This window comes from Coloeus monedula (assembly GCF_965178545.1).
Source record: "Coloeus monedula genome assembly, chromosome: 24".
Lineage (NCBI taxonomy): Eukaryota > Metazoa > Chordata > Aves > Passeriformes > Corvidae > Coloeus > Coloeus monedula.
The window spans coordinates 5,349,084-5,417,785 of NC_138804.1; the positions used below are offsets into that span (position 1 = coordinate 5,349,084).

The following is a 68,702-nucleotide window of genomic DNA, read 5'->3' on the forward strand; positions in this document are numbered from 1 at the left end:
ACAGGCCGTTCGGATCCCGCGCTGCTTGACTTCAGCTCATTTAAAAATATCCTCTGACAAATACCTGCACAAACAGGGGAAAAAAAACAAACTCACCTCACCCTTATTAAAAAAAAAAAAAAAGGTCTGTAATTTTCCACAGCCCTGAGGAACAGTCTGTGGCCTCCCAGTCCCTCGCCCAGCACCGTGGGGGTCGCAGCCCCCTGTGCCGGTGCCTTTGCCGGAGGCTGGAGCGGGAGCGCGTCCTGCCCAGCGGGGTGAGGCTCCGGAGATGGGAGCACCCGCCTAAGGCTTCCCGGCAGGCTCTGGCACCCGCTCCTGCGCTGAGCTCAGCCTCGCCCCGCTCCCCTCCTCGCTCGGCGGGTCCCGCTCGGGGCTGCTGCCCGTGCCCCAGCCGGGCCGGCAATGCTGGCGCTTGGCACCGCACCTCCCTCCCACTCGGGTGCAGGGACCACCTGGGGAAGGTGGGCTCCCGGCAGGAGGGGCGGCCCTGACCCCGAGCTGGGGCTCTGGCAGGTGAGGGATGTTCCCCGGCCTGAGCCTCAAGCCCAGGTGTGCGGTTTGGAAGCAAGAAATGCCTCCAGCAGCACTGCTGCTTGCTGAAGCTCTGGCTGGGCTTCACGGCACTGGGAGATACGGAGGAGGAACTCCCCAAGCATCCACAGGCTGCCCATGCAACCGGGAAAAGGAGGGGAAGGAGTGACACAGCTCAAGGGGACAGTGCAGCCCAGGTGGGGACCGGGCACCGGGTGCAGGTGGGCTGGGACAGGGCTGGGGTGCCCCTGCTCTGGGCACAGGACTCAGCTCCATTTGGTGAGCCCCAGTGAGAAGAATCCCCTCTCTTTGAACGTGCAGCAGGCAGGCTCTGGGCTGCCCACACCAGCTTGACAGGAAGGGCCGCAGGGCTGTCCCTGCCATGGAGCTCAGCCCTCCGCCTCACAGAGGGGTCCTGAGGCACTGGGACACTCCCAGCCCTCCAGCACCCAGCCCTCTGTGCCCCCAGCACAGGGCATCACTGCTGCAGGCTGTCCTGGGGCCATGTCATCCCCAACTGCATCCTCGCCTCTGGAAGGACTCCCCCATCCACGCCCTGTCCTGCCAGGACCTCCTGCTCTCCCAGCAGGGCTGCCCGGGGAAAGTGGAACGCTCAGCACCAGCTGGGGGGTGTGGGAGCGGGCATGGGCATGAACCCGTTGCCGGGTCCCAGGGGCACAGGGGCCCTGGCCAATGTCCCCTCAGGTTTCCCGGGATCCGTGCAGTGCTGGTGCAGGGATGCTGTCAGCTCTTGGTTACCTCGGGGGTGTCGGACCCACCTGGGTCTGGTGCTGTGCTTGGGCGAGGCTCCCTTGGTCACTGCAGGAGCCAGGTTTGAGCCTTTGGTGGCAGTGACCTGCCCCTTGCAGCAAAGTGTCACCTGGCCACACCGGGAAATGCTCCAAACTGGCTGGACACTGACCATGCTCACATTGTCCCCACGCCTTTCCCCACCCCTGGGGGACACCACGTTCCCCCACCACAAAAGTGGCAGCGCTGCCTCCTGCAGATGCTTCATTCCTGCCCGGGGCCTTTGCTCTCCAAGGGGCACAGGGAGGTGGCTGGGCTGTAGCTGGCGCCATGTGGCACCTGGCCAGCACCAAGGAGCAGTGGCAGCCCAGCGCTCTCCTCCAGGGCTGTCCAGGGAAGCAACAGGGACCCTTGGTGCTGTCCCTTGGTCCTTGGTCCTGGTGGTCCCCATGCAGTGGCCAGCGTGGCTGGGAGAAGGTCCTGAGCACTGCAGCTGGGTGCTGAGTGCTGGATCCCAGTCTGTGCAGAGTAGGACAAGGCTGGTTGGCTGTGGAAAGGCATGGGAAGACCTGGAGTGAGGGGTCTTTGAGGATCTCAGAGGATTTGGGATGTTCCCATCCTGCTCCCGGCTGCTGCGGGGACACAAGGTGCTCTCTTAGAGCCCATAGACAGGAGGGCTCTGCTTCCAGAGGGGGGATTCTGCTTCCAGAGGGAACCCAGCTCTCTTGTCAGAGCAGGGGTGCTGGGGGCTGCAAGCAGGACATCCTGGCTGGGGGATGGAGCCTGTCCCAGCTGGGAGAGCTCTGTCCTTGGTGCAGGTGTGTGTGAGTGCTTGCAGGGAGCATCCTGTGTGCACAGGAGACCACACGTGTGGGGTGTCAGCAAGGTGTGCACGTGTTGCACCTGTGTCTGTGTGTGCCTGTGCTCCCGTGTCCTGCTCCCCTCCCCTTTGGGCAGGGATGGTGAGATCAGCCTCCAGGTCCTTCCTACCACCATGTGCTCCTGCTCTCTCCCTTGGAAATGCCGTTATTTCTATGAGAAAATATGGAAGTGCCTTCAGTCCCTGCTCAGTGACCTTCAAAACCATCCAGCAAATTGGGCTTGGACGCCGAGCCCGGCCAGATGGCCCTTCTCAAACACGCTGGCCGTGCAAACGGGGTTTTACTCCTGGATCCTGCTCCTGCTCCAAGGCAGCCTCGTGAAACGGCGCATTCAGTCTGTGCTCTGGGAAGGCAGCCGAGGAGGAGGCGCTGGGGCAGGGCCAAGCCGGGGTGGGGAGGGACAGCGCCGGCAGCCCAGAGGCTTCAGGGTGGTAATTGAATTGTGAAGGCCAGAGTTAAGTGGGGAGGATCCCAAACTGGAGGGGAGAGAGCTGGATGTGGGCACCTGGGGCTGCCAGCGCTGTGTCCAACTGGGATGGCCATGGGATGTGTGAGCGAGGTGGAGGGCACTGGAAGACACCTCTGGTGCTGGTGGAGAGGAGCCTGCAGGAGTGATGGGATGGCAGGGAACTGGGCCAGGCCAGTGGGGACTCCTGGAGCCCAGGAGAGGAAAGAGAAAACCAAAATACAATCAGGGAAGGGAAGGGAAGGGAAGGGAAGGGAAGGGAAGGGAAGGGAAGGGAAGGGAAGGGAAGGGAAGGGAAGGGAAGGGAAGGGAAGGGAAGGGAAGGGAAGGGAAGGGAAGGGAAGGGAAAGGTTAAAAGACCTGTCAGAGCTGAGCCTCTCTGGAAACATGGTAGACAGCTGGAAAAGATTTAAATATCTCTTTGCTGTGTGTCTGGGAGCTGTGGGTGCCAGCGAAAGGTAGTCTTATTTCTGATAATATCTGGTCTGACACACTCAATGTGTTTAACAGTTTTCAGTTCACTCAGGCAGATGAGCCTAACTAGGAAGCGAGCACGCAGGGACTCCGGGATGCTGCATTAGCATGCAACTGGAGAGGAGGGCTCTGCCTCTACATGCAGAGGGAGGCTGAAGCTATCGCACAAGCTGTGGCTGATCAGTCTGAAGGATCCATCTCCCAAATTCAGGGCTGACCAAGCCCCCGGCACGGATGCCATCCTGCAGGGATGCTGGGGACCCTGGTGCAGTGCCTGGGGGGATGCTGGGGCTGGGGGCCCTTTGTCTCACCCCCACATTGGTCACCAACAGCACCAACCTCCCCCAGTCACTGCTGGTCTCTCACGAGTCACCTCCCTCGTCTGTCCTTGGTCACCAGCGAGAGGCACAGGGGGAGGTGGATGATGCTGGTGATTGCCTCCAGGTCAGCAGCACCAGGAACACGGGGCACCTCTTCCATACAGATCTGGGAAGTGGAGGGGGGTCCTGAAGGAGCTCAGCTGACTATAAATGCTTCCAATGGGATTGGCACAGCCCTGCTGGTGACCCGAGCCTCTGGCAAGGGTTTCATGCCCTCACCTGTGGGACACCAGTGTGAGCAATCAACCACATCCCCTAAGGCCTCTTGCCCAGGAGGACCTCCCTTGGTGGCTGGGGGGCTCTGCCTGGGGGCACGGGGGCTGTGGCAAGTGTCTGTGAGCTGTCAGGGTGATGCTGAGCCCAGAGGAGCTGCTGCAGCCTGGTTGTGTGGAGACAGGGAATTGAGTGCTGGGCTGCAGATTTCCCTGCCCTCATGCTTGGCCACGGTGGCTGTGCCAGAAGGGGAGATTAGAGGGTGCATGAACTTGTTGCACGACATGCACCATTTTCTAGCCAGCAAAGGTATGTTTAATCACATGGAATTGCTGCCAAGAATTAGCATTGAAAGCTATCATTAGACATTACTATTATTAAAGAACAGATTTTTCCCTAAATGCAGTTCTGGAGCAAAATCCAATACCTGGAGTGTGCACCAAAGGTTGACCGGAAATTTTCTGCCAAAGGTTGGTCAGAAATTTCCCACCCAACTGGTATCACTTGAAAAATGGAGCCATCAGCTACATGGGACTATTGCTAAAGTATCTGTCTGTTTTTTCAGCAAAACTCCAGCCCTTCAGAATGCAATGATTTGGGTTTTCAACTAAAAAAAAAAAATTAATGAAATTTTCCCAAATAGAAGTATGGAAATCCAATCCCACTGTGATGCCCTCGGTTTGACATGGTGTCACCTCGAGCATGTCACCAAGAGGGGACAAACCCTGCTGCTGTTGAACACCTGTGCCTTGTGCATGGACTGAGGGTTCAGCATCAGTCCTGATGGGCCAGTGGAGAATCCAGCCCAGTGGTGCATCCATCCCATCCCATCCCATCCCATCCCATCCCATCCCATCCCATCCCATCCCATCCCATCCCTCCCTTTCCCAGCAGGATAAAGGCAGATTTCCCTCCCTGCTACGGTTCTGGGAAGCAAGTCAGGTGCTGGTCTCATCTGGAAACCTGTTCTCTGCACAGGGCTGAAGGAAAACACTGCCTGGGATGGTTTTCCATCAGAAAACAGGGGTTTATTGGAATCAAATCTTTCCCTGGGAACTTGTCGATCTCGCTGCCATTTTCCCGGGAAGAAGCCTCGCAGAATCACTTTGACTTTCTTGTTTCAGCAGTGTCAAAATGTTTATTCCGATCATGTCAAAACACGAAGTTCATTTCAGGAAAGTAAAAATATTTCATTTTGAATTTATCATTTCCTTCACTTAACTTCCACTTTATGTTCCGTGAAAGTACTTTTTAATAGGCGCCGCTTGAGATCTCCTCGCGCCGCGACATCCCGGGGAGGAGGCGACGCGGGAGCGTCACACGTGGCATTTCCGAGGCCCGAATTAGCATTTGGGGGAATTTTCATTTCACAGGATGTGCTGCACGTGTGGCTTTGCCTCCCAAAGCAGAGCAGGCGCCTCACATGCTGCTGGGGCTGCCTTGGTACTTCCCCCCCATCCCAGCCTTTGCAGGGACCCCGCAATGGCTCAGCTGCTTCCAGCTGGGGCTCTGCCCTGGACACTGCAGCTGCTGGGATGGTGAAGGGGATGGGGGCTTCAGAGCAGCCCTCAGGTGTCTGTCTGGGGTGGGGGGAACGGGTAGAGGGTGCATGATGGGTTCTTGTGGGAACAGTTCAGATGGAGATACTGCTGGCTGGGTGGGGTGGGGGTGGGGTGGGGTGGGGTGGGACGGGAGGGACACAAGCACCAGGAGAGGACAACAAGCCTGGGCTCTGCCCAGGGCTGCGGGGGAACAGGAGCTCAGTCTGCCCTGCCTTCCGGGGATCCAGTCTGTGATGAGATGCCTGGGGCAGCAGCTCTCCACCTCCTCCTGATCCTGTGGCTCCTTCTTCTCATCCCACAACTGGCCCCTCTCCCTTCAGGACGGAGGGGTGTGATCCCCCAGCTCTGCCCAAACCCTGCTCTTCCAGCACCCCCTGCCCTCGTAACCCTAACCCTAATCGTAACCCTAATCCTAACCCGAATCATAATCCTAACCCCAATCCTAATGCTAAACCTAATCCTAAAGCTAAACCTAATCCTAATCCTAAACCTAATCCTAACCCTAATCCTAACCCTAAACCTAACCCTAACCCTAACAGTGTGTGGCAGATGCTGAGGAGCTGCAGGTCCCCCCGTTCACACCATCCTGTGACCACTCAGACCAGTTTTTCAGCAGGTACTGAAGCCTCCACCAGCCCCCAGGCACCGGAGCACTGGAGCAGCCACCAGTCCATGCACCCAGTGCTGGGGGACACAGCTCCAGCTCTGTGTGAGACAGGGCAGGTCCAGCCCCCCTCGCTGCCACGCTCACTGGCAAGGAGCAGTTCACACGTGCAGGGCAGGAGGTGTTAGATCTGCCTGCTCCATCCCCTCTGAGCTCCTGTTTTCCCTTTGATCTTCATCCTTCCCACCATGGAGGTGCTGGGTACTTTAACGAGCTTGGGCACCTTAATGAGCTTGGGCACATCCATGTCACCCCTTCCCTCCCTCTCCTGAAGTGTGAACTGCACACAAAAAACCAAAGTGTTGAATGGCTTCATCATCATCATCGGGAGCAAATTGGTTCGTGCCCTAGAGCTGGGGGGCAGAGGAGCCCCATTTCCTGGCCAGATGGGCAGAGAGGGGGAAGCACAACATTCCACTGGACACCTTTGTCCAGACGCTGCTGGAAGCCACCAGGGAAAGGACGGAGCAGGGAGTTGCATCTGGCATGGGCTGCACTGGCATGGGAAGGATCATAAAATCCCATAATATCCTGAGTTATGGATAGGGAGCTCACAAGGATCATCGAGTCCAGCTCCTGGCCCTGCACAGGACACCTCAACAATCCCACCCTGTGCATCCTTGAGAGCGTTGTTCAAATGATATTTGAGCTCAGTCAGGCCTGGGACTGTGGCCATCGGAGATTTGTGTACCCAGACCCTGCAGCATCAACTGCCCAGCACCCCTTCACTGCTGCTGCTGCTGCTGCTGCCCTGCCAGCTCTGCCCTGCTCTCTCCCCCTGGTGCTCTGTGCCCATGCTCATCCCTGCCTCCGGAGAAGCAGGGCTGGAGCAGCAGCTGAGAGGTCTGAGAGGGCATTGACTCAGAAAGATCTCTGAAATTCCAGCCCTTACCCCACAGACCCCCAGCTTCCTCAGTGAGCACCTGGCACTGGCACCAGGCGGCTGGGACCAGGGAACCCTGGGGTGTGGGGGACAGATGTGGCAGCTTGGTGCCCCCCAGCTCTGCCCCCTGGCCTGTCTATCCCCATGGGGTGATGGCTGAGCAGGGGGTGCGGCTCGAAGGGGCTGGTGGCAGCGTGGCTGAGGGAGACGCTCCTGCCTGGTGCCAGGAGGTTGAGTGATAATTATCCAGGTGCTCGGGAACAGAGGCTGGAAGCCAGCCCTGTGCTGCTGCTGGGGGCAGAGGATTCAACATCCTCCTCTGGGCATCCCAAACCTGTGTGTGCCTTGCACCCGGGAATAGGGCCATTGCACCCAGGAATGTGCTGCTCCACACGTGTGGGGATGCGTGAGGAGGTCAGGGATGAGCCTTGGGCAAGCCAGGGACGGGAGCACCGTGGGACAGGAGCAGCTTTGGTTGCGAGGAGCCACAAAGCCGTCCAACCTGTCACCTTCCCCACCAGAGGCCATCCCTGCCTGCAAGGGCTGGCCCTGCTGTGCAGGTGGGGAAACTGAGGCAGCAGGTGAGCGAGACCAGTGGTTCTGCAGCATTAGGAGCTGCTAAAGCTCCAGGGTGACCTGGCAGTGTGGGCAGGGAGCTCTGAGTGCCATCCCCAAGGGGCAAGGTGGCTCAGGGTGAGGGCAGGGAGGCACCTGCTGCAGCGGAGGAGGAGAAGTGCTGAGGGAGAAACGGAGCAGCACCAGGAGGGAGAGGCACCCATGGAGCAGAACGGGAAGGGCTGTGCCGGCTGGGACCCTCTGCTCAGCTCGGCCTTGGGGAGCTGGGCTGAGAAAACAGGGCTGGGAGAGAGGATGAGAAAGGTGGGAGGGTTTGACTAAGAAAGGCAACACTGAGGGAAAAAACATCCCTGGGCTCCAAGTGGGCAAAAGGCTGCAGAGAGAGGAGGGAACAGCGGGCCCTTGGGCAGGGGAAGGAGGTCATGGGTGTAAACCACAGCAAGGGAAATTTGGGATAGATCCCTGGAGAAATGCTCCGGGGAGGAGGGAGGGAAGGGAGATGTGGGGGCTGGCACCACTCTGGGGCCTGTAGGGTTAGGGGATTTTGGGGTCAGGTCTGTCCCAAGGTTGCTCTGGTGCCAGCCTGGCTCAGCCTCCCTGGAGCAGCGGCACCGGCAGATGTGGGGTCAGCAGGTCCCCAGCTGCCGGGCTGGGGGTCAGGGAACACACCCCCCCAAGCCCCCAGCTGCTGGGATGTGCCTCCAGGAACAGCTGGAGTCTCTGCAGCCATCACCGCGGGTTGTGAAACAGAGCACTTGTCAAGTCCCGCCTGTGTATTGCATTATATTTATTATATTATATTGTATCTATTAGATTATATTATACTTTATTATATTATTAGAGCTGTCAGGCCGAGCACTTCCAGGCTGCAACCCTCAGCTCCTTAGTTGCTTGGGTAACCTCAGGCCGTCCCTTTGGACCAGGAATGGGGCTGCAGGAACAGGACTGCATGTGACTGTGGCATGAAAGACGCTGTTACCGGAACAAGTGGTGGCACCAAGGGTGACAAAGCCCAGAAGGATGCAGGGAGCTCAGTGACAGCGTTACCCAGGGCCAGCCAGGCATGGCGGGTGGGCAGGGACACGTCTGCAGTAGGGACGGGCAGAGCGGGCAGGGTGAGGCAGGAGGGTCCCTCAGGTGGTGGGGAAGGGACAAAGGTGGGGGACAGACTGTGTGGCTGCTCCAGACACCCCTGTCCCCAGCGCGTGCAGTGCCAGGGGTGTGTCCCCAGGGGATGCGGGAGGAGGGGGATGTTGGGGTGCGGGCAGCGAGGTGGATGCAGGGGGCAGGGATCAGGCGAGTGTCCCAGTGGGCGCTGGGTGAGAGCTGCAGGTGGGTGCACGCTGAGGGGTTTGCACCCTCATCCCCAGCGGGTGCCGGGGTGTGTATGGCTGAGCAGCGTCCGCAGCGCGCCTGAGTCGGGGGGAACAATGCTGTCCTCCAGCCCTGCTGGGCCTCGGGGGGATGCGGGCATCCGACCCTGCCTCGGGTGGGCTTCGTGGGTCCGACCCCACGGTCACCGCGTGTCCAGTGGGGACATCACCGGGGAGTCAGCCGGCTGATGGGCCCGGCGGTCTGCGGGCCGGACAGGCCCCGACGGGGCTGGGATCGGGATTACGATCGGGGTGGGGATCGGGATCGGGACCGGGGTCGGGATCGCCCCCAAACGTGGGCGGGAGGGCGTGGGCTGTGCGGAGGGGGCGTGTCCCGCGTGAGGGGCGGGGCCGAGCGGCGGTGGGCGGGGCTCGCTCGGGGTCTCCCCGACCGCGCCGCGGGGGCGTGGCCGAGGCGGGCCGGGGGCGTGGCCCGTAGTAAAGGGGCGTGTCCCTCCGCGCGGCCGCGTTGCCCCGGGTGACGCGCGGATGCAGCCGGCACCCGTGACGTCACTCGCGGGGCGGGGCCGCTCCCCCCATTCATCGCCCCCGCCCGCGGAGCGTCCCGCCGGCGCCCATCCAATCAGCGCGCGCAGGAGGCGTGGCCGCCGGGCCCCTCCAGCCAATGAGGCGGCGGCGGCGGCCCGGGGCAACAATGGGGGGCGCCCGGGGCGCACGTGGGGCCGCGGCGGGGCCGGGCGGGGGTCGCGGCCCGGGGCGGGCGGGGGGAGCGCGGTGCCGGGGCGCGGTGCTGGGGCTCTCCTCTCCTCTCCTCTCCGCTCCGCTCCGCTCCGCTCCGTCCCGCCCCGCCGCTGCCCCGCGAGGCGCGGGGGCACTCCCCTCCCCCGCCCTCCCCCCGCCCCTCCGGGCCCTCCCCCTGTGTCACGGCGGCGCCCGCATTCGGGAACGGGCACGGCGGAGGGAGGGAAGGAGGGAGCGAGCGAACGAACGAGCGAGCGAGCGAGCGAGGGAGCGGCGGCCGCCCCAGCATGTGGCCCGCCCGCGCCGTGGCGGCAGCGCGGCGGCGGCGGCGGCGGCGGGCAGGTGCGCGGCCGCTGAAGCGGAGCGGGGGGGCGTAGGGGCGGGAGCCGCCCGCCGCCGCCCTCGCCGGCGCTGTCAGGTGCGTGCCGCCCGCCAGCATGGCTCCGCCGCGCCGCCGGACCTAGCGCCGGGCTGCCCGCGGGAGACTGCGCCCGCCGCGCCGAGGGCTCCCCCCATCTCCGTCCCGCTTCTCCCCGCTTAGGTGCCCCGCCGCCCGGCCCCGGAGCCCGCCGGTCCCCGGCCGAGGATGCCGCCCGCCACCGCTCGCTCCGGTTCATCTGTTGCTGCCTGACCGCGCCACCAGCCCGATGGATGCGGCCGCCCCCGCGCCCTGCCCGCCCGCAGCCGCCCCGCTGGCTACCGAGCCGGGAACCGCTCCGGAGCTCCGCGGCTGGTAAAAACCAAACCAAAACCAAATCCGAACCAAAAAACATCCCCCCGCTTCGGCCCGGACTGGAGAGGCGGCCGAGGACCATGCAGCGTGTCCCACGGCTCGGCGCTCCCGGCGCGGCGCCGGGCACAGCCGCCTCCTAGAGCCGCCGGACCCGGGGCTCCCCCGGACTCGGGGCTCCCCCCTCCAGGACCCGCGCACCGAGCGGCTCCTCCTTCCCTTCTCCCCTCCAGCCGGGCAGGGAGCCCGCCTTCGCACTCCTCTCCCTCTCGAGATTTTGGGTTTTTTGTTGTGTGTTTGGGGTTTTTTTTGGGTGGAAACCGCCCGTAACTCCGGGGGGGGGCTGTGGGGTGGCAGCGGGGAGGCGACCATGGAAGAAAAGCTCCAGGCGCATCAGGTGGAGATCGACCCGGATTTTGAGCCGCAGAGCCGTCCCCGCTCCTGCACTTGGCCTCTCCCCCACCCCGACTTGGCGGCGGAGGAGGAGGATGGGGGCGCGGGGGGAACCCCGGCGCTGGCGGCCGGCGGGGACGGAGCCGAGAACGCGGCGGCCCCGGTGGAGCGCAGAGTCGCCGCCGCTCCCCCGCCGCCCCCCGGCGCGGATGTGGGGCAGCTCCGCAAGGCCAAGACCTCCCGGCGCAACGCCTGGGGCAACCTCTCCTACGCCGACCTCATCACCAAAGCCATCGAGAGCTCGCCGGAGAAGCGCCTCACCCTCTCCCAGATCTACGACTGGATGGTGCGATACGTCCCCTACTTTAAGGATAAAGGAGACAGCAACAGCTCCGCCGGCTGGAAGGTACCTGACCCCCTGACCCCAACCCCAGCGCAACTTTGCCCTCTCTCCCGAAGGTGTGCCGGAGCATGGAGCTTTGTCCCGGGGCAGCCGGAGCTTGGTTCTGGCGGGGAGGCTTGGGGGATCCCCGCCGTCCTCACAGCTGGGGAGAGAAGGGCTCGGTCAAGTTTTGGGGAGAGCTGGTGTCTCGGGGTGCTGTGTGTTGGAACGGGGTGAGCTTGTCCCTGCGTCACCCGCCGGCCTCGCGCTGAGGGTCGGAGCGGTGCCGCCGTCCCCCGGGAGGTCAGGGCGAGGGATGGAGACAGGCAGCGGGGTCGCGGGCGGCTCTCCCTGGTGTGCGAGCCCCGGGGTACGGTGAGTGACAACCCCGAGTACCGGGGTACAGTGAATGATAACCCCACTGCCACAGCTCTCCTGGCCCTGCCTGTGGGGACCCCGGCCGTGCCAGGTCCCCGCGTGCCGGTGGCCGGCCCGGCAGGACAGCCGGAGGGAGGGCTGTTCCCAAGCAGCTGTCTCCAGACTGGCTTTTACCCGGTGCGTCCCCGCTGCTTCAGCCCCCGCCTTCTCCGAGGCCGCGTCCCCCTCCTGGGGGCCAGGCAGGCAGCACACGGTCCCCGCGGCTCCAAGCTGGCATTCCCTGGCTCTGCGCTCGGCTGGCACTGTGGGCTCGTTAGGATTCCCTGGCGCAGGCAGTATTCCCCTCTCTGTCGCTGTGAGCTGGGGATCCATGGCACCGGCCATCCCGGCACCAGCGAGGGCACGGAGGGTGCTTGGTCTGGGGTCACCCTGGCCCCTGCCCCTCTGGCTGGGCTCTGCACTGGAAAGGGGGAAGAGATCGACTCTGTCCAGATGGTGTCAGTAAAAAGGAGCCAGTTTCTCTTAAGTCCTCCCCTAAGCCCTGTCACCTCCAGTGTGATTAGTGTGTTAGCAGGCTCCGGGGGCTCCCACACCAGCCTGCGGCCCTGGCACGCGTGTCCTGGCTCCGTTGGGGGCAACCAGATCCAGCCCATCTCGGGGGTCCTTCTTGGGTGCAAACGGGGCTCTTTTGGGGCAGGAAGGCCGGACTATGTGGCACCTGTATCCAGGCTGTGGGAGCTGGTGTTGTGTGGAGGCTGGGCACCCACTCCTGGTGAGTGGGCTGAGGGCAGCTGGTGTCCCCCCGGTGCGGGAAGGGTGTCAGGGCTGTGGAGGTGGCAGGAAATGGTGCTTGTGTGGGGCCTCTCAAACCTCCACCTGGGTGAGACCTGCACAGCCCTGGGCATGCTGGGGAAGAAGGGTCTCCCAATGCTCACACACCGTGGGGACAGCAGGGGACATGCACTGATGGGGTCTGGAGATGTGTCAGGGCTCTGAACTGGGGGCTGGGAGGGCTCGGATGAGGAGTGAAGGGATTCCCAGGCAGTCACATGTGTCACTGGGGGCTTCGTGTTGCGTGGTGTGCAAAGGGGGAGGACAGGCTCAGTAGTCCAGCTGCTGTTGGGCACCAGGGGCGTTTTCAGGGGCTCCTTGCTCAGGTGGGCTCCCCTGTGTGCACCCCATCATGGGATCCTCTCCCCTTTCCTGGCCCCTCTCTGGTTTGGAGCGGCTCTGCCAGGGCTCTGCCTGGGCTGCGGGCAGGTGGCTCTGCTGCCTGGGCTGCTCTGCTGGGGCTGCTTCCCTCCTGGCAGCCTCCCGTGCCCCCTTGTTTGCACTGGGGTTTAAAGCCCCCAGCTGGGCTGAGGCCCAGGCAAGTGCCCTGCCCAACCTGTCTGTACTCCAGGCTGGGCAGAGCGGGGTGCTCTGGGGCAGAGCGGGGTTCCCTGGGGCAGAGCAGGGTGCCCTGGAGCCTCTCCTGGTGCTGCAAGTGCCCAGTCCCCAGCTGGGGCTGGTGGTGCGAGGGCTGGCAACAGCCCAGGGTAACAAGCAGAGACCTCCTTTGCGTGGTGGTTTCATCAGGCCACAGCGTGTCAGGAGTTAAACACCTCCCCCACAGCCCCTGGTCCCTCCTGGATGTCCCCTGCCCCAAACCCCCTCGGTGTCGCCTCCCCCGGCTGCCGAGGGAGCCCCCAGAGCACTGGCCAGTCGGTTTTGTGGCAATGAGCTGCTGGTGGCTGATTGCAGGACCCCTGGGGAAGCTGCATCCCTTGGCCCCAGGCCTGGGAGAAGCATGGCAAGGCCACAGCTTTGCATTGCCCAGCACGGCAGGGTCGGAGGGAGGTCTCGGCTGCTTCTTTGATTGGTTCCTTCACAGCCTCTTGGTGCTGGACAGAGCAGGATGGTGGGGTCTGGGGCCTGGCCGAGGGCCCAGCGTCCCCATGGGCATTGGCTGTGCTGCTGCTCTGGCAGGACTTTGTAGAATCATGGGATGGTTTGGGTTGGAAGGGAGCTTAAAGCTCATCTCATCCCATCCCCTTCCACTAGACCAGGTTGCTCAGAGCTGTGTTCAACCTGGCCTTGAACAGTTCAAATCCTACTCTTGCCTTCTCCAAACCCTCTCTGCCTTGCTCTGGCATCGGAGGGACCTTCAGACCCCTCCCTGCATCCAGCTGGCTGAACCTGCACCCGGCTGTGGTGTCGGATGTGCCTGTCAGGAATGTGTGCCCCAGGCTGGTGGTGGTCTCTTGGAGGGGAAGGCTGTTGGCAGGGGTTGCATTTTGGGGTCAGGCCTCTCCTTCCCCACCAGGCTGCGCATTGCATTACACGGTTTCATAAAATCACAGAATCATGGAATGGTTTGGGTTGGAAGGGACCCTAAAGCCCATTCCATTCCACCCCTGTCATGAGCAGGGACACCTTCTACTATCTCAGGTTCCTCCAAGCCCCATCCATCCTGGCCTTGGTCCCTTCCAGGGATGGGGCAGCCACATCATTCATGGTGAGGTAAACTGAGGGACAGAACCCAAACACCTCGGCCGTGCCCAGCATCGGGACCGGGACCAGGACCTGTCTGGGTCGGATGGAGAGCACACGGGGGATGCTCGGGCTGCTGATCCTCGGGAAGTGCAACCCCCCATGGGCTGAGCCGGTGTGTCGGGCTGGTGCACCAGGAGCTGCTGCTGCTTCCCGATGCAGGGCAGCGGGCGCCCGCTGACTGACAGTTCTGCTTAATTAGGGAGTTGTTATTTTATCAATTCCAAAGCGCTTGAAGTTTTCTGCTCCAGCTCACGCTTTCCTCTTGTTAATGGGAAACCAACACCCTCCGTCAGAAAGGCAGCGGCACTGATGCATTTTAAAGGGTTCTGCTTGCTCCGGTTTGACATCCAAAATATAACAATCAAGCCATCAGCTGGTGGATGCCTGTTTGATGCGGCTCTGACAGTGCTGAAACCTTAATTTCCCAGCCCTCCCTGCACCTCCTCCTCCTTTCTATTGCCGGGTCGGTAGCGTGGCGGCCGTGCCTGGCATGGGGGCCGGGGCTGCCGTGTGCTCGGGGCTGCCATGCAGAGACACCCCCCTGCCAAGTGCCACCGTCCTCCTGCAGGGCAGAACGGAAATGAATTAGGGAGAAAAAGGTGTGGAAATGGAGTTTGGGTGGGAGTGTGGTCCCATTGCTGCTCGAGGATTTGGGGGTTTGGGGTACCAGGCTGTTTCCCCTCCCTGCTGCTCTGTGACCCCTGAGCTATGGCCAAGGGGGAGGGCCCTGCTGGGCAGCCCCCGAGGATCCCTCCAGGGAGCAGCTCCTGGCTCGGTGGCTCTGTCGCTGGTGCCCCCCTGCCCATCCCCTCTTGGATGGGGACAGTGCCTCTGGAGCCTTGCCCAGTGTGGCTGGAGAGGCTCCAAGCCAGCGCCTGGGACGGATGGGGATGGCTCTCCTCTCGCGGAGGGCAGCCCGAGTGCCCTCAGGGCGTGGGTGCTGCCACTGGGGGTGGCACAGCAGTGAAGGGGCAGTTTCAGGGAGGATGGGGTGACCTGGCTCTGGGGTGACCTGGCTCTGGGGGTGCACATCGGGCTCGCTGCCGTTTGTGCTGGGCTCAGCAGTGTGGGTACCGGGGGGCTCGGCGGGGGCACGGCCCCGGGACCCCGGCTAAGGGGGGGTGGCCGGTCAGGGCTGCCCTTGGGGCGGTTTGGCTCGGCTCGGCTCGGTCACGGATCCCATCCTGTCCATATATGGAAATTTTTCCAGCGGCAGGGAGAGCCCGATGCTCCCCGGAGAGCTGCCCTGGGCTGGGAGCCGCGGGGCCAGGAGAGCCCGGTCACCCCGGGGAGCACGCAGGGCCGGCTCCTTCACCTCGGGGAACCCCTCTGCCTCAGCTCCTCGATAAGCCCCCCTGGCTCTCCTGTCCCCACAGGTGCAACACCCCCGGGATCCCCTCGTGTCAGGGGACCCCCCCGCCCTTTCCCACAGCAATGCAGGGTCCCTCTGGATGTGAAGCTGGGGTCTCCCCACCTGTCCCCAGCTTCACCCAGGGATGGGGGAGCCAGTCACACCCCCCTGAGCCTCCCCCATGTGCTGCAGTGCTGCCGGTGGTGTGGCTGTGAGGAATCCCCTCTCCTCCTTCCCACCTCATTTCACTCTCTCCTTTTGGAGGTTTTCGTCTTCTAATTTTTTTCCCCCCTCTCTCCCTTCTTCTGGAATCGCTTCTCATGCAGCGCTAACTGCTGAAGTAACACAAACCTGCTAAATGGTCCGGCTTTATGATAGCATAAAAATGATACTACAGAAGCGAGTGGGGCTTTATTAAACCCCAGGGAAAGGCTCCAAATGAACAGCTTGCTCTGCTCTTAGCTTCCTCCCCCTGCTTCCCCCTTTATTTTTAATAACCACTGGAATATAAACTACAGTTAAGATCCTGTGGACTAGAAGAGTGCTTGCAGCCCGGCATTCTCACCATTCTTCCCGCCGTGGATCCCTGTGTGCATCCCTCCCGCAGTTTCCTGGTGCTAGGGTGGGAGGAGGACCAGCATCCTGGGCTAGGACACGGATTTTGTAATTAAAAAGCCTTGTAAATATTTTTTAGGGAGGCTGTGGGTCGGGCCAGGCGTGTTTGGGGAGTGAGCTGGGCTCCTTGGCCAGGCTTCCCATCCCAGTGGGATGCTCATGGGGATGCTGCTGGCAGTGGGAGGCCCTCGGGGCTTAAGGAGTGGGGTTGGACATCTCTCACCTTGGGTCCTCGCCCAGGGATCCCACAGGAAGGGGATGAATCTCCCCTTCCCATGCATCAACAGGGTCTGGGCATGGTTGGACCCCCATCCCCAGGCTGCCCCCTCTGTCCCTGGAGTCCATCCCCAGACTCACAGCCACCGTGCCCTTGGGTCTCCCGTGGCGATGCTCTGGAGCTGGATCTGGGTCTCCCCTTGCCCTGACACCCCACCGCGCCCCGACGCTGCCTGTGGGGAGGCAGCTGCCCTCCTGTCCCCCGCACCCACCGCGGTGGGCTCCCTGCTCCCGGCTCACATGACTTTTAATTACCCTGACACTTCCCGCCGGCTCCGGGCGAAGGTGCCTGATTAGTGCCGAGGTGAAAGGCACTTTGGGTTACGGAAGGACACGCGGAGGCTCGCCTGTCTGCCGCTGAGGCTCATTTTGGACAGCATCTGTTCATTATTATGTGGTGCCTTGGCGCGGTGCCAGCCAGGGGAACTGAAAGCCGCGGCACAAAGCTCGCTTTCACCCGCCGCGGGGAGGAGGAGGAGGAGGCACCCGGCGCTGGGCGGGGAGCCCGGGGACCCCCAAGGCAGGCTGGTCCCTTCCCTCCCAGCAGGGATGCTCCAGCATCCCAGGGCATCCCGAGCTGCTGCGTGCTGTGGGGTGTCACAGAATCATAACCACAGACTGGTTTGGGCTGGAAGGCACCTTGAAGATCATCTTGTTTCAACCCCCCGCTGGAGATGTCCACCCCTGGGACTGCTGGTGTCTTGTGGGGTGGGGGGGAAGCAGCAGGATGGGGGGATATGGGGGTTTGTGGGGCTGGTGCCCGCTTTGTCAGCAAGGGACTCATTCTTCCCCTGTGCCACCCTGTGCATCCCTCCGTGCCCAGCAGGGCTTGGAGCAGGGCAGCTCTTGGGCTTTTCCACTGGGGTTGGTGGCACTTTGTACACACTGAGCCAGAGGTGCAGCAGTGATGCAGCCCAGCTCCTGCTCCCTGGGGCCTGCAGGGCCGAGGAGGTTTCCCGAACAGCCCGAGGTGCTGGCAGTGGGGTGGCTCTACCCAGATCCCCTGGTGCTGACAGACCCCTGCCTGTGGGGCTGGACACATCCCAGGGGGTGCAGGCAGCGATGCTGCCAGGCACCCTCAGTCTCCACGGACACGTGTTCCCTCGCGTGTTCCCTCACGTGTGCTCGGGCTGTGCTGGGCTCCCCACGTATGCTCGGCCCATGCCTTGTGGGAGGATGGACATTGGGTGTGCCAGGGCAGCACGGGAAGGACCCTCAAACACCGTGGGCTGGCTTGTACTGACCGCTTCACATCCCTCCTGGCAGTGTGGGCTGATGGCACTGTCCCCCTGTCCTCGAAGACCTTGGGGGACAACATGTCCTTGTGGACACAGCGTGGCCGTGCTTCGGGGCGCAGGCACTGGGGGCTTTTGCAGGCTGTGGCTGGGGGGAGCCCAGACTGGGGCAATGAGCAGCTGCCTCTGATTTACTTGGGAAGGGGACAAAAAGCCCCACCAATTCAAAACCACACAAAACACCCCCCCAGCACCCCCCCAACACCCCCCAAAATAAAAGAGGCAGTGGCACGGAGGAGAAGAAAGGCAAGGGTTGTTCGCAGGCGCCTGGCGCGGTGCCAGCGCGGGGACGCTCCGGAGCAGACATGCCAAGCTGTAATTGCAGACAGGCTCATTTCGAGAGACGAGACGGTTATTTTTAACTCGCGTTAAGGTAATGCACTGATCTCCTGCCTGTGGGTTCAAAAGTTCACCCCCCCTCTCCCCAAAATCCCCTTTGCTCACCCACCCCATGGGGGTACCCCTGGTTGGGCTGCGAGTGACCCCTGGGGAGCACATGCTGGTCCCCAGAGCCCCACAGCCGGGCAGCCTGACACTGCCCACACCCTCGCCCTCCTCGGGGCAGCCGCGGTGTCTCCCGGGGAGTCTGGCTCATCTCCTGTGGGACTGGGAGGAGGCTGCAGCCAGGCCAGCCCTGGGGTGTGGAGGAGACGGGCATCCGTGGGGCTGTGCCAGCTCCATGCCCAGCCCTGGTGCTCTTGAGGTCCCCAAGGAATGTGCAGGGGATGGATGCTGCGTGCCAGGGTGCCAAGTCCTGCTGGGAGCCCGATGGGAAAGCCTTGCACTGCTCTCAGTGGTGGCACCACCCACCCCCCAGGTCCCCAAGCACTTTTTAGTCCCGGCCACATGCACTGGTGACTGTGCTGCCCCGGGCATTGCTGGCATCTCCTCCAGCAGCCAGACTGGCAGCAGTGACAGGGCAGTGTGGGGGTGGTAGGACATGGGTTCCCCCTCCTAGGCCTCACTGGCTGCCCCACAGAAGGGCTGAGCCTGCGGGCCGCTCGTGCAGCTGGAGCAGCCCATGATCCCGGTGCTCCCAGTGACATTTGTCAGTCCAAACTGAGGATGTATGGCCACCTCAGCCCTGCCTTTTTCCTTAAAACACATTGCACAATGCCAGGAGGGCACTGGGGGCAGCTTTCCTACCCTGGGACAGGGTGTCACTGGCTGCATGGGACCCATGTGGTGCCAAGCTGGGGAGCCTGGGGGTGAGCCTGGCACCTGCTTCCCAACCCTCTGCCCAAACCATCTGAAGGGAAAGTGGAGCAGGAACGCCCCAAAACGTGTCAGGTTTGGCCCTGTAATAGCTGTGATTAATCCTTTTCCCCCTCCCCAGCCTCTCCCAGGAGCTCGGCAGCTGGGAGCCGGCGGGAATGAGGCCCCGGGGTGCTCCCGAGCAGGAGCAGCGTGTCCGGCGCCCTGTCCCCAAACGCCCTCTCGCCCTGCTTGGTGGCGTCAGCAGTTTGCCAGACGGCCGGGAACTCCCTGCATGGCTGAGATGGCTTTTGTCCTCGGCTGTCGCATGGCTGGGGCCGCCAGCTGCAGGTGCTGCGCTGCTTCCCGCTGCCGGCTCGGCATTTCCCTCCCGTTGCGTGTCGCTGCTTTCGGCAGGAGCGCTGAGCTCCGGGATTTGGGGGAATCCAGCGGGAGCTGAGGCTTTCTGAACACGTTTCGTGGCTTTTCGCGGCTCGTCCCGGCTCGGTGCTGGCCCCTGTGGCAGCGCAGCGGCCTCCGGAGCCGATAAATCAGGGAGCAGAGCCCGACTGCGCCGGGGTGAATTGTGGTGCGTTATCCGTAATGAGTTCAGTGGGGATGGCACGGCAGGAGCCGCGGGGAGCCTGGCACAGCGTGAGCCGTGGGAAGCCTGGCCGGGTCATTCCCGGACTGTGACCCGGGCAAAGCCGGGGGCATCTCGCAGCCCGGCAGAGAGGGCTGCTGGCCATGTGCTTTTTGTGCAGAGCCGGGGGTGGGAAGGGCTGCCCGGCATCCCCCGCACGGGGATGGGGAGCCGAGGGGTGTGCGGGGTACCCCTGGCTCCACACCGGCATCTGTGAATGCCGGGGGCGTGGGCAGCACGCAGTGGCACGGTGAGGTTTGGAGCATCCCCGGAGCCTGCCCGGGCTCTTGATGTGTTTGATAGTACAGAAGTGGAAACATCCAGAGCGAGCTGTAAGGATGGGAGAGTCGGGGAGACCGGGACTGCGACCGTGCTTAGGACCATAGTGTGACCTCATTTAGCAGTGGCTCCTTCCTGCGGTGCTTGGAGAGCACGGGTGACATCCCATCCCATCCCATCCCATCCCATCCCATCCCATCCCATCCCATCCCGCCCCGCCCCGCCCCGCCCCGCCCCGCCCCATCCTACCCCATCCCATCCCATCCCACCCCATCCCATCCCATCCCATCCCATCCCATCCCATCCCATCCCATCCCATCCCATCCCACCCCATCCCATCCCATGGCACAGCTGGCTGGAGCTCCGGTGGCTGCTGGGAGTGGGTTTCAGCAGGATGAAGATGGGCAAGTGCCCATCTGTGCCCAGCCGCACTGCCAGGTTCGGGCAGCCGGGACACTGGCCATCATCCCCTCCCTGCATCCTGTCCGGCCAGAGCCACCCTCCCCTCCCTGCCCCAGGTGCGATGTGTGTGCGGGATGCAGGGGAGGAATTCATAAGCTTGTGGAGCGACAGACTCATAAATTTTGGCTTTTTTTTCAAGACTGTCAAACCTATGCCTGTCCCAGGGATGTAAGACAGCATTTTATTGCTGCCTGCTTGATGGTTGTTCCCTTCTCCTCCGTGGTTGTGATTTATCTCTGCACTTTGCGCTGATTGGATTAGAAGTTTAAATGCTAAGGGTGCATAACAATATATTTTTCTTATTAATATTAAAAAATCATTATTGGATTTTTTATAGTTCTGTTTTGAATTGAATCCCCTTGCTTGATTTATTCTCTCTCCCAGAGTAGAATTTAATGCTAATAGGAACAATCATTGCTTTGTTTTGAATCTTTGACTGTTTGGAAAACTTTCCGTGCAAAGGGAAATTACAGCATTATTAAGAGTCCATTAAAAGAGGGTTTGCCCATTCCTGGCTATTACCTGTAAGCTGGAGGGAAAACAAAAAACCCAAGACAAGGAGTCTCTTCTTCAGGGTTTCTGCTCACACCCTTGCCGAGGTGTAACGCAGTGATGGCGCTGGTTGTTAAAATCGGCTCTGTTCTGTCGCAGGGATTCATTTCGGGTCTTGTTGGGTTGGTGCTGGGTGGTGAAGGTGTGTGTGGCAGTGGAGTTCACAGGTGAAAGGCAGGAGCTGACTGGGACTGCCTCTGCTTCCCGCTGGATTTCATATTTTTAAGGGAAATAGAAGAAGCAGGACGGCAGCTCCTGGCTGATGCCTGTGGCAGCACTGTGGGTGCCAGGCAGAGGGGTGGAGGATGCTGAGTTCCTCCCTGTGCTCCCCTTTGCCTGGGGTGGGTGCTGAACCCTCTGCCCGCACTGAACCCAGTGCCCACCCAGCCCTGGGACCCACCACGCCCTTGTGGTTGTGCCCATTGTGCCTCACGTTCCGGCAGCTGCCTGCAAGGGCGCTGGGCAGAGCCCTGTGGGCAGCCCTGGGGAGCAGGGGCAGGCAGGTGGGAGGGGGCAGGGGCTGGGGACGCGGTGCCAGGCAGGTGGGATGGGGCAGGGGCTGGGGACGCGGTGCCGGGCAGCTGGAGACGTGCGTGGGGCGGGCGCAGCGGCAGCGGGAAGCTGTGCCAGGCTTGGCAGGCAGCAGCAGGGCTGGCAGGGCACCCCAGCCTGCCCGGGCACGGCGGGACAGGCCTGGGCACCCACGGCCCTGCAGCACCGGGGGAGCGGGAGGGTGGGGTGTGGGGTGTGGGGGGCATAGCTGGGAGCGGCAGGAATGTCGGCCCCAGGCACGCAGGGGCTGCGTCCTTGGCATGAACTTCCCTGCAGGGCTGTGCCGTGCCAGGCCACCACCCTGCACCCCAAAAGCTGCAGCTGGCACCCCGCACTCTGCTCCCCAAAGCCTGCTCCCACTGTCCTGCACCTGCTCCCCATGCTGTGCACCCCTCACTCTGCTCCCCAAAGCCTGTACTTGTGCCCCCCAGAACTGCACTCTCCTCCTTTCACTGCGTGTTGTGCTCCCCAATCTCTGCTCCCTGCATCCCCAAACCTGCACACCGTACCCTGCATTCTGCCCCTCAAACCCTGCAGCCTGCACCCCACCTGCCTGGACCCCTTCCCAAATGCACCTCCTGCCATCCCGCACCCTCTCCCCCCGTGCACCCCATACCCTGAACACCCACTGAGAAACCTCCTGTGTTTGCTGGAAACCCCATACCCACACCCCACTGCCTCTGCCCTACACAGCTGGTCCTGGGAGAGCTCCACACCTTGCGGCCAAGACTGGGGCACGGCCGCCTGCCCCGTGGGGGGTTTCCCAGTTGGCCCAGTGCACTCTGAGCACTGGGACATCCCCTCTTGCTGGGACTCTGTGCCAGTGCCCACGAGTCCTGGTGTGCTCAGCTCTGCCTCCCCGCCCCTCCGTGCTCTGTGGGTTACGGGGTGTCACTGGGGGGAACCCCTGACCCCCCTGGCCCCATGGCACACCAGCCTCAGCAGTTGGGATGGCATCTCAGACGGCTCTGGGGGTGCAGTGCTGTTCTTTGCTGCAATGAGCTGAGGATTCCCGGGTTCCCAGATTCCCAGCAGCATGTTCTCAGGTGTCCTGCCACGTGCCAGGACTTCCTGGCTGAGGTTTCCCGCTGCCCATTCCTGGCCAGGCAGTTCTGGGATCCCAGCAGGATCTGCTCACCCCCCGTGTGGATTTTTTGGCTGACCCTCTCTTGTTTTCCCTCTGTCCTGGAGCCTGAGTGCACCAGCCAAGGAACGGGAAGCTCCTGCCAGGCCCCCGTGCCAGTGGGGAGACTGTCACTGACTGGGGGGATTTGAGGTGGGGACCCAGTGTGGGGGGATAGGGGGTTACCACCGGGATGCACAGTGGGGTCTGGGCAGGTACCTCTGTGCCCGTCCCCGAGGTCAGGGACACCTCTCTCTGCCCATGTGGGTCTCAGGGGATGACCCCACGCCTGGGGATTGGGCAGTGAGATGGGGAGATGTGGGGTGCAGTGCTGTGGGGTGCTGGGCTGGGAGATTTGGGGTATGGGCTGTGCAGTGTGGGGTCCTGCAGCTGCCACCAGGCAGCAAGGGGAGACACGGAGTGGGCAGTGCTCGCAGGGGGGCCAGTCTGGCTCCCCAAAGCTCCCAGTTTAACCAGCAAGGCGCCAGCAGGGTACCCGGCTGCGGGGGTCTGGGGCAGGGCTCCCCCAGCCAAGATGCTGAGGTGGCTCTGCAGCAGGGACAGGATTCCTGGGGTCCCCTCCTGCCTCCCTGGGGCACCCCCGTGGTGACACAACCCCGGGGAGACAGGGCCAGCAATGGTCCCTGGGACTCCCCCTCCCTGTGCCCAGCCCTCCCCAGAGCCCAAATCCTGCTCCTGCCGCTGGAGAAGGAGCAGAGCAGGAGCTCCCGCCCAGACACCTTTTTTTGGTAGTTTTATCCTCGTGCCCTGAATAATGCATGGCAGCAGCCTCCAGCAGAGCCTCTCCCTGCCCTTCTGCCCCCCAGCTGCCCCCCGGCACCGCCTGGCTTTGGGGGTCCGTGGGAGGGGACACAGGGGGGTCTGTCACCTTCGATCTGCTGCCAGGGCTTGGGGGTGGTGCGGGCAGGGGACGGAGAGGCAGGTAGCCCCAGGACCATTGTCTGCCTCCCCACCCCTGTGCCTCAGTGTCCCCCTTGTCGCTGTGCCAGGGATGGGGAACTGAGCTGGTTTCGCTGCCTGGCTCAGGACACCCCATCTTTGAGGGGGTCTCTGGACAAGTGCAGCCATTTCTGCAGGGCTGGATGTGCTCCAGGGCAGGTCAAGCCCCCATCCAGCTGGGATCTGGCTGCGGGGCCGGGAGCAGCGAGGGGTTAAACGCACTAAAGGCGGTGTGAAACTTTTGGCTGGGGAGCTGCAGGCAGAAAGTGCATTTGTAGCCGCAAGTGGCTGCCTTGAAGACGATCCAGATTTGTCTGGGAGCCGTCTGCTGCTAAAACCCTTTGATCCACTTACTTCTCCCCGGGGAGCTCCCTGCAGCTCTGGTGCTAATGCCCCCGTGGCGACAGGGGCTGAGCTGCCAGACGGATGCAGGGGAGACCCCCCCTCCTGCTGCCAGGGAAGGGAGCAGCCGCAAAAAAATGGGGGGGGGGGGGGGCAAAAATGGAGGGGCTTGGGGATACAGGAGCGATGTCACCAGGATTAATCCATGGGGTGCAGGGAGTGGGAGCAGGTTTGGTTGTTCCTGGGCTGTGGGGAGGAATGGAGGGTAGAGGGATGGGGGCATGGAGAGTGACAGGATTCAGGGATGGGGGGATGGAGGAGGTTTGGCTGTTGTCAGGCTGTGGGCAGGGATGGAGGGAGCATTGCCAGGTGATTGCCACAATGCCAGGGCATGGGGGGATGGTGGTGGTGTTGTGGGGAGGGTTTGCATCGTTGGTGTCTCCCCAGGACTGCAGATCTGGGGGGTCCCAGCCCCGAGGCCGACTGCCCCAGGGCTCAGTTGGAGGATGCACTGCTCAGCTGCCAGACCCGCTGGGTCAAGTGGCTGAGATGGTGAAATGGCTGAAAGGGGAAGGCAGGAGAGGGGCAGGAAGGAGGCAACTCCAGTGCATTAAATGGGATATTGGGAGTTTGGGATCATAGGGAGTCTTGCTTTTACCATAGGAAATGTTTAAAGATCGGGAAGCTGAAATCAGCTCCTGTACTGGACCTCAAATCACAGAATCCCAAAATGGTTTGGGTTGGAAGGAGCCTTAAAGTTCATCCTGTTCCACCCCCTGCCATGGCAAGGACACCTTGCACTATCCCAGGCTGCTCCAAGCCCCAATGTCCAGCCTGGCCTTGGACACTGCCAGGGATCCAGGGGCAGCCCCAGCTGCTCTGGGCACCCTGTGCCAGGGCCTGCCCACCCTGCCAGGGAACAATTCCTTCCCAGTGTCCCATCCAGCCCTGCCCTCTGGCAGTTAAGTGGAAAATTCCCGTTTTCCAGTGGGTGTCAGGATTGAAGGTTGTGCTCAGCTCTCCCGCGTGGGCAGCTCCGTCTCCCGCCCTCCCCAGATCGCCACTGTGGATGGGTGTCGCCCTGTGGCTGTGGGTCCCTGCGGCTCCTGGCAGGGCAGCAGCGCTGTACAGCTGGGACAGCGTCAGTGATGGGGCTGGCACGGTGCTGAGCCGGGCACCGAGAGGGGGGACATCCACCCTGTACCCCCATAACGCCCACGGGCGAGTTATGGATGGACCATCACCCGCAGGCTGCCAGCCTGTGCCCCGAGCAGGATGGGGCTGTGGGCAGGATGGAGGGGACAGTGACCTCGTCCCTCCTGGGGGATAGCGTCTTCGAGCTGGTGCTCAGGAGGGGTTAGGAAGGCGCTGCCAGCAGCCGTGACCGCGCTCGTGGGGAGGGGAAAATCCCACTGAGGCGCTGGTGGAGCCGCGGGAGAGGCCAGGGGACGGTCACGGCCGGGGACAGCCAGGCTGGGGACGGTCACGGCAGGGTCCAGAGGGCTCTGGGAGGGCTGCAGGGGTGGGATGGAGGTGTGAAGGGAGGCGAGCGAGGAGCGAACAAAAGCTGCATTGAGTGACAGAGCCCGGCCGCCAGCGGAGCAGGAGCCCGGCCAGGAAAAACAGGGCCCGGAGCGGGGAGCACATCGTGTCCCTGGCTGCGGCCGCCGGGGCTCGGTACATTCTGTAGCGGAGGAAGCTGGCGCAGGGACGGGCTGGCTCGGGCCGCCGCGGCGCAGCTGACCCGCGGGGAGCGGCACGGGGGGCTCCCCACCGGCGCTGCAGCCCGACCCCCGCGCTCGGGGCCGACCGCGGTAACAGGGAACGCCCCGAGCCCGGCCGGACCCTCGGGGGTGCCCAGCCCTGGGTCAGCGGTGGGAGGAGGCGGGGGGCCGGGGGCCGGGATGCAGACAGCGAGCGGGCACCGTGCCCAGGAATTCGAGGATGGTTTGCAGGCGGCGCTGCCCGGGCAGCAGCGGCTAATTCAGGCTAATTCAATTACGGCTCCGTGTCACGAAGCCGGGGGCCGGCGGCGTGTGGGGGCGGCTGGGGGCCCCGCGGGGAGGGGTGGCCTCTGAGGGGCTGCCAGGATGCCAGGGGATGCCATCGGCGGGATGGGGGTGTCCTGTCCCCGCCACCTCTGCGGGGAGACCCCCGGCAGGGCGCTGTCCCCAGGCTGGCACCACCGGCAGGTGCCCGCAGCTTGGGGACCCCCAGCTGGGTGGTGCTGAGGTGTGACCCCGGGTGCTCAGACCCCTCAGGATGGGCTTCCAGGGGGAAACAGTCACGAGAAGCTGCTTTCCTGTAGGGATGTGTGACTTCCCGTCGCTTCCACACCTCCTCCCTGTGCTTTGCCATCTTCTGCCTCCTCCCCAGCATCTGCCCCAGCCCTGCTGCAACTCCCAACTCCCAGGAAGACCCTAAAACTAACATCCAGGGGAGCTGTGGATGGGTTCAAGCCCCTGGGTCCGGGTTCAGGGCACTGTCACTGCAGTTCAGAGCTGGTTTGCTCTGGTGCTCCAAGCATTCGTTCCTCCTGCCCGTTTTTGGGCATTGTGTGACACCCTCCCGCCCAGACACCTTTTTTTGGTAGTTTTATTTCCAAGTGTCTGATTCCCCACTGGCAGTGTGGACCTGGGGAAGGTTCTGGGGCCACGAGCTCCTGCCACGGTGATGGCTGATCCCACAGCCCAAGGCATCGCTGCCAGTTTGTAGGGGGCGGATTACTGGGGGCTCTTGCTCCGGAGAGACCCATCAGCAGTAGAAAACAGTCCTGAGGATGCTGCAGGGCCTGGCCCGGAGCATCTCCACTTCCTCCTCGGTGCAGGAGGGCAGCTGGTCCCATTGCCCGGGGACTGAGTGGCCCCGTGGGGCCGTGGCAGTGCGGGGTGGATCCGGATCCTCCCTCGAGCGCCACCGGGACCGGCTGCCTCGGCAGCTCTGGCTGATGTAATTTTTGCCATTACAGGTAAAACTGCTCCGCCTCGGGTGGCAAACTCCCCCAGGGCAGGGAGGAGGGGGTTGTTGTGTTCCTGTTGCTTTGCAGCAGCCTACAGGGATCCCGCTGCCTCCCCAGGGTGGCTGCCTGCTTCCCCTCCCCCTCCTCCTCCTCCTCCGCCTCCTCCTCCTCCTCCTCGGGCTGCCTGTGCTGGCTGAGTCCTTCCCAGAGCTGTGTTGGGGGGCAGAGGCTGCACCACGCGTTGCCCCCACCCCGGCAGCCCCTGGCTTGTTACCCCTGGTCCTGCTGGGTTTGTGCCTGGTCTGGCAGCATTCCTGCCTCCCGCTGCCTGCCCCTGGGGAGCATCCCTGTGTCCTGCCCGAGCCGGTGCAGGTGCAGCCCAGGGACCACTGCAGTAGCTGTGGCTGTGGCTTTCCTGCCACCCTGAGTGATCAAACCGCGCTCGGAGGAGGGGACACCCTGCCCGGGGTAATGGTGCATCCCTGGTGGTAGAGTTTGGGACATCAGGGAAAATCCTGGGGCGTTCCTGGTGCTTCTGAGCCCTTGGAGGGAAAAGCAGAGGCTGTGATCGAGCTGAAGGAGACATGGGGATGCAGAGCTCTCCCTCCCTGGGGTGAGCTCGCTGCCAGCCCCTGCCCGTGGGCCGATGGGGGGCTGCAGGCAGGGGAACGTGTCCCTCGGTGTTGTTTTGGGGAGACCCAGGGTGGGGAGCAGGGAGCAGAGTGCTCAGCCAGAGCTGGGGCGCAGTGGCTTCTCTGTCGCTGCTCCACCAGCCCAGCAGAGCAGCCCCAGGTGGGGTGGCAATGTCCCCAAGGGGAAGGTCCCCTGCTCATCGCCTCACCAGTGCCTCAGGGGGATGGCAGTGGGAGGGCCAGCCTCAGTGCCCCCAGGGCACATGCCACAGGGCAAGAACCCTTTCGATGAAGCCAGGGTGCACTGCCAGGCCCCCACCCAGCGCCCACCTTACCTGCAGGATGTCGCCTGCTGTTTCCCTGGCAACGGCGATGGCATCCCGCACACCTCGGGCAGCGTTTCCCTGCATCCCCTGCGATGTCAGCCCTGTTTCCCGGGTAACCCAGCATCCGGGAGCTCCGGCAGGCAGGTACTGGGGCTCCCCAGCTGCCTTCTGCTGTGCCCAGCCACGCGCCACCTGACAGCCCTGCTGTGGGGGCCCATGGTGGCCTTGGGTGGTGGGGACAGGCACGATCCTGGCAGGTCTGGGGGAGCAGGCAGCCCTGCCTGTCACGACAGAGCTCAGCCCACACTCTGCTCACTGCGGGTGCCTCGTGGGTCTGCCGGGTGTGGGGAGCCATGGGCAGCTCGGGGGTGGGAGGAGAAGCAAGGCTTGGGGCTGCTGTGCCTGCACAAAGGGCCGGGGACTGGCTCTGGGCTTGTGGGCAGTCAGCGTTCCCAAGGGGACAATAGCCAGGGGGTGCTGGCAAGTGTCCAGGACAACTGGTCATGCCTGGACTTTCCTGGTCACCTCGGGGTAACTGGTCTCGGCAGGAGGGCACTGGTGAGGTGGGTTCAGCATCCCAGTCCAGGCTGGAGCTGGGGTGTTTGCCTGCAGCTGCTGATGCCCTTCATGCCATGAGCCCATCCAGGGGTCAGTGCACTGGGCAGAAAGTGTGCCCCGTGCTCTGTGAACAGCTTTGCCCTGTCCCACTCCAAGTGGGGCATGTCCCTGTCCCCTGCTCCCAGTGCAAGGCATGTCCCCCACTCCCAGTGCACATCTTGGGGGGACCAGACACCCCCAAACTCCGTGGCATCAGGGTTCAGTGCTGGCTGCCAGGGCAGGGGAGGCCAGGAGCCTCCCAGGATGGGCAGTTCCAAGTGCTTTCTCCAGCAGTGGATCCAGAGCCAGGAAATTCCCTCACTGAGGCGGCAGTGTCAGCCCTGCCTGGGGAATGTGCTTGGATGAAATCGGAGCCTGCAGCCAGCTCTGGCCAGGATTTCCCCGTGGATCCTGTGCTCTGCCCCGTGTGCTGGGCTGGGAGCTGAGCACAGGCAGGAGCTCCTCTGGGGCGTTTTTGGGGGGCCATGCTGGCAGCCAGCCCCTCTCCTGCACAGACCCCCTCAGGAGCACCACCCCTGCCAGCCCCGAGGAGATCCAGCCACCCCATCCTGCCGAGCCCCTGAGCAGGGCGATGTCCCGGGGGTCCCCCTTTTCCCACCCACCGACGGGGCTGTGCTCACAGGGTGCAACCCCACGAGCACGAGTGGGTTTGCCGGTGATATCAGGGGTCTGTGGGGTGGTACCGGGAGCCCAGGAGGTGACAACAGGGATCTGTGGGGTGGCACCAAAGATCCATGAGGTGACATCAGAGGTCTGTGGGCTCAGCCACAGGAGTCATGGGCAGAGCTGTGCTCAGGGGATGCCTGGAGGCTGCTGGGTGCTGGCAGTGCCTGGGGGCATCGGGGTGCGGCAATCTCCCCCCCGGGAGGATTTTATCCCTGGCACAAGGCCCCGCACGTTCTGGGGCACGGGAGGGCTTCAAGGCCACCCTTGGGCAGCTGCTGAGTGTGGGGGAAGCCTCCCCTCCTCCTCCTCCCGGCTCCCTGGGCTGTGAGTAGGCACGGGCTGGTGGGACCCCAGCCCGGAGCTGCGGGGGCAGCGGGGGTGTCGGTCATTAGCAGGTGCAGAGCAAACTAAAATAAAGGGGTCAGCTGAGTCATGGCACAGCTGGCAGGGGTGGCAGGGGACTCGGGAGGGGGACTGGGGATGGGGGGCACTGGAGGGGCACAGGGGGCTGTGACTGTGGGTGCCCGTGTGCAGGGTGGTGCACGCTGTGCCACGAGGGTGTGACTGGAGCAGTGTGTGACACCCCGCTGCAGGCTGGGGACATCCCGGGCAGGGCTGGTGCGGGGCCGCGGGCTGTTCTTTCAGCCCTGCTGGGGAAGGGAGGGTTTTCCATCTCCCCTCCCACAGCACCTTTGCCTTGGGCTCCTGCCCAGGAGCCCCCCGAGCTGTGGCTGCCACCCCGGGGCACTGCAGTGGGTGCTCCTCAGGGCACAAGCAGGGATGGACTCCCCATCCCTCTTCACCCCCAGGACCCTACACAGGAGCTGTGAGCCCCTCACCCCATCTGCTGTGCCAGTGACCCCTAAGACCGTCCTCCTCGGAGAGACCCCCAGGGTGCCATCACCCGCTCCGTGGCTGGGAAGGGTGGATGTCCGCAGTGGCCTGGGCTGGCCCGGGGGGAACAGCAGGTGGCCACGGCAGGGCTGGCTCCTGCAGCACCGTCCCTCTCTGCCACCACCCCCTCGCTGTCTCAGTTTCCAGTGTCTGCCGCAGTCCTGGGCTGGGGGGTGGGACTCAGCATCCCTCCTTCCCACGGGGCTGGAGCTTCAGAAACGTCCCTGGGGCCTTGTGGTGACCTTGCTCCACTTGTGTGACTTTGGCTGGTGTGCGTGTGCCGGGGGGGGTCCGAGGGGGGTGTGACGTGGGCTGGTGGCATGAGGGGTCTCCAGTCCCCCCCGGCGTGTCAGAGTCTCTCCCAGCAGGGTCTGCGTGCGGCTGGGGCAGCACAGAGCAGCCCCGGGCACAGACTGAGCGACACAAAAGGCTCAGCCCTGCTGGGAGCGCCCATCCCCACACGTCTCACCCCGGGGTCTGCGTGGGTGTGAGGCAGCTGAGCCCCCCTGTCTGTGAGGGACTGGCAGGCAGAGGGACCCGGGGGACAGCGCTGCTTTCCTCGGGCTGCTCTGGGGTGTCTGATGTCTCTCAGATGTCGTGGCAGAGGGTGCTGCACTCGGGGGCACCTCAGCTGTGACAGCATCTCCTTGTGGGGCAGTGGCACACGGATTGGGACCTTTGGACTGGCCCAGGCCAGGAGGGGCATCGGCATGAGGCCACTTCCCGCTGTGTTTCTGGCCGTGCAGGGACATGGTGACACCGGTGACGACTCGTGCCACTGCCTCCTTGTTACCATCCCTTGCCAGCTCCAGGTGGGCAGCGCTTGCCCCTCTGCCAAGTCGGTGGCCCTGGGTGTGCCCCTCCCTGCGGCAGCCGGATCCTGCCTGCCCCAGGTGGGCTGTGCAGGGGACATGGGGCTCCATGGGTGCCCTCCACCTCCAGGGCACAAGTGCAAAAAATTAATGTGAAAGTGGAGAAAAGGGAGTTATGTGGGGTTTTCATGGAACCATGGCTTGGGTTTGATGGGACTTTAAAGCCCATCCAGTGCCACCCCCTGCCATGGGCAGGGACACCTTCCACTAAACCAGGATGCTCCAAGCCCTGTCCAACCTGGCCTTGGACACTGCCAGGGATGGGGCACTTCCAAGGATGATTTGGAGGACTTTGGAGGGTATCAGGATGTGCTGGCATGGGGGGCTCTGCCTGGAGGGCTGGCTGGGGGCAGCTGGCCCTAGGGGAGGGGCTGGGGCTGGGGATGTGCTGTGCCACGAGGCTGAGTGAGAAGGGGGCTGCCGCCAGCGCACGGTGTGTGCTGCAGTGGGCTGGGCCGTCAGCACTGAACAGCAGCTTGGGCACAGCAGGGACAGCCCAGAGCCTGCCGGGGTGCCATGGGCTTGACCAGATGGATTTCACCCCACCACTGGCTGGAAACTGCTCCTTACTTTCAGAGATGTTTTTTAAATAGTGCTTCCTGCCACGTTTCTGCACAGCAGGTCCCCGTGGTGAGGATTTTCTCCCTTAGAGGCATCACTGAACCCTCCCCTGCTCCACCCCCTGGGCCTGAAACCTGCAAACTGGGACAAACATTTGTTTGCTTGAGCAACTGGGATTTTTTTTCTTGGAATAAAACTGTTCCATGAAGAATCTCTCAGCCAAGGGCATTTGGTGGCGGGGATGTCCCTGCTGTCCTTGTCCCCATCCCCTTCAGGGCTGAGAGCCCTGAGTTCTCCCAAGCCTTTGCCATCTGTGCTTGCTGGTTGTGGGGTGAAATCTCTTGCAGGAAGAAAATCCTCCCTGGGAGGGTGGGGAGGCCCTGGCACAGGGTGCCCAGAGCAGCTGTGGCTGCCGCTGGATCCCTGGCAGTGCCCAAGGCCAGGCTGGGCATTGGGGCTTGGAGCAGCCTGTGACAGTGGGAGGTGTCCCTGACATGGCAGGGGTGGGATGGGATGGGCTTTAAGGTCCCTCCAACCCAAACCAGTCTGTGGTTCTCTGATTCTACTTGAGAAGCAAAAGGCACCTTTTCATGCATGGCCAAAGCAGCTCCTCATCTCCAGGAGCTGCCCTGAGGGCACGGGGAGCCTGGGCCAGCTCCTGTGGGAGTCCTGGTGGACTTTGCTCCGTGGCCCCTTGAAAGCCCCGTGGCTGGAGCTGGAGCCACGGCACAGAGGGAGTCGGGGCACCCCCGTGGGGCCGCTCCCAGGGGTGACGTGAGGACGTGGGGCAGGCGGGGAACCGCCGGGGCAGAGCGAGTCCCTGGGGAACACGAGTGCCCCGGTGCCTGGCTCCGTGCCCAGCCCTCCCCCTTCACTGGGAACGGGCCAGCGCCGAGGCAGCTCCCAGGCTGGAAATCAGGACAGCCTGCACGGAACAGACAGGGGAGGATGGAGCTGGACTCGCCCCGGGGCTGGGGCTGCTGCTGCTGCTCGGCTCGGGGGCTGCGGTGCTCAGTGCGCTCCCACGGGACAGTGGCACAAGGGTGACACGTGGCTGGGACCTGCGTCCCTCCCAGGTGGCCAAGAGACCCAGAGACGGTGTTTGACGGCACCCCACAGGAGGGTCACCTCCCCTGGGTGTCTGAGCATCGCTGTGGGTCACGGGATCGTGCAGGCTGAGTCCTGCTGCTTCCCTCTTCCTCCCGCGGGCGGTGAGGAGGAGGCGGCCGGTTTCCCTCCTGGGAACAGCCAGCTCCTCTGCCTGCAGGGGTTGGAACCCCCCGCGGGGGCTCAGCATCCTGCTTGGGGCACCTCCTGCATCCCTGGGGTCTCTCGGTAGGGTTTGATGTGCCTTGCCTCGGACTGGGAGCAGCTCTGGGTTCTCCCAGTGGGTACAGGCAGGACTGCCGGGGGGCACTGGGGCACCCGCTGTCCCCAGGCAGCCCCAGCCTCAGTGCCAGCAGCGGGGGGGGCAGCCAGCAGGGAGATCAAGAGGTACCCGAGGAAAAGGGAGTGCGGCTGCTTTAATGATTTGGCTGCGGTGAGAACTTGGTGTGGAGGAAATTGAACCCAGGGGAAAAAATCCTGTAATTTCATGCAAAAATTACATGGCAGCTCCGGGTGATTTACTGCAGCTATTTCGGTGGCCAGCTCTGGGGTGTCATTAGAGCATTACGGGGTAAGTGACTGCTGGTGCTCAGGGTCTTCCCGAGGCACCTGGCCCGGCCCTACCTGTTGGAGAGGGTCCAGGCGGCCAGGGAGTGCTGAGGGTGCGTTTTGTCCCCACGGCTGATGTCCCTTAGCTGGGTGTAGGCACCTTGCAGAGCATCCCTGGCTGTGGTGGCACCTCAGGCAAGCTGGGCTGCTGGGGCTGGAGCTGCTGCTGCAAAGGGAGGGGCAGAGTCCGACCCTGTGCTCCCCCCTTGCTCAGCACCCCCTGCCCCACAGCCCACCCTCAGCACCCCTGTGGGGCTGGGTGAGAGCTGGGCGGGCGGTGGGATCGGCACAAGTCCCCAGGGCGGTGCTGTGCCCAGTGGCACGGCAAGGTCCCCATGCCAGCTGCCCAGGGCAGGTGGCCCAGCTGCTTCCAGCTCTGAGGGAGAGTGGGCAGCCATGCCAGGGCCACGCAGCTGAAATGGGCAGCACATCAGCTCACCCCCCTCCCCTCTGGTGGCATTCCAGGGCAGGGACAGAGGACACGAGGGGGGCGGGCAGGAGGTGGGCAGAGGGCCTGGCTGTCCCCTGCCTCCTGCCAGCTCTGCAGTGGCACCTGCAGCCTGCAGGCAGGGAGCCCATGGCCAGGGAGGCTGTGGGACCAGCCCATCACCGTGGCACTGGGGCCATGTCCCTGGGAGGTGCCTGGTGCCAGGCTGAGCTGCAGCTGGTTCCTGGGTGCCCACAGCTCTGAGGGGCTCCTGCCCGCTGGCAGGGAGCAGGGAAAGGCTGGGCTCTCCCAGAACCCCCCCCAGCCCCACAGGGGGATCCCCAGCCCCCCAGTCCTGCCCGTGTCCCCAGGGGGGAGCGTGTGCCTGCTCGTTATCCACAGCCCTGCTCTGATCTAATGAGCCCTTTGGGGAGCACGTGGGGCAGGAGAGGGTCCCGGCGGATTCACAGATGTGGTTCTGCACGCAGGGTGCAGGGGGATCACTGCCTTCCCCACCGCCCCCGGGCTCCTCCTCTGCCCCTTTGGGTCACCCCTTCAAGGGTGGACAGTCCCAGCAAGCAGGGCAGCACAGACCCTCGGGGAGGTGGGCCAGGACAGGGCTTGGGGCGGACACTGGGATGATGGGACCTCTCCCAGCTGTGCTGGGACCAGCTTGGGAACTACTGTGGCTGGAGGAGAGGGTGTCACACAGAGCCCCAGCACTGCCAAGGCGGGTTTGGGGCTGTACTGGCCCCATCAGGAGAAGCCCAGGGGTGTCTTTGTGGGAGCTGGATTGACTGTGCAGGTGTTGCCCCAGCACTGAAATCTCTCAATACCAGTCCTGATCCTGTCTCCATCCATCCATCCCTCCCTCCATCCATCCATCCCTCCCTCCATCCATCCCTCCCTCCCTCCATCCATCCCTCCCTCCATCCATCCATCCCTCCCTCCCTCCTCTTCCCCCTGGGCTGAGGTGGCCCAGAGCTCCAGGAGCATTTGGACACTGCTCCCAGGGATGCACAGGGTGGGATTGTTGGGGTGTCTGTGCAGGGCCAGGAGCTGGGCTGGATGATCCTTGTGAGTCCTTCCCAGCTCAGGACATTTTGTGGTTTTCTGGCCCATCCCCTGAGCCACCTCACTGTGACCTGGTGGCCGAGCTGGTGTGAGCCCCACTGACCACAGTGGGATGTAGAAAAGATGCTGGTGCTGTGTCTGTCCCCTCTGGGCTGCAGGGAAGAGCCACTGCACAGGGATGGGCTCTGCAGGTGCTCCCTGGACTCTCCCCAGGGCAGGGAGGATGCTCCTGGTTTTGAAGGGGACAGGGAGTGATGGCAGCTGGCTAAAATAAAGCGGCTGCCATGGCAACAGCAACAGTCCCAGTGCTGGGAGAGGGATGCTGGGCCATGTGTGCCACCTCTGCCACGCTGGCACTCTGGCTCCAGCCTGGGCATGAGGAGTGTCCCCCTGTGGCCAATGTGCCCTCTGCCAGCTCCCTCCTGATGGGGGGTGCAGGGGGGTCTCACCCCTCTGTGCAGCTCTGGGTGCTGATCCAAGCACCCCCCATGGGCTGGCAGCCCCTGGGACTCTGCCAGGGCAGGGGCACAGAGGCTGCAGAGTGCAGGTGCCCTGGTGTCCCTGGGCAAGGCCTGTGGAGCGAGTGCTGGGCGTGGGGAGCTGCTGGGGGGTGTGGGGAGCTGTGGGTGGTTTGACTGGTGTCACTCATGTCTCTGGAGAGTTTGGGATCTGCTTGTGGTCAGGAGGGGCAGGGAGGCACGAAGCCAACTGTGGAACAACCTCAGCTGCCAAGTGCACAGCAGGGATGAGGGGCAGCTCTGTGCCAGGGGGTGCAGGCAGGCAGCACTGGGGGTGCATTGGGGGCTGCACCGGGGCTTCACTGGGGCTGGACCCACTGGGAACCACCGAGTTGTGTGGTGGAGATGGGCCAGGACCAGCACGGGGCCAGGGAGGGAATGGGCATCACCCCAGGGACCTGTCCAGTTCCGCAGCACCTGTACTGGTTCTGAAACCAGCCTGGAGCCCAGGCGGCCACAGCCAGGCTCTGTCTGAATTTGGGGGTCGGGATGGGGCTGGCGAGTCCTGGTAGAGGACCGCGGTGGTGGTTTCCTACCTGGACCTTCTCCTCCAGGAGAGGCCGGTCTTGGACTCGCCATCCCCCAGCCCTGGGAATGGCAGGAGGACGTGGGCAGGGCTGGCACAGCCTGGGCCCGTGATGTGGGATCCCAGCCCCGCTCCCGCGTTCCAGAGCGCGGAGCTTGTCCGGACCCACGCGGCATCGCGGGTCTGTGTGCCCCACAAAGGCAGCGCTGGGCCCCTGCCCGACCCCTGGGGGGGTGGCACAGGGGCGGCACAAGAGGGGCCGAGTATGTTCAGGGAGGGGGCTGCAGCACGGGGACCCGCCAGCCCCAGCTGTCCCTCGGCCCTGCGCACACCTCGGGGTAATTAGCGGTCCCTAATGAGCTGTCGGCGGTGCTCGGAGCGCGGGGGGGAGGCGGGGATGCTCCGGCCGTGCCGCCCGGGGCTCCTCGCGTGTCAGCCACCTGCGCCGGGGCCGGGCGGCCGCGGCCCCTCGCGCCTCTAATGGGCATTTGGTTCAATTAGCAGCACGTCAGCCCCGCTCTGCTCAGCCGGAGCGCTGACCCGAATGCGCTGCCTCCGCTCGCCGCCGCCGGCGAGACCCCGCGGCGGGGGGCGGGTGCCTCCCCCTGCCCCTGCCGTGCCCTTTCCCGAGGCACCGGGCGGCCCCTGCCCGGCTGCACCCCGGGCAAGGACGTGCCGGGGAGCGGGGACAGCCCCGGGCCCCGAGGGGGACGTGGCAGACGGGACCTGGGCATCAGCTGCTGGTGGGGTGCTGGCACAGAGCGAGGGGCTGGGGGGGGCTTATGCGGCATTGAGTGGGGCTGGAGGGGCTTATGGGGCGGCCTTGCAGGGGGCTGGAGGGTTCTGGGGCGTTGTCTTATGGAGCACTGAGGGGGGCTGGAGGGGCTTACAGGGCCTTGTGGGGCCTAGGGAGCTTGTGGGGCATTGAGGGGGTCTGGCTGTGGGCTGCCACAGGGCACCAAGGAGCTGACGGAGCAGTGCAGGGGGTTGCTGTGGGATTCTGTGGGGCACAGCGTGGGTGCTTTGGGGTGGTGCAGAGGGCTGGTGTGGGGGTCGTGTGTGGGGCAGTGCCAAGGGCTGACTGTGGGGTGGCTGTGTGGCTGCAGGGCACTGTGGAGGGCAGCATGGGGGCTGCTGTGGGGCAGTAACACCCCAACAGGCTGTGGGGCAGGGCTCAGGAGACCCCACACACCTGGTAGCTGCTCCTGCCAGCACGGCACCGTGTGCCCTGGGGCAGCGGGGACACGGGGAGCTCACGGGCTGCTCGCAGCACAGGGGCTGTCAGGGTTCACGACGTGGCTGGGTCCCGTCCTTGGGAGCCCGGTGTGAGGCTGGGGGAACCCTGACACACGCTGGGCTGGATTTACAGCTGCCCCCTGCCCTCACCCCAGCCTGCTCCGTGTGCTTCCCCTCGCTGGGCTCACCCACCCGTGCAGGGAGAGCTGGTGTGGGTCAGGACGGTGTGGGGTGGGCTGATGTGGATGGGAATGGTGTGGGGTGGGCTGGTATGAGTCGGGCTGATGTGGGGTGGGCTGATGCACCTGCAGGCACGGGAGGTGCTGGGGTCTCATCCCGCTGCGTGCCTTTGGCACAGCACTGGGGTCCACTCCTGCCACCACGGGCCATCCGTCCCTGTCATGAACACCCAGGGTGCTTGCCATCCCCAGCCTGTGGGCAGCACTGCCACATGTGCCAGCTGCCACCTGCTTGCCAGGCAGGCCTGGGCCCCTCTCGGGGTGGCAGTGCCATGGCTGCTGGGCTGCACTCGGCCACCAGCTGCTCTGGGCAGAGTGGTGGCACCAGTCCAGGGAGGAGGGCTGGCCGTGCCCAGGGGACGGTGCCAGAGCGCTGCTGGCGCCCACAGGCTGAGCCATTTTTTGGTGAATATGATGTCTTTGGCGGTGTCACCATTGACTGTCCCATGCCACCACCCTCCCTGTACAGCTTCCCCGGGGATAAAGCCCATCGAGGCTGTCGGCAGCCTCTGCCCTCTGCAATATTTCCTCCAACAGTGGCAATTTTCATGTGCAAGAAGTGAATAAGCATCAATTAACCCCTGGAGCCGTCCTTGTACTGCCGGCAGAGCTCTCGTTAGCAGCCCTGTCCCTGTCCCTGCTTCCTCCTGTCAACGGCGTGAGAATCCCCACCCGCTAACAACCAACGGGCTCCTTTGCTGGATGGCCCAGCAGCCTGGACAGACAGCCAGCCAGCCAGACAGCCCCCGACACACCCTGACCGCGGGGGTCTCTGAGAGCAGGACTGTGAGCTGTGGCATGTGTGGGGAGCAGCTGGCATTGGTGGCTTTGCTCGGAAAACTCTTGGTGCTGGGCAGGCAGCAGGGAGGGGTGACAGCTCCGGGACAGTGCAGGGGGCAGCAGAGGGGTGCGGGGCATGTGACAGGGACGGGGAGATCCTCAGAGCGCCTTGTTTGCTCTCCCCAGCTCCGGCCAGGACCTGCTCTTGCTCGAATTGCGCACGTTTGCCCCCACCCCGCTCTCCCCAGGGCACGCAGAGGGGTGTTCAGCCCCACTCCCTGCACCCCGACACCCGCGGGCACCCCAGGGCTGGAGGTGGGACCCTGGGACGTGCTGCTGGGGCGGGCGTGGGCAGCGCTGCCCGTCTTGGGGGTCAGTACCCGTCTGGGTGGCTCATTTCGGGGTTCGAGGTTCATCTCGGGGGTCGATGCTCATTTCGGGAGTCCGGCCTCGGGGAATGGCTTCCGGCTCCCACCGCATCATCATCATCATCATCATCATCATCATCATCGCCGCTGCCAGATGCCCATTGACAGTCAAGTCACTCTCCCAAACAATGGGTCCGGCTAATCCTTTTACAATGGGACTAATTGCTAATCAGACCGATTTCACACTGCCTGTTCCCCTGACAATGAGGCCCGCCGGAGGAGGGCTCCTGGGGGGGTGAGGGGCTCTGTGGGTGCCCACAGCCCCCCCTCAGGCCCCTCAGCAGGACCAGCCCCCGGCAGACGGGCACCGGGATGGCACTGGAGTCTTCCAGCTTGGCAAAGCCTCCGGCAGCTGGTGGCTGGGGGCTGGCACGGGCTCAGCCTCGTCCTGCCCTGGTGCCAGCCAGGGCTGAACAGGGGGTCCGGTGCAGCTGCAGGCCTGGTGCCACCTCCAGCCCGCCCCTCTGCTCCCTAGAGCGTCCCCGTCCCCTCGGCAGCGCTGCGGGGCCGTGCTGGGTCCCGCGGTGCGGGTGTCACCCCTGGCACGGGCTGCGTGTGCCCTCGGGGCCGATGCTCCCTGCCCGGTTCGGGGTTTGGGTACCGGGGGCTGCGGGGCCGTGTGGGGCCGGGTTACCAGTGAGGGGCTGGGCCGTGGGAGCGGGGGGAACACGCAGGGGTGACAGGGGTGACACGGGGACAGAGGGGACGGGCAGGGAGGCCCAGCGCGGGCGCAGGGCATGGCCAGCCCTGCAGTGGTGCAGGTCGCTGTGGGAGGTGCTGCAGGGCAGAGCCGTGTCGTGGGGGCCCTGGGACTGGCACCATCCTTTCCTGCACCCCCTGCCTGACCCCAGTGAAGCCCCAGCCAAGGCAGCTGCTGTCACGGGGGGCTGCCGGCCCGGATGTCCCCCGTGTGTCCCCACCTGTGCGTCACTGCCGGCGGGGCTGGCGGCTGCGGGACGCTGGGTGCCCGTGGGTGAAGCAGGTCCCTGCCTGCCTGCTGTTAATCAGCGCAGCCCCCGCCCCGCGCGCCCCGAGCCGCGGCCAGCCGAGCATGTCGGGGTGCTAATGAGGAGAGAGCCGGGTGTGCTGCACCTTGCACTTAATTGCTGCTGTCTTCTGGCTCTTAATGAAGCTCGGCTGCAGGAGAAGCAGCAGCCTCCCCTTCCCTCCTCTCCCTCGGGCAGCCTGACCCTGCCAGCCCTGTCCCCTGCCGCGGGGGGTGCAGGGTGCCCTGTGCAGACGCTGGGGTGGGAGGGGCCCTAGCAGAGGATGCTGAATGTCACCCCCATCCAGCTGTGACATCTCCAAAGCCCAGCCCCTCTCCCCGTGCTCTGCATGGCAGTTCCATCCCCGCTGCACAGGCTGCAGCATCTCCTTCCTCCCGGGCTGAGCAGACCCGGCAGCGCTGGCAGGGAGGGACTGCGGCCGTGGGGGGGTCCCCACTCCTGCCAGGGGCCTGGCAGTGCCTGGGCATCACTGCAGCAAGCCCAGCTTGGGCATCCCCAGCTCCCCACTGTCTGTGGGTGCAGGGCAGCGCCGTGGGGCTGGGCTAGCTGGTGGCCCTGGCCCTGCCAGGGCGGTGACAACCACGTGCTGTGCTTCTGTCCCTGCTGCTTGCAGGGCAGCTCGGTCGTGGAGGGGAGTTTGGATCATCCTGTGGCTTAGGGAGAGGTGCTGGAGGGGTCAGGGGGACTCTCCCTGCCAGGAGGCTGGCCAGGGCTTGACTTGCTCTGCTTGAAGGTGGTGAGCATTGGTTGGGCAGCTGTGTCCCAACCACCCCCTGGGCCCCCTCTCCAGCCTTGCAGGAAGGGGTTAATGGCTGGCCCATACCTGCAGTTGCATTTTAAAGATGTGAAATTAAAGCCCGTAATTTATTCTCCCCACACACGAAGGAGCAATTAGTTCTAAACACGGCTTAATCAGTCAGCGCGAGATTGATTTCTGTAGACTTGGATTTGGTGGCTGCTGGCGAGGAGCCAGCCTGGGAGCAATCTCCAAATAAATGAAGTGCAGAGAAGTAAGCCATTACATAATATGATAGATGAGGCTGGAGCTCACTTGCCTCTTCATTAGTATTCCACTGTACTCCACAACAGCACCAAACTTTCTCCCCTGTACCTCGGGTTCCTCCCGCTCCTCGTCCCTCTGCCCCTCCTGCAGCTGGGAAGGGGCTGGGGAGGTGCCTCCCTTCTCCAGCAGCCCCTGGCCAGCCTGGAGCCCTTGGGCAGAGCACGGGGAGGGGTCTCTACACTGTGGGCTGAGGCTCCTCCCTGGGCCCTGAATCTCGCCTTTTTCCTCTGGGGAAACTGAGGCACAGGGAGCTGGGGTGGCACCCGTGAGCTGCACGTCAGCAGGGAGAAGAGGCGGGTGTCAGAGAATCCCGGAATGGTTTGGGTTGGAAGGGACCTTAAATCGCATCCAGTCCCACCTCTACCATGGGCAGGGACACCTCCCACTGTGCCAGGCTGCTCCAGCCCCAATGTCCAGCCTGGCCTTGGGCACTGCCAGGGATCCAGGGGCAGCCCCAGCTGCTCTGGCAATTCCATGCCAGCCCCTGCCCACCCTGCCAGGGAACAATTCCTGCCCAAGATCCCATCCAGCCCTGCCCTCTGGCACTGGGAAGCCATTGCCTGGCTCCTGGCCCTGAATCCCTTGTCCCCAGTCCCTCTGCAGCTCTCCTGGAGCCCCTTTAGGCCCTGCCAGGGGCTCGCAGCTCTCCCTGGAGCCTTCTCCTCTCCAGCTGAGCACCCCCAGCTCTCCCAGCCTGGCTCCAGAGGGGCTCCAGCCCTGCAGCAGCTCCGGGGGCTCCTCTGGACCAGCTTTAACAGGTCCATGTCCTTCCTGTGCTGAGGATTGCAGGGCTGGAGGCAGCTCTGCAGGTGGGGTCTCACAAGAGCCAAGGGGACGAATCCCCTCCCATGCCCTGCTGGCCTCTTCTCTCTTTTGCTGCCCAGGAAGGGGCTGGTTCATGTCCAGCCTCTCACCGACTGGAACCTTCTCTGCAGGGCTGCTCTCACTGGGCTCCTCTCCCACTCTGTACTCACATCCTCATCCCCTCTCTTCCCCAGGCCAAAGCTGTGAAGGTGCATGGCTCCAGGGCCACCCCAGCCTGGCAGGGGCAGCTGGGGATGCTCATGTTGGGATGTGCCCCCTGCTCCTGCCTCCTGCAAGCCCATCCCTGCTCCAGCCAGGGCACTGCTCAGAGCCAGGGCTGCCAGCACAAGCCCAGGGCACCGAGTGCTGCTCTCAGCAGGAAACCCCCTGGGGTGCTGGATGTGGGTGAGGGAGCCAGAAGTGTCCAGGGTGGAAGCAGCCGCCAGCCAGTCCTGCTCTGGGCAGTGGGGGTTGTAGTGGGTTTGCAGACTCACTGCTATGGGTTTGTGGTACCTGAGCCTCCCGGGCAGGCTGGGTGTCCCTGTCACCAGAGCCAGACAGGCAGGGAGCCACAGCCTCTCCTCGTGGGCCCCCAGTCCTGGTCACATGAGGTGACAAGGCATTTGGGGACACCAAACTCACGTGGTTGTTTTGGGCTGTGGTGGTGCTGACGTGCCCTGCACAGGGCATGTCCCGGTGCTGAGGGAGGAGGGGAGCACATCCCGAATGATGCCAGGCAGGGGAAGGGGCTCGGAATCCACTCCAGAGGGTTGGTGCCCAAGGGGATTCCCTCTGCCTGTGGAGCTGGTGGGGAGTGGGCTGGGATCTCTGCAGAGGTGCAGGCTGTGCTGGAAGCATCCCGTGGGATGTGCTGGGCATGTGGTGGGCTGGGGCTGGGAGCGATGGAGAAGCCCTGGACCTGTGCGTGGTCCTGACTCTGCCACTGCATTTGTTGCATCCTCACCTTATCCCTCTGCAGGCTCCTGCCAGGGAAGGAAGGTCCCCTGAGAGCTGGCCCTGGCTGCTGCAGATCCCTGGGACACGTGCTAAAGACAGAGCTGGGACGTGCAGCAAGGGCTGTGACCCACGGGATGTGGGAGGGACTGAGCTCTCCCAGCCCCGACCCCTCTGGCTCAGACAGCCCAAGTGTCCCACGATGCCCCATGCACCCCCCAGCCCCATGGGCGTCCCTTTCCTTCTGGGGTGCTGTCCCTGCTGACCCTCCCCCTGTCCTTGCTGTCCCTGCAGAACTCCATCCGGCACAACCTGTCCCTGCACACCCGCTTCATCCGCGTGCAGAACGAGGGCACCGGGAAGAGCTCCTGGTGGATGCTGAACCCCGAGGGCGGCAAGACGGGCAAAACGCCGCGGCGGCGGGCGGTGTCCATGGACAACAACAGCAAGTTCCTGCGCATCAAGGGCAAGGCCAGCAAGAAGAAGCAGCTGCAGGTGACGCAGGAGCGCGGGGAGGACAGCCCATCCTCCCAGCAGGCCAAGTGGTCAGAGAGCCCCGCGTCCCACGCCAGCGACGAGTACGACGCCTGGGCGGACTTCCGGACGCGGGCCAACTCCACGGCCAGCACGATGAGCGGGCGCCTCTCGCCCATCATGGCCAACCACGAGCCGGACGAGCTGGAGGACGACGATGGTACCCCCTCGTCCCCGCTGATGTACCCCAGCCCCTCCAGCACCATGTCTCCTTCCCTCAGCGCCCGCTGCTCCGTGGAGCTGCCCCGGCTGACCGACCTGACCGGCACCATCAGCCTGAATGAGAGCCTGGGGGAGAGCATGCTGGAGGACCTGCAGGACGGCTACAGCATGAGCCCCTCCCAGCAGCTCCCCCCGGCCGCCCTGCGGCAGCGCAGCTCCAGTTTCACCTTCAACTCCAAGTGCTCCAGCATGGGGGCCGCCTCCAACACCTACTGCGGGACCATCTACAGCCAGCCGGCCATGAGCCTCATGCGCCGCCTGCCCATGCAGACCATCCAGGAGAACAAGCAGGCCACCTTCTCGCCCGTCAGCTCCTACAGGAACGCCTCGCTGCAGGACCTGCTCTCCTCCATCTCCTACGCGCACAAGGAGAGCATGGTCCCGGGGGACCTGCCCCTGCCGCAGGCCAGCCCCATGGTGCCGGCCCGTGGCCACAGACACAACCCACTGCTGTGTGGGGGCGGGGAGCAGGGCTTGTCCTCCTACCCGCCCCACCCGGGCGCTCTCATGAAGAGCAACGCGTTGTACCACCCGTCACCAGCCGGTCACCACCCTGCGGTCAACACCAGTGCCTTAGCCAATCCTGTCAGCCTTATGAGCCTGCCCAGTGACTCGTGCAGCATGGCGGCCATGCCGCACCACGGGCACCTGCATTCCTACGCTAATAACCAAGGGGCACACATGAGCTTGCTGGATTCGCTGCAGGGCCCCTACCCGGGGGCCGTCCACCCCCCCGTGTTGGGCCAAGACAGGTTCCCAGCAGACCTGGACCTGGACATGTTCAATGGGAGCCTGGAGTGCGACGTGGAGTCGATCATCCTGAATGACTTTATGGACAGTGATGAGATGGACTTCAACTTCGACTCGGCCCTCCCGCCGCAGAACGGGCTCAACGTGCCCGCGCTGCCCGGGGGGCCGCAGCCCACGAACCAGAGCTGGGTGCCCGGGTGATGCCTGCCCCGGTGTGGGCTCACCACCGGGAAGCCACGAGGGGAACATTGAGACTAACTTTTTTTTTTCCTTTCTCTTCTGCCTTTGTTTGTTAAGATGGGCGAGAGCCATCGGTCTGAGCTCGAGGTCGAACACGAAACACAAACCGGAGGGTCAAATATTGAGATGGGGGAGGACCCCCAGCCCCATGTGTGCCCGGTCTGTGGGTCCTGCCAGCATCCTCTGGAGGACGCAGGGCAGGTGGGTGGGAGAGGCAGCCGGAGCCAGGCAGATCCAGGGGGGGTAGCAGGAAGGGAAAGCCTTTCCAGGTGGTCTCAGTGCCCCACAGTGATGGTGCCAGTTGATCTGCCCTTGGGCTGGGTGATGGAGTGGTGATGGCTGGTGGTGTGGGACCCCCCCTGCGTGGGCATCCCCCCTGGGAAGGGACTCTTCTCTGAGCAACCTTGGGAAATGAGTCCTCTGGGTAGAAGTGTCAGGAGTGGGGACCCTGCCCCAGGGCAAGGGGGGCTCATGACCCCCCAGTCCTGGTGGAGATCAGAGCTCTGCTGAGCCCATGGCCCCCGGCCACCTCCACTGCGGGTCCTCGTGTGGCTCCGGGCAGGTTTCCTTAGAGAGCAGTGAGAAGGCGGTGGTGATGGAGGCGGGTGTGCAGCCAGCAGCCCTGGGAGCAGCATCTCAGCAGCCCCTGGGGCCTGAGGGTGCCACGGGAAGGCTGCAGCCCCTGCCTGGAGCAGGCTGGGCATGCTCCAGGGGGGTCCTGCTGGGAGTGAGGGTCCCCCGTGCTGGGGGCTATGGGGCAGCTCGCAGGGGCGGGGAGGGGGGCGTATTTATTTGATTTCATGCACTCTTTTGCCATTGAGTTTTTGCATTGGAAGCAAGAAAGGGTTGAGCTTAGGGAGAGGAGAGGAGAGGAGAGAGAGGCCGTGGGCAACGCTGGTGGCAGTGTCCCATCACACGGCTCGTCTTGGCTTGGCCACGGGTCTGGGTGTTGGATGGTGGGTGAGAGCTGGGGGGCTGTGATGTGGGTCATCCTCGAGGAGGGGCTGTGTGCGGGTGAGGAGGGAGGGGATGTGGTGGCCAGGCCTCTGGATGCAGTGAGGTCCATCCTGCCCAAGCATGGGTGACCCACATTGCTCAGGGAGGGGCCACAGGGCTCCCAGCCAGGGCTGTGGGGGGTCAGTGGCACCATGCCTGTCCCAGTGGGCTCACTGCCCACCCCTGGGGTGCCAGGAGAGCTGTCAGCAAGAGGGGTGCACCCACCTGCCAGGGGCTGGGGCTCCATGGCGATGGGGACCACGATTCACACGTGGTCCTGCTGTGTGTCAGGACCCCAAACTGACCCCACTGCTCTGTGGGGCAGGAGTGGGCCAGGGATGTTCCAGCCATCCCACACAGCTGCCAGGAGCAGCAGGGTTTTGGAGGGGTCAGGCTGGTAGGCAGCAGGAGCAGCTGGTCTGGAGATGATGGAGGGGCTGGGAGGAGGTGGTTGAGCTGCTGCTCTGTCCTGTGGGGTCTCTGCTCAGCCATTCTTCCTCCTGGGCACCACAGGCTCTCTCTGACCCCCAGCCCCTGGGTGCAACAGGGTCAGTGCACTGAACCAGCACATTTTCCCAGCCCCGCTGTCCCTGCTTGCCCCAGCACAGCTCCTCTGCCACAGAGCAGGCGCTGGGTCCCAGCCAGCGACAGGGACGGCGCGGCTGCCCTGAGTCAGGGCAGGGGGACCCGTGGGTGGGCACCTCCTGCTGCTCTCCTGACCCACATGGCTGTGGCAGGGTGTGACAGAAGAGCCCCATGTGCCACCGCTCATCTTCACCCGGGGCACACAGCAGGCACAGTCTCTAAAGACATTCTTACAAGTTAATTAATTATGTTTACATTATTTGATCATGTACAGAATTTAATATATTCTATTATATATAATCTTTCTTGAATGCTTTTTTAAAAAGGATTATTCTTTGGTCAGGATCATTACCGCATTCCTTTTATACACCACCTCTCGTTTCAGGCATCTTTCAAATCCTTGGAAACCGATTGCAAATGGCTATTTAATCCCCGACCCCCCAGTTCAGCACGTGGGTGTGAGGGACCCCGAGGCAGGAGGGCAGCTGTGGCTGCCCTGGAGGAAATGGGGGCCTCTGCCCCCCAGAAATGGGAGAAAGGGAAGGGTCCTGGCTCTTCCAGGCATCTGATCTCCAGGCACAGATCCAGCAGCACACCATCACGCCGGGCAGCAATCGGGCATTTGGAGAACGGGCTTCTCCCACGCAGGGGTCCCCGAGCCCCCTCCGGTGTCACAGACACGGGCCGGCCACCACCGCGGCGGGGGAGCCGCCCAGCAGCAGGAGGCAAGTGTCCCCCTGTCCCGCGCCCGCCCTGCTGCCCCCGCGGCCCTGCCCCGCTGCGTGGGCACGGCCCATCGCCAAGCTGTCGTCGTGGTTCGTGACCGTGGGGTTGTCGTGTGTGCGGTGCAGTCGTGTTGGTAACGTCGTGTGTTCAGTCGTCGTGCGGGGCCAGGGGCGGCAGGGGCAGGCACGGACACCCCCAGAGCGGCTGGGACCCCAGGGGACGGGGTGGCTGCAGGGGCAGGTGGCACATGCTGGCCCCGCTGCGGGACCAAAGGACCTGGGGATGTGGGGCCGTGGTGTCCGGGTGGGCGGCGGTGGTGGAATGGGGGTGTCGGGGCTGCGCTCCGTGCCTGTGCGGCAGGCGGGCCCTGGGGGTGCTGGGGGTGGCTGGCACGGCTGTGCCCCCTGTGACTGCGAGTGTGGGGAAGGGGACACCAGCGCTTTGTGCCACTGTGCGGGGTGGCCGAGGCTCCAGGTTCCCTCTCTGGAAACAGCAAGGCCACCTCATGTCCCACCTCACTCAGCTTCATCCTCCCCTGCCCATCACCCCCTCCCTCCGTTGCCCCACCCCACAGTGCCCCTCTGGGGAACCAGGAGCTCCCTCTGCTCCCGCCCTGCCCTGCCTGGAGCCGGTGTGGGGGGACACCGCAGGGCGCCCCCGGTTTGCTTCCCCGGCGGTTTTGGGTCCGTCCTTTCCCTCGTATTTATAACTGTACAGACTGGGGGGGAGGGTCTCGGAGGCGTCATCTCTCACACGCATCTATCGTAGGCAATGGTAACTTTCTTGGTTGTGCTATTAGAGTTTGTGTATGTGGCAATGTAAAGAACTGTGTATAGTGCATTGTACAGCATATTTTCATGAATAAAATTGTTTTAAATATTATAAGGTGGGGCTGCTGCCATCAGTGCTTGTGTTCCTGGGCTGAGGGAGGGGGACGGTGCCACCAGGGAAGCTCAGAGGGACGGGATGGTGCCCCAAGTGAAGCTGGGGAAGCTGGGAAGAGTTACCGAGGGGGAGATGTGATGTTTGGTGAAACTGAGCTTGAACCCAGAGCATGGGGGTGGTTGGGCTGTGGAGGTCGTGGAACCATAGAACCATAGAGTCATCAGGGTTAGAAAAGCCCTCTAAGACCAGTGAGTCCAACCATTCCCCAGCACTTCCAACCTCAGCACGAGCCCAGGTCCCCAAGTGCCACATCCACACATCCACATGTCTTTTAAACCCCTTCAGTGGCTCCACCCCTGCCCTGGACAGCCTGTAGCTTACAACCCTTTCCATGAAGAAACTTTGCTGAATATCCACCCTGAGCCTCCCCTGGCCCAGCCTGAGGCCGTTCCCTCTCCTCCTGTCCCTGTTCCCTGCCAGCAGAGCCCGACCCCCCCGGCTGCCCCCTCCTGTCAGGGAGTTGTGGACAGTGAGCAGTTATGGTCTCACCTGGACAGACCTCTGGACATTGTCCTGGGCAGTCTATAAATAAATGTATTTACTGACTTCTACCAATGTTTTCTGAGACACGTCCTACCTCAGGGTCACTGCTGCCCGGTGCAGTGGTAGGGGAGAATGTCCAGCTCATGTGGGTGCTCAAGCCCTGCACCCCAGTGCCCCGAGCCCCCTTACCCTCTGCGAGGCTCCCTGGGCACAGCCCCCAGCCACTGGCCTGGAAATTCCCCTTTCCATCTACTGTTGGAGCAGTTTGGACCAAAACTTCCCTTTCACATAGCTGAATTTATTTCCTGCCCAACCTCATCCCACCCCCTGCCATGGGCAGGGACACCTCCCACTGTGCCAGGCTGCTCCCAGCCCCAGTGTCCAGCCTGGCCTTGGGCACTGCCAGGGATCCAGGGGCAGCCCCAGCTGCTCTGGCAATTCCATGCCAGCCCCTGCCCACCCTGCCAGGGAACAATTCCTGCCCAAGATCCCATCCAGCCCTGCCCTCTGGCACTGGGAAGCCATTCCCTGGCTCCTGGCCCTGAATCCCTTGTCCCCAGTCCCTCTGCAGCTCTCCTGGAGCCCCTTTAGGCCCTGCCAGGGGCTCGCAGCTCTCCCTGGAGCCTTCTCCTCTCCAGCTGAGCACCCCCAGCTCTCCCAGCCTGGCTCCAGAGGGGCTCCAGCCCTGGAGCATCTCCATGGGCTGTTCTGGACTCTCTCCATCAGTGTTATTAGCCCCTTCTGTGATAATCTGTTGCCTGATGCTCCCCTCTCTGCAAATCACATCTGCCCCAGCAGCACCAGTGGTGTCCCAGCAGAACCTCTCTGCTCCCAGTGATCTGCTGGGCCATAGCCCAGTGTGTCCTCCCCAGCACTGGTGGGACTGGCCAGGGGCAGAATCCCCTGCAGGGTCAGTCTGTGCCCACTCAGGACCTCCTACATGTGGTCTTAAACCACCCACCCCACACGGCTGGTTGGGTTTTCCTCTATTTTTTATAAGAAAACACACAGTGTCCAGGTGATCCGTCGCTGTTCCCATGTCCTCAGCAAACCTCACCTTGCCGGAGAAACTTGTAATCCTGTTTCTAAACAAAAAAAAAGAAAAAAGAAAAAAAAAAAAAAAGAAAAAAACCCCAACAGGAAGAAAGCTGTCAAGTTGGTTTAACAGGATCTGTTTTCCATAAATCCCTGTTGATTGGCATTAATTATATCACCCTTTTGGATTCTCTATTCCTTGCGTTCAGTATCAGCCGTTCCACTGTTTTCTCCGGGATCAATGTCAGCCTGACAGACTTGAAATCACCCACGTCGCCCCGTTTCCCCTTTTGAAATATTAGGCCGAGCTCCACTTTTCTCCCAGGGCCCCAGAAATTCCCGTGCACTCCTCACCAGAGCAGAACTCAACGGCAGCACTGCGGGATGTGCTCCCTGCTCCTGTTCTCCTCCCTGCACTGCAGCCCCCCCGTCCCGGGCATCTCCAGACAGCTCCGGAGCGGCTCAGCAGAGCTGTGTGCTGACAGCCTGTGCCTGCTCTGCACGCACTGACCTTCTCCCAGTGCCAGCTCCGAATGCCACCACGTCACCAGGAGCCCGCCAGGCTCTGCACCCACAGCCCTCATGCAAGCCGGGCTGGCAGCCTGTTGCGAGGGTGGGGTTTGATTTGTGCCAAGAGGTCAGAGGCTGTTCTGGTCTGAAATGTGGTGGGAATGCAGCCTGGCTCAGGGACACCCTCCCAAAGAGGGGCTGCTCTCCTGCAGTGGGGCTTGGAGTGACCTGGTGGAAGGTGGCCTTGCCCGTGGCAGGACAACCGGATTGTCTTCAGGGCCCTTCCAACCCAAACCATTCTGTGATTCTGTGATTTGCACCCCACCAGTGCCTCCGTCACGGTACATTGACACCCAGGACACAACAGCCTGTCATGCCAGTTTTGGAGTCCTGGCTGCTGGTGAAGCCCGGGTGTTCTGCCCTTTGGAAACGCCTTCCCAGGCACGAGCCCAACCCACCCTGCAAAGCCAAGCCAGCAGCCAGACACGGTCCCCAGCGGGGCTCTCAGGCCATGGCTGATTTCCATGTGGCTGTAGGGATGGCCTGCTCAGCACATGTCCCACCCCGTGTGCTGCTCTGGGCACTGGGAGGAAATGGGGGAGCAGCTGCGCACTCCCGAGCCAGGAGCAGCTGCACACAAGGTGCTGGCAGTGCTCCGTCGCCACAGAGGTGCTGGGACTGCCACTCTGCCAGCTCTCCTCGTGCCCCACTCTGCCAGGACATGCTGGGGAGGCACTCAGCGGGTGGACAGCAGCTGGAGGCGGCAGGGCTGGGCAGAGACCTGGGCTCCAGGTCAGCTCAGGTCCTCCGGAGGAAAGCTCTGGGGGTGCAGAACGCGGCTGAGACACCAGGAGCTGACCCAGCTGTTCTGTCCAGGCTACACAGGATGGCCCGACTGCCCAGGGAACCCTTTGAGGGGTTACACAAAGGCATGAGAGACTTCTCCCCCCATCCCAGCTGTCCAAGGGAGCTGGCTGAAGGCAGCAGGGCTGGGCAGGGTAGCTGGCTCAACCCATGCCTGGGAGACTCCGATTAACGGCACTGGAAGGGGATGCCCAGGACCTGTGCTTGAGGATGTCCCAGGCGAGGAGGCCTCCACAAAGAACAGGAGGTACCTGTGGACCCCAGACACCGAGCTGAGGGATGTGGGGAGGTGCTGTGAGGCAGCAGGAGGGGGAATGGACCAGGCAGGGGCAGAAGGGGTTTGGAGACTTCCAGGTGATCTCCTCCTGACACGGGGAGCTCTGGGGTGTGAGGAGCTGGGGGATGGGACAGCCCAGACAAGGAGCCCCTGGTTCCCAGTGACCCTGGAGCCCTGACCCTGCCCACAGCTGGCCTTCACTGGGCTGCTCTGGGTGCTGCAGGGGAAGGGCAGGGGAAGCCAAGCACCCACCCTGTTACCCCGTCCCATTCCCGCAGGCCGAGCTGGCCCAGCACAGCAGCACAGGGGAGGAGGGTTTGGGGCTGAGGGAGGCTGAGGACGCTCCAGCAGAGCCCCACGAGGGATCTGCCTGCTGGTGGGAGTGGGGCAGCCCCTCGGGGAGCAGTGCCTGGTGAGAGGTGCTGCTGCTGAGCAGGAGGGACAGGCTCATCCCACAGCAGAGCTGAGTCCCCCTGGCACTGCCTGTGCCCCGTCCCACCCCAGGAGGAGGACAGGGAGCTCGGCACCCCCATCAAGATGCAGGGAATGGGGAGAGGTGGAGATCCAGCATCTCCCCTGCTGTGCCCGCTCTCCTGCCCCGTGCCAGCTCCGCTCTGCCTGCACGGCAGGAACATCCCTGAGGGACAAGGGACACATCTGGAGCCATGCAGAGATTTGTGTCATTGACAGGCTTTGGCTGGGTGAGCGGAGGGTCTCTGGCAGCTGGGACTGTGCCACTGACCCTTCCCACCCCATCCCACCGAGACACAGCTGGCTCCTCTCAGGGGCACTGACTGTGGGCTCGTCCGGAGAGGATCCTCTGACATATTTCACTGTTCTGTGAGATAACACTCGAGAGGCTTAACTGGAGAGCTGCAAAGTGTGCAGCTTTCTGCCCCTTTGAAGACAGCAGTCCCTGTGTGGCCACCAACGCTCTCTCTGCTGCACCAGAGCCCTCCCCCTTTGCCCCCTGCTCCATTAACTCAGCTCCAGGATGAGCCGCAGGGATCCAGCCCACAGACACCGTGTTATCCCGGAGCTGCGGCCAGGTCCCGAGGGGGACAGGGGCTCCCTGGGCCGGGGGCCAAGCCGCCGTGCAGCATCCCCCTCCCAGCAATCCCACGGGCAGATGTCCCCACAGCCGCCCCTGGAGCACGCGGAGAGGACAGGGACAGAAGGGTGCAGACAAATAAGCAGGAAAGCCTTCAGGAGCACGTGTCTGTCATAAGATACTCCCTTGCAGAAATCTTGGAAACCTTAGAAAGAGTTTTTGCTCAATGTTATTAATTAAGGCAAAAGAATCCCCATATGGAAAGAGAAACAGTCAAGTTATATTTTTGCTAAATACGCGGCACCATATGGTAACATACAGAAAATTGGCCACATAGGCAGCCTAGAATATATGTTACCATATGTTCATATGTACTTTATAATTTCTTTGTTTTTGAAAAAGGGCATTGTCTTATGGGGCAAAAATGAGCAGCCCACCCCAGGGAGGAGGAGAAACAGCACAAGCTGCTTGTGCTGAATGAAGCCCAAGGAAGCAACCCAGCCACCTGGCTTGGGGGCTGCCAGAGGAGCCAGCACGAGGGCAGGGAGAGCTCCTTTCCTGCTCCTCATCCTCCGTGGCACCCCCTCGGCATGGGCTGCACAGCTGACACACCGTGTGCAGGCTGGGGACACCCGGAACAGGAGCGGGAGGAGGAGGAGGAGAAGGAGGAGGAGGAGGGGCGAAGAGCTGTCCCCAGGAAACCTTCATTTCCCTGCGGCAAAAACAGAGAGGGAAGGATCTGCTGGGAAAGCGTGGAGACCCTGGGAAAGTGCAGAGCTCCTCCGTCCCCAGCCTGTGAGCGCAGCGCTGGAGCCCGTGCGTGTGCGGGGTGTGTGAGGGGTGCCACGGCGTGTGCCAGCACCTGTGTCCCCGGGGACGTGGATCTGTGTGTGTGTCCTGCACAGCTCGGGGTGAGCGTGCCCCACACACCCCGGCTGCTTTCGGATCTCGAGGCTGCCCCTCCCAGCCCCCCGAGGGGCTTGGTGAGCCGCCAGCTCAGGAGGAGCTCGCAGGGAGCACAGCTCCAGCCGGAGCCTCTGGCAGCAGGTGCTGGTGCCGGTGCCACAGCTGCAGTGGTGTGTGTGCACAGCGGGGCTTGGGGCTGTGCCCACCTGTGCCAAGCTCCGGCTGAGCTGGTCCCACAGAATAATTGGGCAGAGGGTCCCTCTCGTGCGTGTGCGTGCACAGGGAGGTGTCATTTACTGCTCAGGGGGCTTGGCAGGTCCCAGAACCAGAGAACAACCAGAGCCCCAGGTGTCCCCAGGGGTGGAGGGCCCAGTGCTGCCTCCCTGCAAGGGCAGAGCGCTGGCACTGGGGGCAGCTGGGCAAAGGTGTCCCTGCATTTGGCCCTGCTCAGGACAGCTCCAGTCATTGAATCAGGGAACGGTTTGGGTGGGAAGGGATCTTAAATCCCACCCAGTGCCACCCCTGCCATGTCAGGGACACCTCCCACTGTCCCAGGCTGCTCCCAGCCCCAATGTCCAGCCTGGCCTTGGGCACTGCCAGGGATCCAGGGGCAGCCCCAGCTGCTCTGGTACCCTGACTATCCCATCTAGCCCTGCTCTCTGGCAGTGTGACGTGCTGTCACTCCAGGCCCTCGTCAAAAGTCACTTCTAACTGCCTTTTCCCTTGCTCCATTTTCCCCTCCATCTGCCCTTCATCCTCCTCCAAGGACAGGCTGGAGCTTTGTCTCTCCCTCCCCTTGCACAGCCCCAGCCCCAGCAGCACCGCTGGCTTTGGGGAGCAGCCGCTCCTCAGGAATCCAGGATTTAATCCCAGCCCCAGAGCAGGGACTCAGTGCCTGTGGCTGCTGGTTAACAGTCCATGAGTCTGTGGGATTCCGGCTTTCCCGAGTGCCCTGCAGATTCCAGGATGCTGCAGGATGCTCTGCCAGGCTGGGACTGTGCTGAGCACTGCAGGAGATGCTGTCAGTGGAGGCAATGCATCCTCCTCCCCAAACCCATCAGCATCAAAAATCATTCCTGGGTAGGACCTGTGGGGCCACAGCCCCGTGGGCAAGGCAGAGGTCTCTGCTAGCACACGCCCCGGCTGCTGTCACTCCCCTTGGTCCCAGCTGACATCCCAGGCTGGGCCCTGCTGCAAACACACCTGGCAGCTGCTCAGCCCCTGCTGGGAGCACAAAGCCCCTCCCCCTGCTGAGCGCCTCTTGCTGAAGTTCCTTGGCTCTCTGGTGCCGCCCGCCCTGCCCTGTGCATGGAAAGGACTTGATGGAGAACATCTCTTGGTCCAAGGAAGGCGAAGGTTGCACTGGGATTCTGTGTCCCAGAGGGCTGCTCCTGTCTCAGTGTGAGCTGAGGGAGTGGCACCCAGTGTCCCCACCCCACCCAGCACTCTGAGAGCTGTCCCCACTGCCCCCTGTGTGGCTTTTCCCCAGCCATGGGTCAGGACCGGTGCCAGAGTCCCTTTGTCCAGGAGCACCTCGTGATCTGCGCGGGCTCTGGCACCTGGTGCTGCGGCTCAGGGGGTGGTGGTTCTGCCCAGCCCCGAAGCCCTTCAAAGGCTACGGCAGGCTCGGCTCGTGCAGGGGGGTGTGCTGGTGCTGGGCTGAGCCCCCAGACCCACTCTGCGTCCTTTCTCCTGCGGGCCATCCACGAGGTGCCCGGGCTGGATGTGAATCCCAATCCCCGTGTGCTGCAGGATGAGGACAGAGATTCCTCTGCCCTGCCTTCACATGGGATGTGTTTTTAAGGCATGAGCTTTTCCTCACTGATCTCCCAGAAGTAGGAGGGTGGGCTGTGCCTGGGGGAGGGGGGCTGTGGCAGCACCCAGGCCTGGGGTGGGGTGCACGGAGCACAAGGAGCCCAGGGAGCACAGGGAGCCCAGGGAGCACAGGGAGCACAGGGAGCCTGACCCTGAGCTGCCCCTTTGCCCTGCAAGGCAGCTCCGAACCCACTGCCCTGCCTTGATGTGGGTCCCTCTGGGTGGTCCCAGCCGCACCAGTGAGGTGGGAAGAACCCTTGGCAAGGGGAATGGGTGGGTGTCCACCTGCCCGCAGAGAAGAGACACTTTGGAAAGGGAAAAAGCCGGGTGCAGCCGCAGCCCGGGCTGAGCAGAGCCCCCGTGCCCCCAGCAATCCCCCACCCCAGGCCACAGGCAGGGACCCCAGCCTGGAAGGACAGCGGGACCTCCCTCTCTGCCCCTCCCGGCACAAGCAGCTGCGAGCGAGCCTTTGTACCGAGGGCTGGGTGGCTGCGGCCGCCCAGCCAGCCCGTCCCACTGCCCTCCCAGCCTTCCCCACCGCCCAGCCAGCCCACCCAGCCCTCCCCACCTCCCTCCCAGCCCTCCCAGCCCTGCCAGCCCTCCGCAGCGCCCGCCGCCAGCCGGACTCCACACGCGCAAAGGCAGGGTTTGCTTCCAGCCCCACTTCTGAGCCCCCCCTCGGCTTTGGAGCAGCTTCATTAAAAGGAAACACAAACCAGAAGCAGAAGGAAGCACTTTTAAGTTGCTGGCAGCTTTGCCTGTCTATGAGTTATGAGGTCTTGCTTTATTCATGGGGCAGGAAAAAAATGCTTATCTCCTCGGAGTCCATTATGTTTCATTTGGAGCCCGGGTGCAGTCGGTGCTTTGGCAGAAATATCCCGCTGCCCCGCTCACCCTCCCGAAACTTTATCTCCCTATTTCATTACTGGGAGTTGCACTCGCCCCGGTTTATCAGTGGTGATGGAGTGGATTGCTGACTTCTCTGCTGTCCTAGCAAAAATGAGGATGGAGACATTCTGCTCCAGGTTCCTGCTATTTTCAGAGACCTTGGCTGCATGATTTATTCATAAAAAAGCCATTATTTATGCCAAAGAAAGAAGACAGAATGGGTTAGCTTTTTAAGTGCTTATAATGCATTATATGGTACCTTAGCCTGCCAGACATCATTTATAATTGTAGAATCCCTTAACCTCCTTTTTCTGTTTTCCCTACCCTTCACATCAGTGCAGAGGGTGATAGCAAACTCGGTAATTAGCAGAAGTTGACAGATGTGGCAAGGAGAGGTAAGGTGAAATATCATCGAAGGAGACGTTTCTCCAGCACCTAAAGTGAAGGAAGACCCTCCCTCCTCCCAGCCTTGATCTCCCAGCACAGGCAGAGCAGGGAGTGAGCACCAGCACGGAGGAGTAGCTCATGGGGCCTGACTCTGGGGTCCATCCCAGCCTCTGCATCCCGGCCTCGGTCTGTTCTGATGGCCTGCAGATCTCCCAGCTGGCTTCTGTCCTTAGAAACCCATTCCTGCTCTTGCAGGCAGGACCTTGGGATGCTCCGGGTTCCTGCTGAAGCCACGAGTGCCCCGGCCCCTGGCCATCAGGGCAGGGACTTGCTGTGTCACAGGGCTGTGAGGTCCCATCAGCTGCTCCCCCCACTGCAGGCCCCAAGCTCCTCTGCCTAAGCTCTTGCACAACGAGAACAAATCTCAGGACAGCATCAGCAGAAAAAAAAATGCCCCAAACCTGCAAATGTGGTGGAGCCGAAAAGCAGAGAAGCTCTGGGCTGAGGCTGGCAGACCTTGGGGCTGGAGCTGCAGCAGGAGCTCAGCTGACACCATCGCAGTGCCAAGGCCACCTTTTGTCACCAAGCAAGGTTGTGTTTGTCACCCTCGGGGCTGTGCTGTGCTTCTCCAGGTGAGAGCAGGTCACACCTGAGCTCGGCTGGGCAGGTCCGTGGCAGCCAAAGTGCTCCTTGTTCACTGCTCCTGCCACCAGCCCCCGGCACGAGGTGGGAAACGCCTGCACGCCCACCTGCCTCCAGAGCTGTCACCCCCTGAAAACAAGGCACTCGGGGGGACTTTAAACCTCTCACAGAATCATTAAGGTTGGAAAAGCCCTCCAAGATCATCGAGTCCAACCATTAACCTCATTCCTGGGCCTGCTGCTGTCAGTCTGTGTCCTCTCATCACTGCTAAGGGTCTCATTGAGGCTGAAAGCAGTGGGAAAGGGATTTAAATCCCGGAGGAGAGCACAGCATTCCCAGTATAACCCATCCTGGAGTGGGTGCGGATATGACTTTAAAAGCAAATTTAAATCACAGCTATCAGATCTAGGCTGGAACACCTGCCCTGTGCCTGTGTCCTGCGTTGAACGGATGGAAGGAGGGAAGGGGCTGGTTCTCCATGTGGTGGAGGTCAGGGGGCTGCCCAGTGTGTTCCCCATGGGGTGCAACGTGATGGCCACGGGGCCAGAACCCCCCACTGGCTCACCCCATGTTTGGGGGGGTTGTGCTGTGTTTGTTCCCACCTGGAATGAGACACCCACGCTCTGGACTGTGAGACGAACCACAAGGAAAACAATTAGTGATTGGAGGTGAGAGGCAGCCTTCCCCTCCGGCTGCTCGCCTGGGCTGGATTCAAGTAGGAGAAAATCCCCATTAAAAGGCAGTGCCATTTCCAAGCTTCTCGAGTTCAAAAGCAGAGACAGAAATCTCAGCTCTGATTTTGCTTTTTAAGCCTAAGATAAATAAAAATGTAAGAGACGGGAAATAATGTAATGTAATCATCAAGGAGAAGAGAAACCAAAGGCTCGGCTCTCACACACACACGCAAATATAAACACACACGCAGAACACATTTTAAAACCAATTAAAATCCCTTTGCAGAGAAAGCTCTTTCACCCACTCTCCGGGATACAGGCTATCTGCTTCCTTGGCGCGCTGGATATGAATAATTAAAAGCTAAACATATGTTAAAAAATGCAAACAGTACATGATCCTGGAAACTTCCTCTCCTTATTATTATTTCCACTAGAAAGCTGTTAAATGGTTATAAAATTCGTGAAATGCGCCAGCCTTGGCATCTCATGTGATTCCCTGCTCTGGCTAGGAAGGAGTTAAAACCATTTGGCAGAGACTAACCCATTAGGCCTAATAATTATGAAATTATAGAGGTACTCAGGTGACTGTTAATTTCACACATACTGTTCAGCTCGGTGGCTAATGAGAGCCTGAAGAACTCAAGTGCCTCATCTTTCTTGTTGAATGGTGACCTGCAATTAATGAGCTTCTGCAAGAAAAGGCAGCATTTTGCACTTGGGGCTAATAAGATGGCTTTTGTGCAGCAGCATTGTGATACCAGGAGCTTTCGAATGAAGATTAAGAACTTTTCTCCTTATTTATTTATGAGCTCTACGCAGTCCAAGAGACCACACATGCAGAGAGGCAGCCCTGGTGTGAGTCTTGGAAGAAACTTAAGAGCACAGTTGCTCCGAGGCAATGGCAAAAATCCTCCTTCTCCTGCACTGAGTAATAATGAGAGGGAATTGTGGAGCCCCATCCCTGGAAGTGCTCAAGGCCAGGCTGGATGAAAGCAGCCTGGGAGAGTGGAAGGTGTCCCTGCCCGTGGCAGGGGGTTGGAAATGAGATGGGCTTTAAGGTCCCTTCCAACCCAAACCGGTCTGGGATTCCGTGATTCTCTCGAGCTAACAGGGAAACGACTGCAGGGTGATCACCCGGGGTGGGCAGGACAGGGCAGAGAGGGTCTGGAAAAAGAAACAGGCCAAGATCCCCTTTTCCCTTCTGGGTTCCCACACACTCACCCATCCCTGCCACAGAGACCCCAAAATAAGCCCCTCCTGTGACCAAGCACAGCTCCTGCCTTCGTGACAAGTTCCTGTTCAGGACCTGAAATCAATGCCAGAGGTTTCCAGAGGTGCCAATGTGTTCTCTGGCTGTTTCCAGCCTTGCAAAAGTGCTGTGGGAACTGCCGGGCTGGGACGTGCATAGAGGAATCCCCAGGGCTGCAGCTCCTGGGCTCCAGAGCCCAGGCCCCAGCCAGACCTGCCCAGCTCAAACAGAGCCACTGAGGCTGGAAAAGCCCTCCAAGACCCTCGAGTCCAGCCTGTGACCACTCCCCACCTTGTCACCAGAGCACTGTGTGCCATGTCCAGTCGTTTCTTCTCCAGGGATGGTGATTCCACCACTGCTCTGGGCAGCCCCTTCCAAGGCCTGACCACCCTTTCTAGGAACAAATTCTTCCTAAAATCCAACCCTGGCCCAGCCTGAGGCCGTTCCCTCTCCTCCTGTCCCTGTTCCCTGCCAGCAGAGCCCGACCCCCCCGGCTGCCCCCTCCTGTCAGGGACTTGTGCAGAGCCACAAGGTCCCCCCTGAGCCTCCTTTGCTCCAGGCTGAGCCCCTTTCCCAGCTCCCAAACCCAAACTGGCTGCAGCTCTCCAAGCACAGACACTTGTCAGAACCCAGGACATCCCTGCCCTCGCTCTGGCAGTGTTTGCACAGTTATTCTTGGTGGCAGCATTATCATAATCATTATTATTAACATCAATTTTGTCTTTAAATGCCTGCTTGCATTGACATTTGCTTTATGCACACACACGGAGCACTAACCCCCCCCAGAGCCGAAGCCAACCAGCCCTGCAGGGTGTTCCCACCATCACCTGTGTTAGGGCAGCTCAGAAATGCCTCCTGCCACAGTCCTGACCATTCCCCCTCCCTGAGGTGCCCCTGTGGCTCGTGACTTCGCTCCAGGCTCAGGCATTCACAGAGAGAGGAGAAGCTGGACCAGGACACAGGTGTGTGGAGCACTGAGGTGGGATCAGGAGGCAGGGGCTGCTTGCATGGTCCTTTTCCATGGGCTGGGAGCCCATCCTGAGGAGCTCTAGCAATGCCTGGCTCTGGTTTGTGCTCCTGCAGTTCCCCGTCACTAAAACCTGTGGCCTCTCCAACCTCCTGGAGACTCCAGCTCGTCTGTCAAGAGTTTCCCAGACAAAAGCCAAATGGGGAAGGGTTCTGGACACCCCAGCAAGGCCTGTCCCCTCTTGCCAGGTTGGTCCTGGCTCTCCACGGGTTCGTTCTTGTGCTGCTTTTCCAGAATGAGCTGCAGATGGTGGGTCCCAAGTGTTTCTCAGTCCTTGACAATGCACAAAAGAATCAGAGCATGGTTTGGGCTGGAAAGGACCTTAAAGATCACCGACAGAAGCTGTTGACCCTGCTCCAGCACATCCAGACTTCTCTTTGAAACCACTGAGTGCAGCTGTGCTTTCCTTGGCCCCAGTTTTCCTTTGAGGCTGCAAACAGAGCACTCAGGTCCTGGCAGGTCCTGGCAGGTGCCTCCTCGCAGTAATTCTCTGCCATTATTTCACAGTTTATTCTGCAAGGGCCTGACACAAGAACAAACCTCTGCTCATGGCACAGAAGAGCCCAGGGAGCCCCACACTGGCCAAGGGGGGCCAAGGATGATCATCCAGAACCTGCAGCCAAAGCAAGACCTCCTCTCTGAAGAAAGCAGGTGCAGGTCATGGAATCATGGAATCATTTGTGTGGGAAGTGACTTTAAATATCATCTAATTCCAGCTCCCCGCCATAGGCAGGGGTGCCACTCACAAGATCAGGTTGCTCAGGTCCTCCCTGTCCCTGCAGAAGCTTCTCCTCACCTGAGACATTGCCCATGTCCTGCTCTAGCTGACACTGGAGGCTCATCCTGGCCTGGGTGAGGCACCAGGACTCAGCTGCTCCAAAGCCACCCCACAAGCCCCAGCTGCCCCAGTGAACTGCGGGGAAAAGCGGCATTTGGGGAGCTCAGGGAGGTCTCTGGGGCACTGCTGTGCCCAGCGTGTATCCCCCAGTGCCCTGGGTGAGGTGACAGCCAGGCAGGGGCCCTTTGCTGTGCAGGGACCACTGACGGCAGCAGGAGTGAGGGCAGAGGTGCCCACCAGCTGCTGCTCCCTGTGGACGCTGTCACGCCCATGGGGAAACCCCCGCAGGCAGTGCCACACCACAGAGACACCTGAGGGCTGCTGAGGGCTCCCTGGCCCTGTGGCTTCCCTGGGAACATCTCCTGTCACTGTGAGTGTGACCTCGGCCTGCAGACACACAGCCACAGAACCACGGCCGTGCCACCGCAGCCCAGGGGCAGAGCTAAGGTCACCCGTGAGTTTGAAGGAAATGATTTTCCTTTCCAGGAGCACTGCACTTCACTCTGACTTCCCACTGCTTCCCTGCCCCCATGCCTCCATCTCAGCATCACAGAATCACAGAGCGGCTTGGGTTGGAATGGATCTCAAAGCTCATCCCACCCCTGCCATGGGCAGGGACTCCTCCCACTGTCCCAGGCTGCTCCAAGCCCCAGTGCCCAACCTGGCTTTGGACACTGCCAGGGATTCAGGGGCAGCCAAAGCCTCCCTGGGCACCCTGTGCCAGGGCCTCCCCACCCTCATAGGGAACAATTCCTTTCTGATATTTCATCTAAATCTACCATCTTTCATCTTGAAGCTGCCCCCCCTTCCCCTGTCACTGCTTTGCCTCGCAAAATCCCCAAAATCCCCACGAGATCCCCTCCCAGCACCTTGTGTTTCTTTCTGGCGGTGCCTGGGACGCTCATTCATGAGATACCCACAGTCCCTCTCCCTCCATCCCTGCTCTCTCCCTGTGTGACAGCAGCGCCCACCCTCGTGTCTGTCAGAGGAGGCTCATCCCCAGCCACCCCTGAGGTGCTGGAGCACAGCCGGGGCAGCTGCCCCTCGCCGGGTTTGGGACCAGCCAGCCTGAGCCAGCGAGATGCTCATCTGCAGAGCAGCATCCGAGCTGGCACCGCCCCGCCTGCATCCTGCCCCCCTCCTGTGGGGACCTGGCGGGGTGACTCCTGCCAGCTGACAGAGACAGAGAAGTGTCACATCAGGGGGAGCTGTGCCGTGCTGATGAGCTGGCGGGAGGACGTGGGAGCTGTCAGGAGCTGGCACTCGGCTTTCCATGGGTGGCCTTTGGTTGTTTTGCCGCCTTCCATTCAGAGTCAATCATGCGGCCACGAGCAAGGCACCCTTCACCGGCACCGAGGAGGAGAGGCACTGAAATGGATCTGACAGGGTGGGTGACGGCTGCCACCCCGCTGAGGCTCGGGTGAGCAAGGGGAGGGAAGGGAGAGCTGGGAGAAGGTCTGAGCCCTCAGCCTTGCTGGGATGGGGACAGCTGAGGGGACAGAGCCACCTCCCAGCCCTGTCCAGCATCTGCTGCTCTCCTCCAGGCCCAGCCAGCATCCCCTCCTTCAGCCAGAGCCAACCTCTGTCCCCGCCTGCCCCCTCTCCTCGGCTCACCTGTCTCTGCTCCCTGGCTGCTGAGTCTCTCCCTCCTCCAAAAAATCGTATTCAGACATCTTGCTTATGTGTGCAATGACTAATTGAGCACGTGCATCCAAGTCCCTAAAAATGTCATGTTTGGATGTCTTGTGTTGGAAGCCCAACATTCTCAACACTTTGGTGGGGTAGGGACAGGCTCCTTTCCACATTGTGCACCCACAGCCCTGAAATGAAGGCGTTCAGGTGGAAAAAATTGCTATTTCAGGGGTGTCTGGAGGTCCATGGGAGCTGCTGTAGCCCTTTGTAGGTCCTGGCTCTCCTGCTGTCCGGCAGGGCTGAATCTGGGCTCTCCTTGGCTGGAGAAGAAAGACCTCCCAGTGTCCATGCTCAGGTGTCCAGCAGAGCTGGGGGCAGGTCTGGAGGGTGATCCCAGGGGATGAGTGACCAGAGATAGTCCCTAAAGTGGCTGCTTGAGTGTCTCAGGATGGACAATGAGGCTGGGCTGAGCTCCCCTGGTCCTTGGGGCCTGCTGCCCTCAACATCCTCATCTTCCCCTCCTTTGGGCTCAGCCCATTTTGGACAGGGCTTTCTTTACCTGTGGCACCCAAAGCCCACGGCTCCCTCAGCAGAGCCCGGGCTGAGCTGGTGCATCCCATGGGCTGCTCCTGCATGCCCATCCCAGGAAAAGCTTGGCCATGCTGTCCCATGGGATTGCTTCAGCTCACTGTGGGGTTTGCCTCCACGTGCCCCTTCCCTGTCTCATTCCCAGACTGCTCATGAAGAAAAAGGAGCACTGGAGGCAAAGAGCCAGTGCTGAGCTTCCCAAGCCCCTCGCACTGCCCCTCACCTGGCTTCTCTCCCATCCACGTTTCCAGAACTCGCCTGGGAGAACATCTGGAGAGACCCTGCCAAGAGCCTCGTGCATATCTGGGTACAAGATGCAGCCTCTGCCAGGCCACCACTTCCTGCTGAGGAAATGGGGTTGTGTGACACACTCTGCTCCCGACAGAGCCAGGCCGGACTCATTTCCTCATTATCTGCTGCAGACTTGCAAGAGCTTGTTTGATTAATTGTTCCAGAGCTTTGGGGGAATCAGAAGCTGACACGTAGGGAAGTCCTGGCTGTCCTTTCCTGAATATGCCTTTTCCCAACCCCAAGAACTCCGGATCACTGGCTGTTGCAGCCCGGGGATGGCCCTGTCCCAGCTCTGAGTCCCCTGACCCCGCTGGCTTGCCTGCTCCCCACTGCCATCCGTCCTGTTGGGATGGAGACACTGGGAATGTCTCCTCCTCCTCCATCCAGCCCTGCCCTGCCTCGCAGAGGGATTCTCAGACATCCCTAGAAAAGATGTAGGGTCTTGGGAGGGTTAGGAATGGCTCCTGTCCTGCTTTGCTTACTCCCTTTTCCTGGGACCTCAGCACAGCCCGGGAAGGGGAAGAGCAGCTTTCTGCTGTGCCACCACTGTGTGAGCCCCATGCTCCTCTCGGAATTCCCAAAGGCCCTGGGTCACACGTCTGGTGCCACTGAAACCACACTGTCCTGAGCACCTCTGCTGGGCAAGAGAGATGAAGGCTGGACCTGTCCCATGCCCACCAGCAAACGTGTCCCTTGTCACCAACGATGGGACATCCTGCGCAGAGCAGAGAGCGTGCGGAGCACTGGGGCTGAGCTGCTGACATGCTGCAGGATGAGCTGACAGCGCGGGGTCGTGGCCCTGCTCGGCCAGGAGCAGAGGCCAGGGAGATGCAGGAGGAGCTGGAGGTGGCTGAGGCGGTGTCCCCAGGCAGGGGTGCAGAGGGCTCTGGGGGGCTCAGCAGAGCAGGCAGCGAGGCTGGGCCCACCTGGGGCTCAGCACTCTGCGCTCCTCTTGTGTGGTGGGAGGCAGGGAGGAGGAGGGCACGGGGCCAGACCTCCCCTGCAGTCCTGCATCCCCAGAGCACAGGAGGGGGAGCTGGGGGCCAGGTCTGCGTCATCCTACAGGGTGCTCTGGTGTCCTTCCCTGAGAGGGGCACCCCTGGGGCCACAGGACAAACCCAGCACGTGTGTGAGTGCTGCCCTTCAGGGGGGTCCTTCTGCCCCTTCGTGTTTTGTCCTCGATGGACTCTTGTTTCCCATCTGGCCGTTTGGGCTGTCCTGTGTCACTGCCAGGAGCCAGCCCGGCCCCAGGGGCACTGCAGCCCCCCGTGCTCAGAGCTCCCTGCCAGCATCTCCTGGGGGCTGTACCTGAGGGGTGTGACCCCCCTTCCACCTTGGCAGACTCTGAGGATGTGGTGAGAGCAGCTGGCCCTGGCTCTGCCAAGGAGCCGGGGCACCAGGGGCTCTTCCTAGAGCCATGAACTTCCTGGCTGCCCTTTGCCTGTTTCCCCGTCCCCGTGTGTGGGCAGTGAGCTGTCTCAAGGGGTGGTACCTTTACCTGTGAAGTCCCTGCACCAGGCAGAGCTGGAAAATGAATTTTTATGTGACCAAGGAACACTGAAGGAACGGAGGTGAGAATGGGAGGCCCCTCAGCTGCACAGAGATGAGCAGGGCAGCAGAGCCATCGCTCCAGGGCAAGGGCAAACCATGGGGGCAGAGCCGTCCTGGGGTGAAGGGAGCCCCGAGAGGAGCCCCCCGTGCCGTGGAGGGCTGGACAAAGCCTTGCAGAGACATGCAGTGCCTGGGCTGCTCAGCTCGTCAGAGGGAAGGCTGAGAAGTGTTTTGATTGCAGCATGTAAGTGCCTTCATGGGGATAAAATCCCAGGTACTAAAGGGCCCTTTAATCTGGCTGTGAAAGACAGACCAAGGACCAGCAGCTGGAAGCAGATCCACGGGAGATATATTTAGAAATGAGGCACGGTGTTAATGGAGGCACAGAGAGGGGAGCGAGTGCCCGGGGATGACTCAGACCACGGTTGGACCCCCTTGGCAGAGGAGCTGGAGCCAGCCCGAGTCAGGGGGTGCAGATGGGCTGCCTGGAGGACACGCCCGGCCCAGGTGTGGTGGTGACAAGGCCCTGTGGCCCCGTGACATGGACGGGAAACTGAGGCACGGCGGGGCGGATGTCGAAAAGCCACGCACCCGGGTTGGGAGGGCCGGGTGTTTGCACACACGGAGCGGGTGTCTGTGTTCAGGTGTGTCCCCGGGCAGCCCGCTGCTGACACCCAGTGCCGCCTGAGGCACCCCGGGGTAGCCCACCTGGCCGCCATCTGCCGTGCCAGAAGGGCACACGTTTCCTGTAGATCCTGTGTCACATCTGCCAGCCCTGTGGAGACGTCTCAGAGCCCCCAGAGCTTCTTGAATTGCACCAGGCACCTCTGCCGAGGGCCTGGGTTACACCCCTCCCCTGCAAACCCCGCTTTTGGCACAGTAATTATTCCGCACAGACACTCCGATGAGCGAGGCCCCGTTTCATGTACCTCTCCCCAGGCACTTCATTACAACAGCCTGACATGAGGGCTGCTCTGATCCCAAGCCCCTGGCAGGCTCGCTCCTGCCTCTGGAGAGCTGGTGCTGCACGTGTGGCCACTTCCCTTCGCGGCACAGATGTTGAGGCAGGACACCTGATACAGGAGGATTAGTTCAGCTGTGTAATGAGGGGTGTAAGGACTCAGGTAGCCCTGGCTCCTCTGAGGTGCTCAGGGCTCTGAGCCCTGCTGGGTTCCTGTGGGTCAGACACTGCTGTGAAATGGGGTTGGTGGGGTGAAAGTCATCCTAAAATCATCATAGAGACGTGGAATGGTTTGGGTAGGAAGGAACCTTACAGACCATCATGTTCCACCCCTGCCATGGGCAGGGACACCTTCCACTACCCCAGGTTGCTCCAAGCCCTGTCCAACCTGGCCTTGAGTATTTAATCTGTAGGACCTGGCTGCTCCTGTCCTCTCTAGTGCTGGAGCAGTGCTGGGAGGTCAAGGCAGGAGCTGAGGCAGCTGTGCTTTAAGGCTCTGTTAACTTTAGGGGACAGAGCAAGGTGCCAGTCCCACTCCCCAGGAAATGGGCACAGCCCCGAGGCTGCCAGAGCTCCAGGAGCGTTCGGACAATTCTCTGAGGCACAGGGTGAGATTGTTGGGGTGTCTGTGCAGGGCCAGAAGCTGGACTGGATGATCCCTGTGGGCCCCTTCCAGCTCAGGATATTCTGTGATTCTCTGATTCACATGGATTCCCACCCCTGGAGATCCCAGCTGACACAGAAGGGCTCATGTGAATCGTGGGACTGTGCTCTCCGTGTGCTGGAAAGGCTTTTACTTTCTCCTGTGGGAAGATTTGTGGGTGCAGAGCCAGATCGGAGCCAGGGAAGCAGCAGGAGCTGCACAAAGGGCTGTGCAGTGGAAAATGTGGGCTCATAGCCACCCGAGTCACACCTGTGAGCTGCTGAGAGAGGCCGAGGCAGCACCAGCAGCGCCCTTTGAATGAGCTGTGCACAAGCAGGTGTGCCATTTATCCATTGTCTGGAGGCACCAAGACAAATGCCCGGCGTGTCTGGCCTGACAGGCTTCCCATGGAAGCCACTGTGTCAAGCCTCAGCTGGGTGGGGAGGGCAGCTGGGAGATGCCCTCAGCCCTGGCATACCAGCCTGGGGAAGGGCTGCCGTGCCCAGGGCTGGGAGCTGCTGAGTGCTGCTGCCTGCCAGAGGAGCAAACTCAATGCCAAGCTTGATGGAGAGAGAAGATCCTGCTCCTGTGCTGGTTTGCAGCAGCAAACTGTGGATGAAGCTGTAAAACCCCAGGTAATCCCTCAATCCGCCCAGTTCTCCAGGGCTGGAGAGGAATGGTGGGGTCAGGGCAAGCAGGAAGCTTTCCAAAACTGTGTCAGGGCTCTGCGTGTCCCCCCAGCTCTGTCCCTGGCTGCAGAGCTGGGAAAGCACCTGCCAGCCTGCCTGGGAGGTTTGGGGACGCCGTTTGCTGGCAGGTCTCCATCTGCACAACCTATGGTGCTGACAAGCCCCACTGAGGACTGGGAGGGAGCCAGCATCTGGCTGCCGACCATCTCTCCCCTCCCTGGCTCCAGCAGCACAAAGGGCTGCAAATCACCACTAAAAACTAGCTGGTGTGTGTGCGTGTGTGCCCTGGGGACACCCTGCCACCTTGTCACCGTGACACACTCACAGGTTGCTGCTCCGTGGCGCATCTGGTGCCAAGCGTGTGCCTGTCCCACAGCGGTGCCAAAGAGGGGCCTGGTTTTGGCTGCTTCTCTCATCAGCCTCCTCTGGGAATCCTTGGCTCCCTCCCCAGCAAAGGAGCCCCTGCGACCAGGCTGGAAGACGACACTTCCAGGATTACCAGCCCCGCTGGAGGCCTCTAAACCTTCACCCTGGGGAAGGTGCGGCAGCCAGGCGTGAGTTACAGTGGGAAAGGTAACTGTTCTTTAGAAAACCCCAGCATTTATTAGGTGTGGGGGCTGGGGGCAGAGAGGTGTTTGGAACAGCATCACAGCAAACCCTGCTGTGATCCTGCATGCCCAGCGCACTCCCCGCAGCTCTGCCCCAGCTTTTTTTCTCCCTCAGGTGGTTGTTTTGGTTCCCTGGCTGCGGAGAGATGCCTGGGTCAGGTAATGAAGGCTCTTTGCAGTCCACGGTGCTGCCACCCCCTCCAAACCCACGCTGTGCTTCCATTCCAGACACGAAGCCACTGGTGTGTCCCCGAGCTCAGGAGCCCAGTTAGGTGACTCCTGCAGCCACAGTTAAGCTGCTGGTGCTTTGAGACCCCCCAGAGCAGCCCGGACGGGAGTTTTGCTCTGCTCTAAGCTGCGAGTGCGGCATGGAGCCGGCGTGGTGACAGCCACAGCGGGGCTGGGGCATCCAGAGCATCATCCTTGGGATGGTGGGCGGAGGTGCGGAGCGGGACTGCCGGAGCAGGGCGGGGGGATTGGCCTGGCTGACATTTAAAGGTCCCTTTCAACCCAAACTCCTCTGTGAGTCCGGGCTGGGGGGAGCAGGGCCATGGGAGGTCTGGCTCGCAGCGCTCTCCTAACGACAACCATCTCTTGTGGCTTCCCCCCAGGGCCCCGCGGCGGTCAGGACCTGCTGGAGAAGGGCTGATGAGCTGCAGATGGGGCAGCCTGTGCCCATCATGGCCAAGGCGCCGGGAAAGGGAACGGCAGAATCCTCGCTCCCTCCCTCCCTCCCACCGCCGTCCTCGGCAGGGCCAGGGGGCCGGAGGGGATCGTTGCCCCTTGCCACGGCAGCATCGCCCTCCCCAGCCCTCTCCCCAGGAATACTTGAAGCACCGAGGGAGACTGGAATTCACAGGAAAGCTCACTGGCCTTCCTCCAGTCTCATAAGCATGACAATTGCTCTCTCGCCTGCTCTGTTTCAGATCCTACCCTTAACATTTAACCACTCCCCGTTAATTTCCAAATTGCCACACACATCGCGGAGTCATTCCTTCCCCGCGCTCTTCTCAATGCCGAGGCCGGGCTATTCCCAGGGAGGCCGGGGCCGGGGGCAGACCTGGCTGCGGACCCCCGGTCCCGGGAGGGAGTATGGGAACAGGAGGAGAAGGGAGCTGGGGACCCGCCACTTGGCTTTGTCTGGTGGCAGACACATGGAGCACATTAGCAGCCTTTCAGTGGAAGTTTGATCGATGGGGAAGGCTTTCTAACTGACTATCAAAGCACGCATGGTATGTGAGAAGCAGACACCAATTAGTGATGTCTTTTTAAAGGCTGCCTTGTTAAGAGGGGAATAAGGGGAAAGAATGAAATTGGCCAGAAAACATGGAGCTATTTAACCTTAATTAGAAGAAAGGTGTGGGCTTTGTGAAAAGGCCATTTCTGAAAGGGGTTTTTCTCTCTGGGTATAAAGAGATCCTGCCTACTTGTTAGAGACTTGTTAGAGTTTATAAGGCTGGGCAGGAGGCTAACTTGTAGAAATGCCTTTTATGCCACTTGAATGTGTGGCTTGCTTATTATAGTCTGCCATCCTGCCAGGGTGGCTGGTGGAGAGGAGAGGAGAGAGCAGCACTGCCAACTGGCTATAAATTTCATGAACATCATAAATGTAAGTGCTTTCTGGAGAGCTGTACAGATTGCACATAAAAGTCCCCCTTCTGTCCCTGTAAACTAAAAAGAGGGCTTTTTTGGCAAATTAAAAATTGTAGAGTGTCTTCCATGCTGAGCTAGGAAGCAGCCAGGCTACAAATCCACAGCTCCAAAGCCAAGGCCGCGCAGGGAGGTCTCCCGCACACGCTGGCACCGCCGCTCCCAGTGCCACCGTGTCCCCGGGGGGAGCGGGACGCCGAGCCGGGGGGCTGCAGCCAGCGGCAGGACCTGGGGGATGCTGTGCTGCCAAAGCTCCTCAGGGCTTGTGGACGGTGCATCCTTGGTGCCTGTGCCGCTGCCAGCAGCGGGGACAGGGCACAGCGCGCTGGTGGACTGAGGCTGCGGAGACAAGAGAAGGGCTTTTCTGGGAGCCGTGGGACCGAGCGCTGCTCCTGGCGCTTCCCCAGCCCTCCCCGTGACCTCGGGGACTCACGGCACCTTTGGGACTCGCTGTCCTGGCTGGTGGCCGGCCTGGGGCGGGCAGTGCCGGACACGAGGCGCGGCGCACGCAGCGCTGGCACCGGGAGCGCTGGGAGAGGGGGACACGTGCTCGTCCCCTGCTGCGGACCCCGACACCGGACGCGGTAAATAAGCACAGAAAGAGGCATTTTCTCCGTCAGCTGAA

The 68,702-nt window shown here is 62.1% G+C and overlaps 1 protein-coding gene across 2 annotated transcripts; it reads left to right on the forward strand.

The window, feature by feature from the left end:
• Positions 1-9,798: 9,798 nt before the first annotated feature.
• FOXO6 (forkhead box O6) lies at positions 9,799-44,260 on the forward strand. 2 transcript variants are annotated; one of them, XM_082296711.1, is made up of 3 exons: positions 9,799-9,876; positions 10,000-10,987; positions 42,115-44,260. In XM_082296711.1, exons 2-3 carry the CDS (start codon positions 10,559-10,561, stop codon positions 43,525-43,527), a joined length of 1,842 nt encoding a protein of 613 aa, XP_082152837.1. In that variant the 5' UTR covers positions 9,799-9,876; positions 10,000-10,558; the 3' UTR covers positions 43,528-44,260. The 2 variants fall into 2 exon arrangements, with proteins under 2 accessions (XP_082152837.1, XP_082152836.1); XM_082296710.1 differs by having other exon boundaries at positions 9,867-10,987.
• Positions 44,261-68,702: the final 24,442 nt, after the last annotated feature.

What these genes read in the sequence shown, in the direction of transcription:
- FOXO6 (XM_082296711.1), top strand. Translation starts at nt 10,559, where the DNA reads ATGGAAGAAAAGCTCCAGGCGCATCAGGTGGAGATCGACCCGGATTTT. An exon ending in ACAGCTCCGCCGGCTGGAAG is followed by an intron (nt 10,988 to 42,114) that starts GTACCTGACCCC and finishes CTGTCCCTGCAG; the next exon opens with AACTCCATCCGGCACAACCT.